Source organism: Strongylocentrotus purpuratus, unplaced genomic scaffold, assembly GCF_000002235.5.
Source record: "Strongylocentrotus purpuratus isolate Spur 01 unplaced genomic scaffold, Spur_5.0 spur5_scaffold_6, whole genome shotgun sequence".
NCBI classification, from domain to species: domain Eukaryota; kingdom Metazoa; phylum Echinodermata; class Echinoidea; order Camarodonta; family Strongylocentrotidae; genus Strongylocentrotus; species Strongylocentrotus purpuratus.
In genome coordinates this window covers 19,063,538-19,117,377 of record NW_022145612.1, presented here as the reverse complement: position 1 = coordinate 19,117,377, position 53,840 = coordinate 19,063,538, and the positions used below count along the sequence as shown (strand labels likewise).

At 36.4% G+C, this 53,840-nt stretch overlaps 3 protein-coding genes across 3 annotated transcripts; 1 reads left to right on the top strand and 2 right to left on the bottom strand.

Annotated features, from left to right (window-relative positions):
• Positions 1 to 11,181: 11,181 nt before the first annotated feature.
• Positions 11,182 to 23,164, bottom strand: LOC582884 (traB domain-containing protein). The gene is made up of 8 exons (XM_030972168.1): positions 22,979 to 23,164; positions 20,791 to 21,461; positions 19,821 to 19,961; positions 18,244 to 18,354; positions 17,374 to 17,513; positions 16,177 to 16,343; positions 15,320 to 15,434; positions 11,182 to 14,260 (listed from the first exon to the last, which is right to left on the bottom strand). The coding sequence occupies exons 1-8, from the start codon at positions 23,022 to 23,024 to the stop codon at positions 14,140 to 14,142; spliced, it is 1,512 nt and encodes a 503-aa protein (XP_030828028.1). The 5' UTR covers positions 23,025 to 23,164; the 3' UTR covers positions 11,182 to 14,139.
• Positions 23,165 to 31,901: 8,737 nt separating this feature from the next.
• On the top strand, positions 31,902 to 47,050 carry LOC100890104. The gene is made up of 8 exons (XM_030972390.1): positions 31,902 to 32,948; positions 35,446 to 35,568; positions 37,954 to 39,196; positions 39,537 to 40,137; positions 40,734 to 40,857; positions 41,316 to 41,459; positions 42,263 to 42,404; positions 43,548 to 47,050. The coding sequence occupies exons 1-8, from the start codon at positions 32,160 to 32,162 to the stop codon at positions 43,763 to 43,765; spliced, it is 3,384 nt and encodes a 1,127-aa protein (XP_030828250.1). The 5' UTR covers positions 31,902 to 32,159; the 3' UTR covers positions 43,766 to 47,050.
• A 1,395-nt stretch (positions 47,051 to 48,445) lies between these two features.
• Positions 48,446 to 51,602, bottom strand: LOC763041 (integumentary mucin A.1). Its single transcript, XM_001198895.4, has 4 exons — positions 51,546 to 51,602; positions 50,827 to 50,887; positions 49,987 to 50,274; positions 48,446 to 48,948 (listed from the first exon to the last, which is right to left on the bottom strand). The coding sequence occupies exons 2-4, from the start codon at positions 50,885 to 50,887 to the stop codon at positions 48,446 to 48,448; spliced, it is 852 nt and encodes a 283-aa protein (XP_001198895.3). The 5' UTR covers positions 51,546 to 51,602.
• Positions 51,603 to 53,840: the final 2,238 nt, after the last annotated feature.

Genomic DNA, 53,840 nt, shown 5'->3' with positions numbered 1-53,840 from the left:
CGAGAATCTGCGCGCATTGATTCGTGTGATGAAAACTCTTCTCTGATGCCTAAATATGAAGACGACCTGACCCGCGCATTTCCCGGCTACGGGTTTGCTAAGAAGCGAGTGTGTACACAGCCAAGTAAGTATAAGACATAAGTCATAAGCGAAAGTTTTTGGTGAGATGATTCAGATTTAGAATTACTGTGTCGCCTAAAGTCAGTGCAAATAACCTCCCCACAGAGATAATCTCTTGTGTCACAGAGCATATGCATATGACTGATGCTTTTTCTTCTTAATACCAATAGGGTCCATTTAGCTCCAAACGTTTTGATATGAGGGCTGTGAAATCAAACACGAGCGTACGCACACCCACACACACCCAAAGTATTACCCTTATTTCTTGTGCGAAACAATGTTGATCAAAAGAATATTGACTCGATTGTGTAATGATACTTCACATTCAACTTTGATCCTTTAGAGAAACCTAATTCAACTCTATTTTTGTAAACTGTATTATAATGATAAATTGGTCTTAATTCATTGGTAGAAAACATGCCCCCTACCCCCATCCAAACTGTTTTTCGAGTTTGACATTAAAACATTTAAACAGCAAGACTAGCACGTTTGTCTCTGCTACCAATAGGCTACTCCTGGACTATCGACCCGAAAAACAAGCGCCTAGCCAACATTATCAGCTATGAGTCTTCAGTCCTATATTTCTTTAGTCAACTTGAATGTCAAAGTTTCCCTGAGATAATACTTTATATTCCCCAAAAGACTATTTCTTATGTGATCACATTTTCGGGAAAAACAAAGAAAATATCTGGAAAAGTTTGCTCCCACCCCTGTTCTGACATTCCTGGATCCGCCCCTGATATTCATCAACCCCTAATACTTGTTATTATAAGAGATGAAAGACACGTATCTACAAAATTAGGAGGGCCATATAAGTTATAACGAATACCACCTCCGTGTTTTTATTATGCTTCTCGTCGCGAGCTTGTATTTCGTCTCCATGCCAACAGCACGAGCGGTGTGCAGAAACCAAGACGGGCTATTCCTGCGTTACTAGTGGTAAGTAAGGATAATAATAATAATAATAATAATAATAATAATATGGATATTTATTTAGCGCCGGTACCCGCCAGGCTCTGACGCCCATGGCGCTGTACATATTAATTACTATCACAAACATATAACTTTCTTAACTTAAATAAAGTAAACCTACAAATAAATTTAAAAGACGATTAAAAGATTGAAAGTAAAAAATACCCGTTGGGCAGTTATATTCCCTTTTAGCACAAATAATGCAAAAGAATTAGTATGAAAAGAATTTAATTGAAAACTAAAAAGACGTGAGACTGAGCCTTAGTGACAAAATATACGAGAAAACCTTATTTTATGAGTTTATTTTATCATCTGTGATGATTTTGTCTTGACCAAATCGCATTATGGGGAATAGAGCCAGGTTCTAATTAAATGTCACGACGATGAACACTAAAAAAGTTTGAAGAAATATTATATTTTTGTATTAATCCGCAGTAGATCCGCAGTAGTCCTATCCATGGTTCAAAACATCGATGCACATTAGGGTCTGACACACATACCAAAAAAATACAAGACAAAATTATAAAAACGATCGCAGTTTTCAGTGTTTGACGACTCATTTTATAGGTATCCATAACTTTGGGATATGATATATTTCCACAGAATTGATAATATATTGCTTCATTATTTTGAACATTACAAACATCAACCCCAGAAAAAGATATTCCTGTAACATTGCTGGGTATAGACTTTAAAAAGAAGGATCACTGACGATTAAAGCTGTAAAACAAAATCTACCTTCATATTTTTCTGAATCATTTTGTCTTCTTCTTGAATCAAACAAGATACTGGTGCATCTACTACTGACGAAACATCCGAAATGATACGTCTTACTGGTGGACCCTCTTTGCGAGAAGGCCGCGTGGAGATCTTCTACCAAGGTGTTTGGCGACCAGTAAGCGGACGATACTGGGACATCTACAGTGCCTCCGTAGTCTGTCGCTCTCTCGGGTTTCCCAACATTGTTGCCACCAACAAGAAAGTTCAACTGAATACCCAAGCGTCAGGAGCTTCACCGCCATTGCTTATGATACACCTGGATTGCGAAGGAGATGAAAATGATATCTGTGAATGTCAGATGTTTTCGGCCAATTCGTTCGAGCAAAGCACTCAAAGCGTAGGCCTAGTCTGTGGTAGGCAAATAAATAGTCTAAATATAAATGAATATTATAAATAATTTAGTTTAAATCAATATACATCTGTTTCTGTTTCTGTTTCTGTTTCGGTTGCGTCGGTAGATTAAGGTTTAACTGTACTTCACCAACGTTTTGATTTGTATGGTCGTGGTTGTGCTATGGAAGGAGAGGTGTTTCACATTTGAAGTTTCTGCTTGAAGACTGCACTGGAGGTAGACATAACTGTTTCCTCCTTAAGTAGGTTTCATTCTGCTGCTGTCCTGTTGAAGAATGAATACTTGTGCACGTCCTTCTTAATCAATACCCTCTGGATTCTTTTGCTGTTCCCTCTAGTTGTTCTTCCCCCTCTGATGTTGGTTTGAATGTATGTGTCGGCCTTGTTTCCCACTTCTCCGTTTATGATCTTGTACATGAGTTTGAAGTCTAGCAATCCTCCTTCGATTCTCCAGTGAATCCCACTCGAACTCCTTGATCATTTGGGAAACACTGCTCAGTTGCTTGTAGTCATTCATGCAGAATCTAGCTGCCTTCCTTTGTATCGATTCGATGGGAAGGATGTCCCCTTTGCGGTACGGGTCCCATGAACTACTAGCGTACTCCAGGATGGGTCTGACCAGCGTTTTGTTTGCAGACTCTTTGATGGCCTTGGTACAAAACCAGAGGTTTCTTCTTAGGAAGCCAAGCACCTTGTTGGCTTTGGAGGTGAGCTTCGTGAAGTGAGTGTCCCATCTCAGCTTGTTGTCGATTTCCACACCGAGGTAGGGATAAGAAGACACTTCTTGAAGTGGCTGACCACAGAAGGTGTAATTCCTATTCGGTGTGTCCCGATTGTTGGAGATCTTCATGACCGTATATTTAGCTGGGTTGAAAGACATGGCCCATTTGCTCTGCCAAGCTTCGAGTTGGTGGAGATCCTCTTGGAGGGTATCAAATTCTTCTCTGGACTTGCCGTTTGTATAGATGATACAGTCGGCGAAAAGTCTGGCAGTGCTGCGAAGATTGTCTGGCAAGTCATTGATGAACAGCAAGAACATCAGTGGGCCGAGTACCGTTCCTTGCGGTACGCCTGACAAGACTTTCTTAGGTTTTGATGAAGTGCCATTGCAGACTACCTTCTATGTCCTTGCTGTGAGGAAATGTCTCAGCCACTGAAGTAGTGGACCTCTAATTCCATGATTATCTAATTTCCCAATCAATCTTTCGTGGGTCACCTTGTCAAACGCCTTGGCAAAGTCAAGGATTGCCATGTGGGTTGTCTCTCCATTCTCCACATTTTTAGTCAAGTCATGGGTGGTAAGGATCAACTGTGTCACTGTAGAGTGTTTTGCCCTGAAACCATGTTGGTTGTCCGCCAAGATGCCATGGGCCTCTAGATGTTTCATTATGTGAGAGTGAATGATATGTTCTTATATCTTGCTGATCACACTTGTTAGAGAAACTCCCCGGCACTTGGCAGGTTCTTCCTTGGGCCCTTTTTTGTAGATGGCACAGACATTGGCATCTCTCCACTGAGATGGGAGATCTCCTTCGTCCGTAGATTGCTGAAAGATGTCTGTCAACACCGGAGTGATTTCTTCTGCACACAAATGTAGCATCCATGATGAAATACCATCTGGTCCAGGGGCTTTGTTGGGCTTGACCTTTTTGATCTGCTTCAGAACACCCTCGATTTCAAGGGTTCCCGTTTCTTTGATATAAAATTTATTCGCCATTCTTCCCAGTGAAGAATATTCACGGTACTGTTTAAAAAAATATTTGATAATGTTTTTGTAGCAAAATCTTTTTTAAAAATATATTTGTAAACCGGACTCCACAGTTTATTTGACTATGTGTACATTATGCCCACCTGTCTATCTATCTACATGTATTTTTTTATATATTTTGTAATTTGAAATCCAACCTAAAGTTTTGGTTGCTAAAAAGAAATGGAGATAATAATAATTCTTATATCGTTTTGTCCGTTCTTTTGTTGTTAGAAATATCGATGTAATGGCATCGAGTGGAATTGTTCCACATCAAGCGGATATAATCTGTTTCTGTCCATCCCTACTCAATTAATACCTTGGTCGCATCACTTAACCGAATCCAAACCGTTTCCTAGCACTTCGAGGCATTGTAGAAGTCATTCAGCTCAACCATTAATTAATTCCCTTCACTGGCTTCCAATTCAACAGCGAATCATTTTTAAGTTACTCTTATATGTCTATAAATCATTGCACCACCTAGCTCCTAATTACCTGTCTAATTGTTTAACTTTATATACACCAAGCAGAAATCTCAGATCTTCAAATGATAACCTCCGTCTAAATTATCCAATTACACGTGTCCAAGCCGGGGATAGGACTTTCACGGTAGCAGCATCCAAAGGGTGGAATAATCTCCCCATGTCCATCAGACAATCTGCCTCTATCGATATTTTTAAGAAGGCTCTGAAAACTCATCTCTTTACATGAATTCTCCTCTATGTTTAATTATTTAATTTAATCAATTGAATTTAATATTTTATATGGAATATCTAATTGTAGCCTTTAATTACTACATGTAGTAAAGACCAATAATATTATTTGATGTTAGCGCTCTGAGCCTTATGGGAATGGCGCCCTAAATGTTCATTGTATTGTATTGTATTGTTTGGCGGCCTGACTGAGGTATGATAAGATATGATACGTGCTGCCTTCTAAACTTAGCTCCCCTCCTCTACATACTTATCCCCTACCCAGGTGAAGATGTATGTGCCTTGAATCTCTGCCATAATGGAGGCTCCTGCTTGTCGTACCCAAGCAACGAGTTCAAATGCTCCTGCCGCGCCGGTTTTACAGGAGCTTACTGCGAATGGGCGACATCGTGCAAAGTGCTTTATGACGCCGGTTACAATGAAACAAGTATCTACGAAATCAAACCGAGAGACAAGTTGTTTCCAGTCAAGTGTGACATGGAAACCGACGGAGGAGGGTGGACGGTCATTCAGGTATCTGTTTAATGAAAACTAGAATTGTACAATTTGTTATCCCCATCCATCATTACATCTCTGATCTCCCCCGATCCCCCAAACAAACACACGAAGGGAACAAATATTGGCAATACGCATGAATTTACTTATTTCGAAAAGCAAAATATTCAGTCTAATTAAAAATTGAAAAAAAGGAATCTTCCAAAATTGTTAAACGTATTACATATAATTTTCAGAAAGTATCTGGTCAGTTGATTTTATGGTGCATTTCAGTAAATGAAAGTATCATCATGGTTTTGACTGATTTCCCTCCCACCCCGTTTTGATTAATAATATATTTGAAGCTAATTTGTTTAATGAGAGATGATATTTGAAACAACTTTTAATTCAACTTCTTAACATCTCATAAAATATGATTAAAATTACTGCTTTAGTTGACTTGTTTCGTTGTTTAGTCCATTTATCTCAAAGGTCATTATAACAATAGGTTTAAAAGTCATCAACTCAATTTCAACGGCATGATGGAAAAATTAACATGTAGTTAGATTCCTGGAAAATTCTAAACCAGAAGTTCCACAATCACAAAATAGCATTTAACTGCCTAATATGTAATACTATTATCTCTAAAATTCAATATCTTGACATAATTTGAAATTTTTATTTAGCCGTTGAAATTCCCAGTCAGTTTCGATTTTACGATAAACCTGGAGATGGACTTTTCCTTTGAATAAATCAAGATTTTCCCATTTAAAAAGACGAATTATTTGCGAAATGACTTCGAGGAATGTGGTGTTCATTTCCCCTCCCAAGTTATGGGCTTGATGTACTGTACCTGGAGCCTCCAAAAGTATACTGTATCTTCATCAAGACAAGTTGGGGTAATTATTTGAACATATTTGTGGCTTACACCCAGTAAATAAGATCGATTGATCGATCTGTATTGAAAAAAACAAGTCAGAACAAATATTGGAACCAGCGGGACTTGAACCTGCATCTACAGATCGATCAATCGATCTTATTTACTGGGTGTAAGCCACAAATATGTTAAAATAATTAAAATTTCTCCCAGGAAGCATTTATAAGAAAAAAGTTGGGGGTAAGAATAACGATTTTTTTTTTTTCTTCCCGGTTTATTTAAAAAAAAAAAAATCTGTTTACAGCAAAACTATCAGAAACATGGATTCTTCCATTTTCGGCCTTGGAATATAATGGATTATGCTATTGGTTTTGGCATCCCTTTCAATGACCACTGGATAGGATTGGATCGAATCCTTGACTTGGGACCCTTTCCTGTTCGACTGAGGATGGACATGACTTTGACCAAGGTATACAATTCAAGAGACGACCTAACTGTGTTTGCTTCGTATGACTTCTTTTTAGCGAATGCTAGCCAAGGGTAAGTTTTAATTTTTAATCTTAAAAAAGTAGTTATAGCGTTTCCAGACTTATATGCCTATAGTTTTTCTCAAAAATGTTGATATTTTAATTGGTATGACTCTGTACTCGTGTTCTGTTCATTCTGAAAAAAAATCTTGCTGTATAATCATTGTCGCCAAATTTCGATTGGATGAAAGGTAATTCTGATCAGATACTACAGTCTTATCTTTATCTATTATTAAATTAATTAAAGTATTATTTATTTATGTCTTATTTATTTATGTTTTATTTATTCATGTATTTAATCCATCAGTTTTATTCATCTTAATTATTTATCTTTATTTTATTTATCGATGTAATTATATATCATTTTGTTTAATGAAGCTATCGGGGAAACTTCACTTCTTTCATTGGAACTGCGGGCGATGCAATGAATGCGGCACAATGTCCACAATCGGGTCAGCCCTTCACTTTATATCATAGACGACAAGGCTGGTGGTTCGCGGCACTTGAACATGACTGTTGGCACTATACGTTGAACGGCTGCAGTATGGTACCAGCCTGTCCCGGATTGCTTTCCAGGTGGATATCCGCGGATGGAGATGTATTTTATGTAACCGAAGCTGAAATGAAGATAAGGAAGCTCTAAGAACGAATACGAAGTTAATAAGTTGGTAAAATGTTTGGTTTCAAACACAATCAAATGTATTGGCATTTCAATTAATTGAGATGTTTGAATAAAGAAATTGCTTCAGCGTACAATTTTACTTCAATGAACAGCACTCGTAGCGGTGCGGGATTAATCATGTTTATAAATGGGAAATGCATAGGGCCTACTGAAATGTGTAGAATAGATTGTTTTATGTCTGATTATGTCACATGCGCAAAAGGGAAAACTGCTTAAAAAAAGGAAATGAAGCAATGGTATATTGAAATATACAGGTAATATACGAGAATATACAGTAGGTCTGCGGGTGCACCATGTGAGAGAGAGGGAGGATTGAGGAATCCTGAAAAGGAATCTCGGTAATCTTCCTTGAGGGTTTGTAGTCCTGAAAAGGATTGTTAGTATAGTCACTCCTGATGACGGATAGTCAACCTGTTCGAAACGTCGAGCCACTCCCGCCACTCATCCTCTCCAAGCGCTATATAGTTCTCCACCTGCAAGCTATCTACATCACCATGCAAGCCGACACTTACAAGCAGCAATATACGGTATGGTTATAACTTAAAAATGTTCGGTTATATACGACAATCATTCTGAGCCAATGTAGATTGTATTTTTCCACCAAAGCAAAGTTGTTGAACTGAGGACAATATGATATCACTGTACCTTTCAACATTCTCATTTTAGCAGGACAAGATTGGTTGGGGGTTCACTGTCAGATTTATTTTGGTAAAACTTGGAACCATAGCTGCTCCGAATTGGCGTTTTTCCTCTTCTAATATGCCACACTAAGGAATGTTTTGTCCAATTTTCATTAAAATTAAGCATAATCTTAAACCATAATATTAACCAATTTCAGTTGGGTATACATTTCTAAATGTTCGTAGGATGCACAACTATCCGTTCGGATTTGTGTAAAAACCAAGAGTGGGAGGGTAACCCCCCCCCCCCCCCCCTGTTCCTGGATGAACATTACATTCCGTTGAAGTCATGTGTATAAGGTTTTATTTGAATTGTAAATAGTGTCTATCTTTTCGATAAATCATTTTATCTTATGATCAAATATATTTGTATAATGCCTCAATTTGCTGAATCGCGTCACAATATTTGTGAATGTTCCACTATTAAAACTGCACGTTGTTTTACCCACTTTATGATTATCTATAATGCAGTTCACTTTAATATGCAAATCTATTTATCGTGGATATTCCCCGTTCTTTGATCTTATTTTTCACTATTTTATACTCCCTTTATTCTTGTCTTCCCTCTCCCCCTCTCTTCTTCTATTCGTATCTGTTTACTCTTTATTGTTTATAAGATGCATGATTTCTCTATTCCTTGAATGTCAGGAGTGACATCACAATTATCATTTTTCCCCTTTTTTCCTTATAAACTAATACTTTTACTGTGTATCACCATGCGTGTACATGCAAGTTTATTGCCTATTGGTGTATTGCCAATTCTTTACTTACTTGTATGCTCTTTAATACGTTGTTGACATATATTGTACCTATCCTCTAATAACTTTGATTTTATTGTTCTTCAGTGTAATATAATCATATTACTTTACCTCGTGCAACATCTTTTTGATAATCCTTGTACTTTTAGGATGTTACAATCCGTGCTATTTCATGTTACTCTTGCTTTGTGTGAAACCACTTTTCCTTCCTCTTCTCTTTGGTTCTCATCTTTTTCTTTTTCTTTCTCTTTTCTTACCTCTTTCCTCTGCTAATATCACCTTCCCCCTTTTTTCTTTCTTCTTTCTTCACACAATACATAATTTGCCCCCTTTTTTGTATACATGTACTTTGGTGCTTTGATAGTAACAGTGAATGTGACTTCTCTTTTTTTTTCTTTTTTTTTTCTTCTTTTTTTTAAAATCTACATTTAATCCTTTTGAGTTACAAAATTATTTGCCTTGAACTTGGATGTGTTGTGGGATTGGCATAACTTTACTCTTTTGACTTTAACGAATTTTCAAAATGACGTTGATGTATTATATATTCAAACAGTTTTTTTTTTAAATCTTTTATTTTTACTTTTTAAATCATATTTCAACTTGAGGTGCACTTGGCAGAGGCTCGCTTTTCTTTTTTCCGGTTTTGATGAAAACATTCTTCAAGACTGTACGATTCTCCTCTCTTTATGTTTTTCTTGTTCTATTCTGTCCTTCTCTACCCCTCTCCTCCAATCTTTCGTATATTCTCTGATCAAATTTTCTTTCTTTTTTCTTCTTCCTTCTATTCCTCTTTCTTGTTCCGTCTTTCTCTCCCTCTCTCTATCTCTCTTCTTTTTTGATGACACAGAATGTTTTTAATGTTTTTTAATATTTGTAATATATTTAAATTTTGATGTAATATTTGTAATATATTTAGATTTTGATGTAATGTTTGTAATATATTTAGATTTTGATGTAATATTTGATATTCATTTTGTTTCATTATGCATGATTTATAGCAGTACGTTTAAGTCATTCATATTTTGATCGTTTATTGTGTTGTATATCGACTTTGTAAATTGAATAATTTCAGCTTCCCAGCTGCATGTTCTTTTATTTCAATAAACCGTATCAAATCAAATCAAATCAAATTTATAGTAGGCTTTAAATAGGAAATATCTTGATGTTCGTGAACATAACTATTTTCATTTATACTTTATATTTTCGAGTGTATACGACATATCATTATCCCAACTCCAAATTGAAATGATTTACCTTGGGTTAATTTTTTCATTACATGAATTTCTTTTCTGACTTTATCTTCATCGTACAAAGTTAATTTCAATAGCGATGGGCCATTCGCCCCCGTGAGCCACATAATCGCTTCCGTCTGCTCATAGGGCGATTGCAAAATAAAAAATCGCCCCCGTGGAATTATAAAATAAAGATTATCTTTTGTTTTGTAACTTTCACACAATATTGAGTTTCAACTTTTAAACCAATGAAATGGAACTATGGAAGTTAGATTAGCGTGCAGGATTTCTTGCTCGAATGAGGAGGAATGTGCAGAACGGGAAAAAATGGAGAGAATGTCATCACTGGATGAAACCCTTATGTAACTTGTAAAGTTGTAAAAAGGGAAAATGCCGACTTAAATGATAGTGATGAAGTAGCAAAGAATTTTGGAGTATCATGGTACCAATTCAATGGAAATTTGTATTAAAAAAGAACCTCCTTCTGTACTAAAAGCCCCCATGAGAAGGCTCATGGGGGGGGGGGGTCTTTTTTTTAAAGAGCCCACGTGGACAAAAAATTAATTTGAGCTCTGTCCATCACCTTTTGAAATATGCACACATGACACTGGCATGTTACGTAATCTGAACATGATTTGTATAGGATATAAATTGTATAAAAGGGTTGATATTGCCCTGCAGTTAATTCCTCGTAAACGTCTTGCGATCATGGTTGACTTGTAATTCAAGTCAATTTAATCAATTTCCTACCCAGACAAATGAAATGGCACAAGTTGCAAAACTCAACAATTTTTTCTACATTGCTACATAATATCATATGCTACAATTTCATTAATTCTATTTTGTGTGTGTAATTTTATCAATTTTGTAAAAGGTTTCGATGAAGATATTAACAAATTGTTTCGAATCCTGACAGTTTCAGAATGTTGTTAATGACTTTCATCATCCCTCTGTCTTGTTTTACAGTTAAAAAAAAAAACTTCAACAAGTAAAGTACTGTTCTACGCTCTGTATGTTTGCATCTGTGTATAATGGGAGGGACGTACACAGAGAGAGAGCGGAAAAAAGAAAAAGAAAATAAAAAGCCATTATTTTGTTCAGGTCTTTGCTGGATATGTAGAGACGTCACTCTGCTTGATAATCGCATAAGTGAGGGAGGGAGGGACACAGAGAGGGAGAGAGGGGGAGTGGGAGAGAGAGAGGGGGAGGGGGGAGAGAGAGGGGGGCAGCATCATGTACATCAACTGCAAGAAATACTCATTTATATCTTTTTCATGGCTGAATAAAAGATTTATTTCTCCAAATTCCATACCAGGGAGAGGATAAAGTCAATGTGTAAAAGGCAACAGTTTAATGCGAAGCTAACTTGCCAAGTTAATTTGTGATTCATCTCTCTCCTTTGTCTCAAATTTCAAATATTGAAAATCCAACTTCACAACCATACACTGGAACTAATGACATAAATATATATCTATATTTCATTTGTATCTACATCAAAATGAACTGCAGTCTCTTTTATTTGCTGGTGTCGGCAACTAGGGGGAAAAATTCAAAACATATTCTGAAAGCATTTGAATGAAAGGAAAGTTGTCAACAGGCAACTGATTAATCTGACAAAATTACCTTAAGGAAATTAAGGTATGAATGAAAATCTTAATAATTTACATACTAAAGTTCATACACATTGGACATGTGTTTTTACCTTTTGATAGTTTTTGAATATTTTGTTAAATGTGACGCATATCCTCCATTGACCCAAAGGGTTATACAGAGACATCATCATGGTCAATGATTTGGTGAACTAGCACTCTTCTTCATGAAGCTAGGATGTCTAAGACAAATTTGAAAATAAGTCTTCATTAATCAGCTTTGAAAGTATAAATAAATATCAGGGTTCATCATGTCAAGGTTCATGTATATGTCAGGGTCATCAATCTTGATGGACATTTTTTTTCTTCATTTAAAACTCAATTTTTTAAATAAATGTTTTGAACTAAGTTAACATGAATAGAAGCATATCTCTGATTTTGAGCATAAGATATTCACAATTCGTAAATGACAATTTCATCAATGTCCACAAAAAAAAACTCTTTAAATTCATCATTATAAACATGTGATTTCTTTGCGAATGCAGGCATTCCGGAACAAATACCATAGGGATTGTTCTACCCTACAAGGTTGGATTAACAAAATCAGAATATCAACTTATCAAGGTACTCTACTTTGATCTGTTCCAACTTTTACACTGTGAATTACTTTAACAGCACAGTCAAATTTACAGTGTGGCTATTCATGTATAAATAAACAAACAGGAATTACATTTAATTACACGATACAGTACCACAAAACTTGCGGCAGGTTCATTATGAATATTCCAAGCGGGACTGCACTACTTGTAGCTACTTGCGCCCTCTACATAGCAAACAATGCCTAAGCGGTACCCGTTGGTCCCCCATGGTCCTCTTTTTCTTATTATAATTGAGAACTGATTTGATGAGATAACCACCCATCAGTGACCACGCAGAGAGGTCTAATCCCTCCTGGCCAAACTAGTGCAGATAGGCTTTAAACAATATAGAGTAAACAACTGAATATTGAGAAAAAAATATGAAATTACCATGTGACACTGCCAGATAACAAGTCACTGGCACTAAGAGCCAAAGAGGGTTTGAGTCCTTTCATTTTATCAGCCTTTCATAAAACCATTCCATCAGTGGCAGTGCTATGGCACATCACCAATATCTGCCCTAGTCAGACGATAAGGTTTTCAACTTTATAATGAAAACAGCTTTTCCTGACTATCGGTCCAATACAGTTTGTAGATCTACTATCCATATAGAGCACCTTGTTCTGGCGAAGAGGCTGGTCCAAACATACAAAATTTCAAATCTGATAACCCATCAGATTCATGCAATGCACAATGCACCATATGTGCTCCATTTCCATTTCTCTAGTCTTATTCCCATAATCTGCAACCATAATTCATTGAGATTGGCTGCTAGTACTGGTATCCATTAAATTCCTTATTTAATTCCTGGGTAGAGAGAGGTAAATGTAGAATAATGAGGTATTCTATCCAATCGCATAATAGCTGCAGCTTTGAATTGTACCTATGACCAGCTGATACGTACTCCTCTAGACCATGAAATTCTCTACACATTCTTTCTAAACCTGTCTTCATATAATCCAATTCTACAATCAGTTCTAATAATAGGATGCTCAACCACCAACACAGGTTGATTTTTTGGAAAGGAACAATGCTTGTGATAAAACACGTTCATATCATGCAAAGGAGAGTATTCAAACTTAAATAAGGTATAATTGAAAAGATAGTCAAGGAAGCATAAAACCAATTGCACAATTTGAAAGGACAAATTCACACTTCTATTCAAAATTATAATTTTCAGATAAAAAAGAGAGACAGGGGTAATAAGAAGTAGTTAGGTTCAATTACTATCCACTCTAAATAAAAACATAACTTAACACTTGAAACAATGTTTGAATAACATACACACATAAATTTCAGACAATAATAAAGTAGGTGAAAATCAAATGGAAGAAACAATCATAAAATTAATTAGAGTATATAAATATGATGAAAAACAAAAAGTAAATGACTATTGTCAGTATATTAAATGAAAAAGAAACAGAATTCAATTTTCCCATTTACAAAACTTTCTGATAAGTTGGGGATACATATCTTAATGAGGCTTAATGTTAGCTAAATTTTATTTATATATGTAAAAAACAAAAATCACTAAATATTATGTCTTAAGCTTTCCGTGGGCGTCTTTTTGTGCTATTACATTTCGCTAAGGTACCTAAGGAGCTTTACAGAGATAAGGACTCCAAATTGACATATCGCACATGAAAATCAGGCTTTATACCAGTGATGTAGTCCAAACTACTCTGTCTAGAGAAAGACATTTAATGCTAAATGAAAGTAACCAAAAGAGATCTTGGTCTTGGACGCCAGGTATCTACTACATCATCCCTCTAAACTGCTCCCATTGTGTTAGGCAAAAATGATGTTCATTTGAATTGAACCACTTTAAAACTCACATTAAAAGGCAGATTAAAAACATCACCCTAATATAATTACTGAAAAGGTCAAGAATTTGTTTCTACTAAAAAATGTGAACAAGATCAAATAAGAACACAATTATTGCATTTCAGGATCAAGCTGGATTTGATATGGAGGAAGTATGGCTAGATGGATGTCTGCGTTACCACAGTGAGATGTTAGTCCACTTTGTGAAACGGTAGCATCCCCAAGCTAGGAGACCAACCATTGACAATCGGAAGCTCCATGTCAACAGACGTCCTGCCAGTGATGGACTTGGAATACTGCCGTGTAAAAGATGAAACAAAGAAAAATGGAGATTAAGAATATCTTCATTCATAAAAATGAAACCTTCCAATTTTGGGGGGGGGGGGGGGGTAATATATGTGTCAGCTTCAGGTTTTTAACAGAACTATTTGTATTGACTGGCAAGCTTTCATCAACTCCTCTAGACTTATTAAAGTTGATTTATTTTTACATATTTTTGCTGGATATATGAAGAAGTCACTTGATAATGTCCACTGGACATATAGTAAGGTTGGTAGCACCATGAGCCAAACATGTACCAAAATCTTCATTTTTTATTCATTAAAGGCCTTGTACTACGAATAACTAAGCATATCTATTATTACTTTACTGAAATGTGAATTACAATTTTATAAAATTCATACTTGTGTACAACTGTACATATAATTATGGATTAAGAATCCCTAAATTTGTCTTCAGTGATTTTGTTCATCAAAGAGATAATTTGTTACTCATTGTCAGCCCTCCTTTCTACTTTTAGTACAGCACTAATGTCTAATCCAATGGAGGTTATCAAGCAGAGTGACGTCTCTACATATCCAGCAAAGATCTTTAAAAAAAAGATTGAATTTAGTAAGCCTATAGGAGAGGTGTTGTACTCGAGTGGTTTAAGCACCTGACTTGAAATGCAAAAGTCATGGCTTCGATCCCTGACATGGCACTTATGTCCTTTGGCAAGGCATCAATCAACATGTGCCACTCTATACCCAGGAGAGAAATGGGGACCCTGTGGGATGACAATAGCCTTTGTGTTAGTAATAGCCATATGCCCACACAGTGACAATATGGTAGGAATATTCCCCAGGGAGTGGAGATGATGCACATGGTGCGTGAATGAATCTGATGAAGGGGGGGGGGGAACAATATCTGTAAAGTGCTTAGAGATGGTATTTCTAATAAGCACTTTACAAATCCAGATTATTATCATTTTTTGGTACAATCAAGCTGAGTAGAAAGATCATAATAGAAGCCAACATACATAAAGCATAACAAACATGTGCTCTCAGAATAATAATAGCACATGAATGGCATCTTACCTTGTGATTTCTAAGAGATGTTCCTTTGAAACTGGTTTATCCCACATGTCAACCATTCCTTTGACATGGCCCATGCCAACAACACCAACCACTATAGGAGCTGGATACACAAAGCCTAAAATCAAAAGAAAAACAAAGGGAATATATATATTTAGTCTATTTCAGCTGGTACCACAAAATGCAAATGTAATTTATGGTGTAGTCTTAGGTTTGGTACTGATAAAGTTTTGTCAGACAAAGATTGCACATGGCATTATAATAATTCTCATTCACTTTCATCATAAAAGGCAGTTTGTCAACAGATGTCTAGGGTAGAGACATTTATTAAAGACCGTCAATACTACTGGGCCAGAAGGGATTAGACCACACAGCAAGGTCACTGACAGGTGGCTATCTCATTAACTCAGCTCTCAACTAACATAAGAAAAAGAGGATCATGGGGGACCAACAGGCACCGACTGGGGAAGTTTTCTATATAGAGGGAGCAAGTAACTACAAGTAGGACAGTGGGGCTTTAAAGGCAACCAGTCACCACAAAAAATAATTTGTGTACAGCTAGTAAGTATAAAATCAACCCCCAAAACTCTACCCAGATGGAAGCGAAGTCCAGCTTGGGTTCTGTGCCTACCCTTTTCTATGCAAATGTTTATGGGTGCATTGAATATACTACCGCACTAGGCAGTTTTACGTTTAATTAAAGCAAATCTTTACTTGCGATATTTCTCTATAGAAGTTACATTAGATTTCATCTTATAAAGTAGGGTGGAGCCCTGATATGAAGAGCAAACTATTTGTAGTGATAAGACCTCTTGAAATAATTAAGTTCATTATTTGATTGATCTGAAATCTGGTCTTACCATCATCTCTAGGTGCTTGCGGCTGGGAGCATGCCTTGAGAGACTGGGAGAGATATGTATCTCTCTCACTAACAAACACTCTACTCAGAGCAGGGAAATCCCCTGTCATCTCCCCAAGCATTTCCTCCAGTAAGTCCTTCTGCTTGAACTTCTCCACCTCTTCCTTCCTGTTGTGAATTATGATAGCAACATGATGAGTTCCTCATGTAAAACATGACTATCATACATGAACATATACATGAACATATACATGTTGATTGAGTAATAGGATGGGAGGTTGTGTCTCGACAGGTAACATAACTAAAGCTTTTATTGTAAACTACTGGTAAATGTAATTCAGTTCTTGGGCTTTCATTTTCAGTACTCTCAATAAACCGTTTAATTCAATAAAGAGGTCCAATTCATCTCTTCTAATCCATATTTCTAATCAATTGATGTAGCTCAATATCAACAAAAATTACTATCACCCCAATTAATGATTTCATTATACATCTGCATATCAATGCAAAAAGTCAGCAAGAAAAGAGGTTTAGATTGAATGAGCTGGAACTAAGGAAGTTATTTGAAATAAATAAAATATATAACATGATTCGCATAATAAATCCCTCTGTAGGACATTTTTGTTTTTGCACCATACTTGTGATGCTAACATAAAAACAAATTAAAATAGGTCACTTGATTATATCCATATATGTACATGTAGGCTATGCTTGTGATACCGCTCTGTACCAATCTATGAATATTGAACACCCCTCATACATCTATTTCCTCTTTGTGACTTCCTGTCCTACTATTGCCCTATGTCATACCCACTTCCACTATATATGTACCGGTATCTATCAATTTTCTTTGTTGTACATGTAGCTGTGAGACTTTTGTCATCTGTTTATCTACACAATTAGGTGTTGTTTGTTGGCATTGCACACCAAAGACAAAGATCAATTTAAGTTGGACTTGAAATATGGCAGGCCGCTAGTTCCTCTAACCAATCCTGGCATTGCTTTCTCAATGGACGTACAAATCTAAAGAATTTAGTATGGTAGTAGTAATAGTGGTGGTGGTGGTAATGGTGGTGGTGGTGGGGGTGGTAATCATGGTGGTGGTAGAAGAAGTATGAGAAATACAAATTAAGTTACATCTAAAATTTGATGATTTATTATTTATTCAAAAGTAATAGTCCAAGATATTTATTCTCACGTGATGGGTTCTTTACTGGTGATGAGATACCATGCTAATTTGAGTTTCTGCCATGGTGATAGTGAAGCCATTGCTCTCTTCAGCGTGATCTGAATGGGTCGATCTCCAAGATGTAGCTTACAACCAGGCACTGTCTGAGCCTGTAACATAAATTAATACATACAGATCGTATTCATCTCATTCTTTGCTTAATCTCCCTAATACAAATACCAAAATAACTTGTGCAAAGGCGTGTTATATACCAAAATGAAGCGTATGCAACCAGCCCCCAAAAGATATTCCTAACTACAGTGTATAACAAAACCCTTGTTATATAAGTGCTCAAAATAATAGAAAACAAAGAGCTGGGACTGGAAACATTACCTTGTTATCATAAGTGTTTGTTAAAACAATGTTTTAACAAAGGTTACAACTCTTCTAAATTTATTTTTCATAATAGCAAATTGGGGATACTTGTAATGTGTCCCATTTGACATTAATTCCCCCCCCCCCCCTCCAAAAAAGGAAAGAAATCTCCTGATAAGACCACTGACTGATGGATATTTATGATATCACAAACATTATAAATGGTCACATCATCTTTTATTTTAATTTTTTGGATGAAATACAAGGAAAAAAGACATGTGTTGTTTGTGATACATTGCATGGAATTGCCCCCCCCCCAAAAAAAAATAAATAAATAAATAAATAAATAAATAAAAATAAATAAATAAATTCAAAAAAAATATATATATACATGTATACCAGTATATATATTTAAAAAATTAATAGATTTCTCTCCATATGTACTTTATTTGTTTCAAAATAATGAACAAGCAATAACAATGTGTTTCCATACATTGAGCACAGAATTTGAACAAGGATATGTACCTCTCTGACAGCTGTCCTGAACTCTCCGCCCGGTGCCATACCAAGTTCTTTGGTCAGATGTGCTGAGAGATTGAGGAGTAGAGCTTGCATGATGCCTCCTACTACACCACTCTACAAGACATAGAGAACATATGACAATGATCAATACAAACAGTTTAAAGGAACTCATTCTACCAAATCACTTGGAATTGCATGGGGAACAAGAGAATAACATTTCAGGTGTTGGATATTTCTTTACGATGAGTATGCATAAAGTATTCCCTTGCCTATAGGAACCGAGTGGCTCCTGTATTAAAGCCTATGGGAATGAGAGAATACAGTAAACAGCAGTCCACATGCAGGGCGCAAAAGGTAATGAAGGCATTCGATATCCTCTACACATATTTCATATATATATATACTTATGTATATGTGTCACTTGTTCAAAATGTGTATCTAGACAACCCCTTATAAAAAATTTAGAAAAAGAAATCTTTGCAGGGAGAATTGGCATTAGTGCACTTTACTGACACATTAACTGATCATGTATTTTACACAAACTAATCTAAAAAAAATTGGCACTATGATAGAAAGGAAAATTTGCCTATTTCCATGAATTAAAAAACAAACATTTCAAGGCTTTTAGATACATACATGTACTGTACATTGTAGTAGGCCTTATATATCTCAAGCTTATATTCATCCCCACACAAGTAATCATTCAACACTAGTTCCACTGATAAAAATAGTCATCTCATATTTCTTTGTGAATCCTTGCCTTTAAAAAAAAAAAACATGCTGGTACATAGAGGTAGTCTCCATATGTTCATGGAGCTACATCATAACCATATAACAATTCTACTTACGATTTGGGAATATATAACATAAATTATTTGATAACTGGCAGAAGCAATGAGATGATGATGTGAGTTTGTATAATTGCATTTAATATTTAATTCAATATAATCCATTGCGACTATCAGTTAAATACATTGGCGTCAATAAATCAAAGCACCAAAATTTTGCTAAAAAGTGATAAAAGAAGGCTTTGTTTATTGTGGCTGTTGTTGATGGATTTGACATTGATACATAGTTCATAAAGTCATTTTAAACTTTTACTGAACTTGAATCACACATAATTGCTACATGTAAAAAAATGTGTACAGAAAACAGATATACTGGTATGTTAAATCATATTTTCTTATTTCATCTAGAGTAAGCTGTTATTCCAGATTTAATTTCTTTCTTTCTTCCTTACATAATTAGATAATACTTGTTGTCATTATCAGTCAATAAATCATTACAGTTAAAGTGCCCAAGTTGTACCAAAGGTTTTGGCTAAATAATATCTACAGGCAGCCTACATATTAGTTTACACATTTCACAATTCATTGAAATGTATTAATATAATTTCTACACAAAAGGAATACACTGAAGCAATAATCAGTAAAAATGCAGCATAAAAGAATATACAAGTTTACATGGTGCAACATCCGCTTCTCTTTCTCCTTCCCCTTAAAAATACAAGGAATGAAAGCCTGACAGTCATTTAATAACTTATAAACAAAAAGCTTTTTATCTTAAATGACAGAACTTACCTGTTTGATTGATTGTCTGAGTTTAGCCATGTTGAAATTTTTAGCTTCTTCTAGTAGTGTTTCTTCATCAAGCTCCAGAATGGAGAGCCGTCCCCTGCAGAGTTCTAATAAAACGATATCAGGCTGAACAGCTTGAATCGTCTGGAATAATAATAATGAAACAAAATTATTATACAAAGTAAATAAATAAAGAACAAGTCATAATTTATCAATCTCATTATTCCTGTCTAATAGTACATTAATTGATAGGACGTGGCAAATCTTTTGGTTCAAAATCCATTAGCTGGTTAATTTATTTCAATTGTCAAACTTGGCTTAAAATGAACAGTTTATTAATAGAGATGTTTTTTTTGTTGTTGTAATATTGGATCTATGATCTAAGTGTGTAAACAGGTATTTTATTTTTTGTACTTTTACATTTTGGGGAAAAGCTTTTTACAGAAGTGAATTAAAGGCGACACAACTCTTTTGTAGCACTACGTACATTGTACATCAATTAGTGTACCCTTCTCCGGACCTGCCAATTGCCCCTTGGATATTCAAAAGGTGTATTTTACATTTTGCAGGATTCTCTAGTCATTCAAATGAAAATGATTAAATGATACTTTTCCACTTACTATAGATATGTCCATTTCACATTAAAAAAGCGAAACATAATGAACCCATTATGACTTAAATGAAAGCTGTGGATTTCTTTCCATACCATCTTTCTTGCTTCACTGCAAGAGCCCTAAGAAGTGTATCTTATTCACCTTTATATCTTACATAAAATACTTTACTTTATAACAAGATCTTGTCTGAAAACTAAATGCCCCTGGTGATTTTTATTTTGCAGAACACTGTTCATCAATGCAAGAAGAAAACAAATAATTACATGTATATAAACCCCTTTCATGAAATACATTTGTGATACATGCATATGTACTTGTAAACTTGGTGGCAAGGTAAGAATTAGATAGACTCTACAAACCTTTGCAACATCATTCTGGCTATTTTCACTGAAGTGAGCAGTCCCAACAATGTATATTTGAGCTCCATGTTCAGTAGTCATCTTTGTAACAGTGTCTGGAAGTTCATCAGGTTTATGTTCCTGCCTACACAAGGCCCTCATCCTGAGTAACTCGACCTCATCCATTGTTTCTTCAACATCTGACTCCTGACCGCTGCTCAGGTCATACTCTCCATCCGATAACCCTTCTTTATCCTTGTACCTTCCCTCATCATCATCTTCCTTGTCCGTGTTGATGTGATAGCTCCCAAGTTCGCTCTCGCTGTCGTCGCAGTGGTCCTGGTTCCCCAACTGATCCAGAATGTCATTCTGAACGTCTCTCTGGTCTCCACCAGCACCAGGACCCCCTTCCACTCGTACCCCATCCACACTGTTAATCTTCCGATACGTCCCCTGCTCAAGTAATGCGTCATCGTCCTCTATGTCTGCCGTGTTTGGAGAGTAGCTTCCGGTGTCACTCATGCTGTCCCCCTGACTTTCCTTATCACTGTTCATCTGGTAGCTCCCTTCATGTGCCCCACCCTCCCCATCACTGGCATCTAAGCTGTCATCATTGTAGTCTTCCTCTGCTTTAATAATTTTACTTGGGACAGCAGCACTTGAACCATTTGGAACGGTCACTTCATGACTTCCTGTAAAAAAAATTGAAAAAAAGAAAATTCATTGATTTCTTTGATAAAGGGATGATAACATGTTCCCCATGCACAGTAACAGTTTAAAATAGGGCTAATCTTGAAAAAAAGACTCTTAAACTCATCATACAGTCAATCTAGTATTGAAGTGGAGAATAAAAAATGCATCGGATATGAATCTGCTAAAATGACATTTTACTTTTTAGTCCAAAGTTTGGTGGTACTTTTGGTGGGACATTCGTCCCACCAATTTCTGACAGGAGACCCTATGGCCGGCTTCTCTCTCTCAAGAGAGGAGCCGACCCTACCCAAATCAGAAGCTAATGAACAAAAGAGATAGAAATCTTTAGTCTAGTAGATCTAGTCTAGTACTAGACTAGCCCCTAGTACTTTAGTAGTCATTCTCAATCATTCTGCATCAAGATGGTATTTTTGATCATTTTTACTTTTAGAGTAAAGGAGCCGGTTTTCGGCCACTTAAGACAAAATCCTATTTTTTGGACCCTTTACTTCCTATTTATTATCATTTCTTGTTCAAATCATGAAGCAAATATTATTATTATTTAAACAAAAAAAGAATCCCAGAAAAAAATTACGAATTGCCATGACAATATTAATTTCAATTTTCACTGTTTTGGAGCCGGTTATCGACCTAGCGAGTCAGTTTACGACCGCATGTACAAAGTCAATAGGAAGCGCGCGCGCGCGCGCCGTGCGTTTCCGCGCTGATCTATAGCACAAGCGGGCGGAGCAGGTATCCATCGCCGGAGCTCCCCGGTGCTCGCTTGGTCGAAAAATAGCACTGCGGTGGTCGAAAACTAGCACTGCGGTGATCGGAAATTGGAATTTGAATTAGACGGACATATCGTGCGTGCGTCGCGGTGTTCGGCTGCATTGATTTAATACATGCGATGAGATACTTTTGAGCTTGAGACCAACACAAAATCGGGCTCTAAATCTGAAAAATACTTGAAATAAAGCTCATTTCATGGTACCCATTTCTTACAGACACGCGTAAGATACCCGATTTTTCAGATTTGGGTAGCGGGACCGCCGATTACATCGCTAAAATGTGATATTTTAGGATATATTTTCCATTGCAAATCTGGTTCTTCAGTGACTCTGGCATGGTATAGTATGTGTGGGATATGTGTTATGCTATTATGCGATGTATTTTTAAAGGGATTTTATCATGCATCCAACGGATCGGCCGAAAACTGGAGCTGGTCGATTACCCCCTCCTTTACTCTAGACCTAGTATCCTTTTTAGACATCAACATTTTAGTCTTATTTAGAATGTTCTGGAAGTTTTTACTAATCTTGCCAGAATCTGTAGAATTACCCAACTTTCACTAACAAGAAACCAATCTCAATGCACATAAACAACAAACGTAATTGAACAGCAGGTAAATAGCATCAGCCATTAGGCCCCCTACGTAAAAAACAATATGTGGGGCTGAGTTCACCACAATGTAAATAATCACATGCAAATATTTCTTTAAAATCCGAGTACATACCAGAAGTTTCCAAAAGAATGGGTTTTCCACTGGCTTCCTCATCCATTTCAAATGCTTATCCCGGAACAAGGAATGGTATGTTGACTAAGTATCTTATAAAAATGTCTTTTTACTCTCACAGCTGTCGTCTTTCACATTCCTTATCCAAGAGCCGCTGCCTGCATTTTTTGTCTTCTAAAAAGCTGATCGTGAAATTGTACGGGATATCGATAGTGCATGCAGTATAGTACTGTATTGTGTTTTGTGCAATATATTTCGGATACAGATTCAGCAGCAACGTACGTCATGCATGATGAGGGGGGGGGGGGGGGGGGGGTCATCATTGCTTGATACAAACCAATTTTGATATGATATCTTGCACCTTCTTTATCCTGACAAGTATAATTTTAAACCTGGGACATAGAGCAAATGACAACAAAAGCATTCTCAAAATGAAACCACAATCATATATTAGTTTCAATAGCAAGTACGCCAGACAGGGGCGGCGAACCGTCTTTCAAAGTGGGGGGGGGGGGGGGGGGGGAGGGCACCACCAAAAGGGGGCACCTGCCAAATGAAGCGTGGAAGAAATAATATACAATTTCTAGACATTGTTACATACCCCTACATTGTGATTACATTATCAGGAATGATTTCAATGTTTGTTTCTCTCTTTACATGGTCAAAGTTACCGCTTATAAGCACGATACTTTGCAGTTGGGTGTGATAGTCTGAATATTTATTTGCGAGCAAGCGAGCAAAAATATTAAGATTTGTGAGGTCGTAGTGCGAAAAAAAAACATCTTTCAAAGAGGACAAACAATCCTGATGGGGTTTCACGCACAATCTAATCATGAAAGACTAAAATAATCATGATGTTAGCGAGAATATTAGAATAGAAAAGGAGCACATGTCAAAATAAAAAGGGGAGTTATCAGAGGTGAAAATGGGGCACTGATAAGGAGCACTCACCAGAGATGAAAAAGGGCATTTAGGAAAACGGAAAAGGGACACTTATTACACAAGGAAAGGGGCAATTATCAGAAGATAATTAGCACTAATTAGAAAGGATAAGAGGCACGTGTCAAAATCAAAGGGTCGGATGAAAAGTGACTCTCAATTACAGAGGTAAAATGGGCACATCTCATATTTGAATAAGGGCAATAATCATAGGTGAAGGGGGCACTTGAGGTGGTAAGAGGCACTTATAGGAATTTAGAACGGGCATCTATTAGAAATAAAAAGGAGCACTTATCTGAAGTAAAAGGAGCATTTAAGGGGTACTTCATGCTTGAAACGGTGCCCCCCCCCCCTTGCCCCTCGGATTCGCCACCTCTTCTCTCCTGGTCTTATGCATCGGGTGGGGGGGGGGGACTCTGATTTGGTTTGGACGAGGGTGTGCCGTTCAAGCTTCGAACCCCCTACCCATCATTAGGGGGCATTTTTCTCGAAAACACTAGTAAGTGCCCCTAGTTAGGTACGAGAAGTGCCTCTTTTCACTTTTGATAAGTGCCCCCTCCTCCTTCGATAAATTATTGTCCTGTTTAAATATGTGAGGTACGTGCCTCTTTTAATAATAATAATAATAATAATAATACATTTATAGAGCGCAGAATCTATCCAACATAAAGTATAATATTCTACTGCGCTACAAGAGCTCCCGATATGCTTAGATTTACAGTTAATTAAAAAGATGTGTTTTCAGTTTGGATTTAAAGACATTTACAGATGGTGATTTCCTGGCTTCAAATGGCAAGTTATTCCAGAGTTTTACCTTGACAAGTGCCCCTTTTCCTGTGTAAGAAGTACCCCTTTCCCCTTTTAATAACTCCCCCCATTTTCTCGGATAAGTGCACCTTATATTTTCACATGTGCCCTTTTTCCTTTCTAATAAGTGCCCCTTTTCCTAATGATAAGTGCCCCATTAAAAAAGAGCCCCTTCCCCTTCTCATAAGTGCCCCTTCTTTTCAGATACGAAAAGTTACTCCTTTTCACTTCAGATAATTCACTTTAGTCATAAGTGCCCCTTTTCATATCTGGTCGACGATTGCCCCTTTTTACGTGCGATAAGTGCATATGTTCACCTCTGATAATTTCCCTTTTAACAATATATAATAATATCTTATAAATGCCCCTATCAAAATCTGATGGGGGCCCCTTTTTCGTCGACAAATGCCCATTTCCTATTCTCATGACTGAATTTTTTCTTCCCTGGTGAGTGCCTCTTTTTGAGGGTGTAAGAAGTGTCCCATTTTCACCTCTGATAATTACTCTTTGTACTTTGGCACATGCTCCCTTTCTTTCCTGATAAGTGTCCCTTTTCCTTTCATCATTAGACGCGCTCTAGCTAATTTCAAGCGACTAAGAGCAATTTCCCCAAAAGCTCGCTCGCTACGCTCGCACGCATCTAGAGATGATATAATTATGTAACTTATCAAAGGTCTTTTCATTATTCCGTTATGAGAATGTGCTTATCACCCCATTAGGTTTGGGTTTTTTCCTCTTTATAAGATGTAATTTTTGGCACCGTGACCTCACACATCTTAACATTTTTCCTCGCTCGCAAACAATTTTTTTAGACAATTAAACCCAACTGCAATATCTTGTATCGTGTATAAAGTGAAACAAATATTGAAATCATCCCTGATAATTGTAATCACAATGTAGGGGTTTACATACCAATGTCTAAAAAATTGTATATTTTCGATTTGAGATTTCCCTTTGTAGGTGCCGTTTTGTTTTCTCTCTAGAAAGTGCCCTTTTTTCTTGGTGCCCCCACCCCACTTTGGAAGTCGCTTGGCCGCCCCTGAGTACCCCCCCCCCGGATGCATCCAGAAAAACAATACCAGCAAACCTATAAATCTTGCGTAATTTATATTTCCAATGCTAACATAAACGAGGAGAGCACGCCACGTAAATATCAGTAAACATTCATGTATAAGCTCCCACTTTATATATTGCCTAAATTATGAATAGGCCAATTTTTCAGCAGCATAGTTGTGCATCTAAAAAAATTACGGGGAGGAGGTATGGACAAACATGAAAACTGTTTCCTATGAAGTTGGTTTAATTTGTCTTACCTTTTTTTCATGAAATATGATTGCGACAACATTATATATTTTTGATAGATAGTTTATAGTTCAAAACTGGGCTTAAAACTCACATGATGCTCAATGCATTATGTTTAAATTTCAATGTTCTTTTATATACAATACATGCAAAGCGAATAGTCACACTGTGTCACATTGTATGTACCATGGCACCATGAAGTTGTGTGATCTAATGTAAGTTAACATTTAATATTTCTTTATTCCAACAGTGTATATTCCTTTCTCGCCATCTCATTGAATGGGAGTTGTATTACATGTACCGAGTGAGTCAAAAAAAAGTTTACACCTAGAAAATTGCTAATTATTTTAAAAATAATCTATGAACAGTAAATTAATATACATCTTATGAAAGAGTGTTTTATCCCAAATCATTTGGAACCATTTTTGTGTGGTATGTGTTCACGCTTGGATAAACAGGTGGCATTGTTTGCGAGAGTGCAAAAATCGACTTGCGCCAAAGTGATGCCTACAATATGTATTATGTTGGGATTAGCGGAGTGAGAGAATGGATTGAATGTATCAAATGAAATGCATTGCATATGTTTTTTTGCAAAGGGCAAAGACACACACACCCACATACGCGCGCACAAAACGTTCGCTGATATTTGATATTCGATATTTGATATGTGTGGCATGATTAATTTCGTTAGGGATGTTATTTGGATCTGCAAAGACCGAATTAATACCCAAATCCCAATTGTTTTATTCAAACATCACATAGGCAACTTTGGCGCAAGTCGATGTTTGCACTCTCGCAAACAATGTCTCCTGTTCAGGGGCGTAGACAACGGGGGGGGGGGGGGGATGAGGGGGATGGCATGTACAATCATCCCCCCGGTTTTGGGGAATGATATTTGCTTACTTAATAAGTCATAATGATGATAATAATAGTAATAATAATAATGATAACAATTATAATATTAATAATAATAATAATTATGATGATGATAATAATAATCCTCATCATTATTGTAATTGTGTTTATTGTTATTAGCCGCATTCACACGGTGAAAGCCAATTCAGACGGTAAAAAAAAGAAAATCTTACAAGTATTTTGTGGTTATCTTGTGGTTTGGAAACCACAAGATAACCACAAGATTAAACAGGCGCGGATCTACGGGGGGATGGGTTTAGGGGGTTTAAACCCCCCCCCCCCCCCCTTGGGCGGCCCAAAAAACTAACAAAAAAAAAGGAAGAAAAAGAAAAAAAAAGAAAAAAAGAAAGAAAAAAGAACGCACGCTGGAGAGAAACCCTTTCAAGTGCAAATATTGTGAGAAGATATTCAACTCATCTGGTAACTTAACCAAACACATCAGGGGCGGATCTAGCTTTTTGCTAAGGGGGGGGGGGTTTGACCAAAATAATGACTATGCGGAGCATCGTCCACGAGCCGCGAAGCGGCGAGCCGATTTTTTTTGGGGTGTTTATTTGAACCCCGTAAGTGATGTTTTCCTGGCATCTATTAACACAATGAAGACCATAAAAAGCAGTGCATGATAACGTCTTTTTAAATCAAGTAACAGTTTAATACACAGTTATATCCAGAGTTATCATGTGTTTGGTTAAGTTGCCAGATGCGTTGAATATCTTCTCACAATATTTGCACTTGAAAGGGTTTCTCTCCAGCGTGCGTTCTTTTTTCTTTCTTTTTTTCTTTCTTTTTTTCTTTTTTTCCCCCTTTTTTTTTTTTTTTTTTTTTTGGGCCGCCCAAGGGGGGGGGGGGTTTAAACCCCCTAAACCCCCCCCGTAGATCCGCGCCTGCACATGATAACTCTGGATATAACTGTGTATTTAACTGTTACTTGATTTAAAAAGACGTTATCATGCACTGCTTTTTATGGTCTCCATTGTGTTAATAGAGTGCCAGGAAAACATCACTTACGGGGTTCAAATAAACACCCAAAATAAAATCGGCTCGCCGCTTCGCGGCTCGTGGACGATGCTCCGCATCGTCATTATTGGTCAACCCCCCCCCCTAAGCATAAAGCTAGATCCGCCCCTGAGTCATCCCCCCCCCCCCCCAGGTGTACGAACCTACGCCACTGCTCCTGTTCATCCAAGCGTAAACACATATCACACAAAAATGGTACCAAATGATTTGGGATAAAACACTCTTTCAAGACATATAACAATTTAATGTTCATCGATGATTTTTAAAAAAATATTTAGCAATTTTCTAGGTGTAAACTTTTTTTTGACTCACACTGTAGTTTACATTTATATTGAAAGACATATGCTAACCAGCATCGGCAACGACGCCCCCTTTAGATCATGTTTTGGATGCGTGTTAACCGGGGTGTTAACATGTTTAGCTTCAGTTTTAACTTCTCTAGCTCTGGAATGGTTACGAAGATGCTGACTTTCAAGGGCGAATTATTACTAAAATGGGCTGTGACCAAAGAGAATGATACTCAAGCACAGGATTGTTGGAAAACCTTTCATTCTGCAAACATGGAAAATTGGGGATTTAGCATCAATTGATGATCGTTGGCCCATTCTGCTAGACGACTTGAGTGTGCTCACGCTCTCCGTAGGTTATCGCACAGAGAGGAGTCCATGGGGTCAGTGAAAGTTGTGCTACCTTGCGCTGCCAAATAATATTGGGAAGGATCCGGGATTCCCCGAAATTTGTGGCACAGACACCACAGACTGTATAGCTGTATGCATGTCAGATGATCATGGACGTAGCCATTAACACAGGCATAAGCCCAAGGAATACAGCGCAGGCGCAGGCACCACATATTTTGTAAGTATTATACAAAAGCATTGGAGTCCTTTCAACATGCATAAATTGTATTTAAATGTTAAATAGTACTTCAGCTTCACTAATGATTGTGTGCTTGTCTGACATCAACATCTTCAACAACAAACCTGCATTTATTTGTCAGAATTTGCCATAACATGTAATTTGTCATTGTTACTTTCTTTTTACAGACTTGCTATTATTAAGTAATACATAGAGTCGATCTAGAAGTGATAGAACTAAAATCTGAGGAAAAGAAAGTTTTAATCAAATGCATTTCAAATCCTCCCAAGTGTATCACTGCTGGAATTATATTGTACTTGGCTTCGAGAGCGAGAGGTAAGCATCAACGCTTAACATAATATTTATTATAGGCCTATATTTATTTGTGACATTTTCAACTGAAAAGTAAGGCTAGGGCCAGTAAGGGGGTTAATTGAAGTAGGCCTAGACCTATATAGAATTGATCTATCTTGAATGGGCTGCTAAAAGTACTAGTTTTCTGATACAATTTCTGTGATTTCAAAAGATTTACGCCTGTTATATGTCAGGGTTTACATTTGGTTAAATCAAATCCAAGTAGACTTAAGAATACAGGCGCCTTAGGCCATTCCATGGTAGCTGCGACCATGAAATTCTCAGAATATGCGGTTCTGATATTAGTCTTCTATGGTGATACGTTGAAGAAGATGGAGGAGAAGAAGAAGAAGAAGAAGAAGAAGAAGAAGGAGAAGAAGAAGGAGAAGGAGAAGGAGAAGGAGAAGAAGAAGAAGAAGAAGAAGAAGAAGAAGAAGAAGAAGAAGAAGAAGAAGAAGAAGAAGAAGAAGAAGAAGAAGAAGAAGAAGAAGAAGAAGAAGAAGAAGAAAGAAGAAGAAGAAGAAGAAGAAGAAGAAGAAGAAGAAGAAGAAGAAGAAGAAGAAGAAGAAGAAGAAGAAGAAGAAGAAGAAGAAGAAGAAAAAAAAAAAAAAAAAAAAAAGAAGAAGAAAAAAGAAGAAAGAAGAAAGGAGAAGAAAGGAGATGGAGGAAGAGGAGGAGGCGGAGGAGGAGGAGGAGGAGGAGGAGGGGGGGAGGAGGAGGGGGGGGGGAAGAAGAAAGGAGCAGAATAGAGAAAAGGAGGCAGCAGAAATAGATATTAGTTTCAACTACATTGATTTTTATAAATGTAATGCTCCTGGGAGAAATTTCAATTATTTAAACATATTTGTGGCTTACACCCAGTAAATAAGATCGATTGATCGATCTGTATTATTTTGTCATAATTATAAGGCCCCGATCTACATTTTCACTTCAGGGCCATGCCACATTCACAATTTGTGATTATTTATATCAAGTGTAAATGTAGTTTTGGACCAATTCATATACAAGCAACTAAGGTCAGATATCTTCTCATAGTCAAAGATGTGGCAGAGTGGAGGGGCGATGTACCAATCACATGGAAAGCATATAAAAGGTTAAGAAGAGGTAACATTAAAACTATTATTATTTATTTATTTGGCACTTTCAATACATGTCAAACAAAATATGAGTAAACAAAATATGGCAATAAATTTATAGACACTGGTGCACCCAACAAGGTGGCTGTGGAAGGAATATATGTCAACTAAATAGCCATGGCCCACAGGCTATCCTTCCCACAAGTGCCATTAGAAAGACTTATATTGGTATGCCACAGGTGGGTTCATCATTTTTATTATGCCATGTACATGTATCTACGGCTTCATTTCTCTGACTGAAGCAACTAGCAAATTGAAAGTAATAAAGGAATGGCGTGTGAAAAAGTAATTTGTGTAGTAATGCAATTACAATACAATGGAAAACCAACAAGTTTAGGAAATATCATCCGGATATGGACTTTGGCTTGTCTTCCACTTATCTCTTACAGGAAACTCAAGCTTATGGAATGGATACTGTGAGTGCAAAGCATACTGTACATATGACTTAGGCCTCATATTTATGTCACTAGCCCTAATAATCACAAAGCACATTGGAACCCAGGTTGTTTAAGTTACAAGCTGTAAGTCACTTAAAGGGTTTATGATAAAGTAGTTTAGTGTATGAGGATATATAGTCCTATACCATAATGATAATTGTGAGAACATTGAAGGGAAAGTCCACCCTGATATTAGGTTGGTTTTAATGAAAGAAGACAAAATGAAAGAAACAAATCTGTGAAATTTTGAACAATATCTCATTAAAAATAGGAAAGTTATGAATTTTTAAAGTTGTCATCAGTCAAAAAACAAATTGGCAACACTATGATGTATTTTGCGAGCTTCTTCCCAATCTTTGTGAAATATTGACTTCAGCAATTTATAATGCTGAAAAACAGGTGATTTGTGTTTATTTTGTTTATTTGTGTAGTGAATTTTGTACATGTGTAGCGTTGTTTTTCGTATGTGTCCACGGTCCCAGCACTAGTTTTTGCTTAAACTCCCACCAACCGGTTCCTCTCATTTTCTGCTTCTATTTTAACCAACTTAATATCAGAGTGGACTTCCCCTTTAACACTATGGAGTTGCTGGTACTGAGGTAAAGTACACTGTAAGTGAATTTGATATGAATATAAGGACTATTATCAAATGGTGTCAGGAACAAGAGTGAGTGTGGTATTTGATTGCTCTAACACTCTGTAAAGAAAAACTACAGTAAAATGCAAAAGAACATTGAACTTGCATCCACTAGAAGGGCTCTCGACTTAAAATCTTCTGTAATCAGCATGTGTTATTAGTACCTGTAATAAATATAATCATTGCTCATGCCATCATCGTCATTTTCATTCGAGTATAAATGTAGTTTTGAAAATTCTCTTGTATGACCAATATGTTGAAAAACATGTTTCAATCTAACCAATACTATCTAATGTATTTATGTGGAGGAGACATATTTCAGTTTTGGTTCACTTTTGAAGTTGGGTGGAATATGCTTATTATTATTCAATGTTTAACAGGACCAATTGTATCACATAATTTATATATCTGATATGATGCATTTAAAACTAAAGATAATTTTGTGTGTCATTTTGCTTACTGGAACCTGGTTCCATGTGTAAAGCCTATGGGAATTAGAGAATTCAGGAGTCAATGGGTTAAAGGATATATCTTCTTCATAAAGAACAGACCAGGAGATTCCAGCTGCTCACATGTTTCAAAACCTCTTTCATCATGTGACCTCGAAGAAGTATGTTTTCATTGAATGAGAGTCCTGGAAAGTGTAAACTTGAACATTGACTGTACTCTGAGTCTGAGGAAATGTTTTCATAAAACAACAAGCATGTACCAGCACAGGCGTATCTGATAACCGGAGATCCTTGCTGTATAGTGTCCTAAATTCATTCAAAAACACACTCAAGATGGAAGGTATTCCACCAGCAGATCTTGGCAAACTTGTCAATGCACAGCAAATCGGGGCTGGTTTTAGGACAGCCATTCATACCCCCAGACCTACAATCCATACTCTGGGACAACAGCCTAACTTAAGAGTTGACAGGATGGAATGCAATAACAATTTGAAGTCCACTGGTCAGGAAAATGGGGGGTACTACAAGCAAGGAATTTGTTCTGAGAGTGGTTTTGATTCAAGGAAGGAGGATGTCCCTGGCTTAGAGTGTCCTAATCATGAAAGATGGTTTCATTTTGAGCAAGAAGAACCTCCGAAACAAGCTCGTGTTAACTGTAAATCGAATGGAGGATCCATGAAGGAAAAGAGTTCTGGATTTATGGGGAACATGTCCAGTGATGGTTGTAGTTCAGAGGAAAGTCTGCAGACTGATGATAAAGACAGAACCAAGGAAGACAGGAGTTCTTCGTCCTCACTCAGTTGTGCAAACTCTGCCTACAGCTCCTCAGCAAGCACTGACAATCATTCACTCCCAGCTCAATCAGACCTTTCTACTGCCAGTACCATGATGTGCCCCCAGCCTCTGTTTGACTGTAATCCATCTCTACTCTCATCCCTGCCCCCACAGCCATTGAGACCTGATTCTACAGGCCTAATTTCTTTAAAGGAAAAGTCAAGGAAGACAAACCTCTTGAAAAATGCTTTTTATTATCCAGATACAATCATTTGGTCAGACACCAAGAAGTGTGTGGTACAGTGGAACAAGGAAGGAAAGCTTGGCTTCACCATAAAGAATAAGAAGGTACGTGCAGCTGATTTGCGTCATTAGGCCTGTCTTCATCAGCTTGAGTTTGCTGAATAACCCGCTTTTTTAACTATCCCGATTGCAAATTAACCATTCAATGGTGTCTTCATCACCCTGCAGCTGCAATTTATATTTGGTCAAGAAAATATCCCAAGAAATATTGGTCTGTTTCCAAAATATCCCGCTATTTGGAAAAAACTTAGCAGGCTAATTTATGCCCGTCTGAGCTAGTTTGCGATGAGCGTATCGGTCTGGTAATGGCGCACTTTCGAGCTTTGGGATAATATCCCGAGTCTGAAAATAACAGGTTATTTGGCAAACTGGAGCTGATAAAAACAGGCCTATGATTTAGGCCAAGTGAATTACGTACATGCTCAGTATGCATGTCCCTGGTATGATCTCTTTCTTTCATTTCCCTCTCTCCTCTCTCTCTCTCCCCCCCCCCCCCCCCTTCCTCCCCCCTCCCCCCTTCCCCTCTCTCTCTTCTCTGTCTCTCTCTCTTCCTTGTCTCTCTGTCTCTCCTTTTCTCTGTTGAAAATACGAACATGTCATTGATGTTGTACCAAAATCAATCATTTCAGAAAAGGCCATGTATATCTCATTTAACGTGTGCATTTTCCTTTATCTTTTGCTTCATATACTTATTGCAATACCTTTTTTGTGTTACACCTTTTAGACAATATCCCATATATATATTTAAAAGTGTGTTTGTCACTTTGTAGTGTTGTTATTTGGAGAGAAAACATTTCTGACAAGACCATGGGATAGCAATTATTTAAGTAGCACGTATAGCTGTCAGATTATGCCAAACACAGTGATATAATGTTCAATAATAACAAGATATTTATCAGTCAGACACAACTTTCCTCACTCTTGGGCCTGTTAAATAGATGAACCATAATGAAATGATATATTCAAACTACATGCACGACCGATTGTGGCATAGTGAACTTGTGTACAAAAACATCTGATCTTGCACAATCACTTACATGACCTGATTTTGACCCGGATTGCATGCATGATCCTAACCCGACCTTTAGAATGCAGAATCATTCCAGGGAGTAAAAGTCCTTTCTGTTACATGCATATACATTACATTGTTTTGCCATCTTTTTGTTTTGTAACGATTGTGAAAGTAAAGTTGAAACTTTCTTTGGATTCAATTAATTTCCCATCATACAATCAAAGGAACTTTAATGATACTTTTCAATAATATAGCTTAATTAGTATTAGTTGAAGGACTAAGGGTGAAATATATACATCTATGAAATGCTGTGAGTGACTGAGAATGCTTAAATTGTAACAGGGAATAATTTTCCTGGTATCGCATCGCAATTGCTATGCATTTTTGCATGACTGCTATACAAAATATTTTTGTGTAGCAGTTTTCTTCCATAGAAATGTACAGAATTTCATTTGAAATATTTATCCATCAGCTGAAATTGCTAATCAAAATATTTGAGGAAAATTATTCCCTGTGTAATTATATTCATGCCCAACTTGAACTGAAAAATCTATCAACAACATGATGAGTAATCAACTACAGAAAGTAAGAAAAAAGCAGTGATAACGATTACAAATATAATGCTGTCACAAACTGAACAGTATTTGTTTAATATTTTCAAAGTTGGTGCCATAATATTTGCGATTGATCATTGCATATAGCCCTTATAATTTGCATTTGAATTGACTTTAGTATTTATAAACACATTTTCCACTAGACTTTAGTCAGGAGTATCTCGGGCATAGTATTCGATGGGTTGAAAATGAAGAACCATCAGAAAAGTACCTAATTAGTTGATAGGTCCATTTTTGTTTGTTTGTTTATTTGTTTCTTTATGTTGTTTGGAGGAGAATCTTGGAGAGAGCTTGTATAAATGTTAGATGTCATTCAAAAATAATGTAGAACGATAAATTGTAGATTTTTAGAATAAACAAAACATCTGAAAAAAAAAATATGATAGATAGTATCCTACCCTTCTGTCCCTTGAAGGTATGGGTTGGTAGTGGTAAAATTGCGGTTCAAGGGTTTTGGGTGCAAAATATCCATTTAATATTGTTTAAATATTGCCTTCAGTGGTTTAGATGGCAATACTTCAACCTAAATCCGCAAAAAACAGAAATATATGCACAAATGTTCAATGTTGAAGTGAATTCGCGATATCTATCCAGGCCGGATCGATATGATAATTTACCAAATATATCAATTAGTATAGGCAGTTTCCCGGCAATATTAGTATCATCACGTATTAGTCAAAACATCTTTCACATGATTGGTAATAACAGCTTCCATTTCATTTTTTGAGAGGGGGGGGGGGCATTTCCAAAACTGGCCTATACCTTTAAATGCAGTAAAATGAACTTACCCGCACACAGTCATACACATCCACCTATATCCACCCACCCACCTACATACAAACATGCATAACAACATTTTTGTGAAATTGTCAGATGACATTTATAGTTCTATGCTGTTATTGTACCTCATTGTTAGGGACAAGATGGAAGTGAAGTCTATGCCATGGTTACCTCTTTCATCGGCCCCTCAGCGAAATCAAGTGGACTGGAACTAGGAGACCGTGTACTGTCTATCAATGGTACACCCATTCATCAACAAGTAAGTGCTTTATCTATTTGGAGGAACTGCAGAATTCCCCCACCATGAACCCTAATCCCTAAACTCTAAATCTATCACTAATCCTAACCCTAATCCTAATTCTAAGCCCAACCCTAAACCCAACCCCAACACTAAACCCAACCTTAATTCTAACCGTAACTCCAATCCCAATCCTCACCCTAACCCTTACCCTAACCCCAACATTAACCATAAAGAAAATTTAAAAACTAACCCTAACCATGACCCTGACCCCCACCTTAACCCTAACCCTTACCCTTGTACGAATACATGATACTGAAGCATGATGGGATATTCTGTATTTTAAGTTTGGTAAGCCTTTATTTTTTATCAGGTCTTAGCAAATCATTGCCTGTTGCTACGATGGAGAGACTTAAAAATACTCTCCTTCTATTTACTGAATTCTTAATATCTTCCTCCTAATTTAAGGAAGTTGGGTTCAACAGGCTTATACTGGGACTGCTTTATCCAAATATGATCATAAGCCATATAAAATGAGTTTACACTATTTGTCATTCATCTACACATGTTTCTGTGTAGCAGAACACCCAAGGAATTAGTTTTCAATCTTACATTTAAGAATGCAGGATATTGTTCAAATAATATTGTAGAATGATGTGATGTAGTTTTTCTAACGATTCATTTGTATTCTAAAAATTTAGAGATTTTATAGATGAATGTTGTTATGAATGCATCAATGACTGATCTTCATTGTCGTAAATGGTCTGTAAACTCTTGAGCTTTTGTTGGTGTAGGCTATTGAAAATGCGTTATTACTGTAGAGATCGAAAGCTATTATACCTATTAATACTAGAACTATTTAAGAGATTTCTTTGTTTCGTAAGATGTTTATACTGATCAGGGATTTCATTCACGTATACATCACATAAGGTATATATGTATTTGTCTTCGGGACTTATCTCTCGTAGTACCATTCACAAAAAAATTAATTTTAATCATGGAGTTATAGTCATGCAGTTTCTAAATAATGCAAATTCTACTTGATGGTTTGAATTTTGCAGGTACACTGTTATACCCTCTTTTCTAAAATAGTATGCCATTTGAGTTTGGCTTTATGATTGATTGTAATTAAATTCTACCAATTTTGAACTTCTTGAGAGTAAACATCACTCATTGGGGTATGCAAACTAACTAACTTACATAATTTCATTTTAGTGTAGTTTGCTCTGTATCCTTCATTTAGTTTTTTGTATACTTAAAGGAAAGGGCAAAATGTTCAAGTGTGATGAAAGGGCAATTAAATTGTGTCAGTAATTTCAAACAGACTCAATTTAAAACAGATAGCTTTGAGTGTAATTAAAAACTAACTAAATCATGGTTGAATACATTAAAAACGGTTTCACTTTCAAACATGTATCAGAAGCATTTTGCTTGAAGGACAATTTTAGAGTGTTATTAAAGGAAACTTCACCCAAGAAATAATTTTACTTATCCTGAGAGATTTAGTATATTCTTTCCCATTAATCTACAAGATTCCCCACCAAAGTGTATGAGAGAGACATAAAGCAAGAATATCAAACAGTTTCTCAGCACGACATGGGTATCACCATTTTCTTTATAATGTGACGTACTATGTGAAATGTATTTAAATTTATGGATGCTTCCTTCCCAAGGTGTGTTAGGTGAGCATTTCATTGACCTGGTATTATCCCTAGTGCTACAAATACAATTATTAGAATGCAAATTGCATAAATAAGTTGATGCTCTTCTGGAGTGAATGTTTTTCATAAATTACTTAGATTTTTCAACTGCTATATTTTTGTATTTTTAAATGAATTAGTCACAATTGTTCCTCTGTTATATATTTTTGACCAAGTATAATTTTATCTTCTCAGCTTTGAAGTTTCCTCATTAAAAACTTAAACGTTTTGATATTGATTTTAAAAATCTTTTCAACTGAAGCTTGGTGCATGATACATGTACAAGGTCACCAAGTACGTCACATTTTCAAGAATGTCTGCGTCCATGTTCATGCTAAAAGACATGCCAAGAATATCTTCATTTGAAAATCCCATGTACATTTTGGTAAGGATTATTTTACACCAAAGGGCAGAAATACAACTCATTTTTCAAATTACCTACACTTATTCTTTAGGGTGAGGTTTCCTTTAATTGCAGAGTTATAAGTCTCTGGATTTTTGCTTTAATTTAGCTGAAACAGTAAGCAACAATATAATAAAATAGAATATATGACATTTAAAAATTAAAGAAAGTGGGGGAAGAACATTTCTGTATAATTTGAATTTGTATCTTGTTGATCTCCAAAGATATGGATAAATAACATTGGAATTATATTATTTAAATGTTAGGTGTTGAAGGAATTTTTGTAAATCACTTTCTTTTCAGGCAGCAGCTGGAATATCAGCAAGTGAAGTTTTCAAGAAGCAGAGCCGAGATAGTCCAGTCTCTATCATCATACAGAGACCACAAAGTACAAGAGTGAGAAGTATTGCCAATTCTGTGAAATCTTCTCTGAAAACAGTGTCTAGACAAGGTAGCTTCAGAGATACCTTCGAAAATGATGACAGGCCAATGATGCGATTACCTGATCTGAGATTGGTCATTATGGGTAGCAATTCAGAGAACGTGGCAGAACAGTTGGTTGGATCTGAGATTTGGTCTGGGAGACAGGATGGCCCTATCAGCGAAAGATGCTGTGTGAAAATACAGAAAAAAGACAGAGTCTTTGAGTATCTGTCTTGTAAGTCTCACCAAGTCATGGACGTCTTGAAATCACTTGAAAACCAGAAAGACTGCCATAACGGATCAAACAGCATTCATGGTTCATTGGCTGTCCCAGAGTGTGTGGTTTTGGAAGTGGTGGTGGTGAAGGATTCAAGATTTGCCGATTATTGCAATCAGTTGGTAATGACATCCCATTCCATGTACATTGTTGAATTTGATGGGCAATCATTCCTTCAAGACACCGAAAAACATGTGAGGGAACTCCAAGGAAAGCTGAATAAGATTAGGACTTATGCTGGTTCAGAGTCCCCGGTTTATCTTACTTCAAGCTGGCAGCATTTGTATGCAGACACCTTGGAGTCGGTCAAGAACATTGGTACGCAGCTACAGCAGAGGTTTGAGGAAGCATTTGGAGGACAGCTCCAGTACCATGAGAACTGTCCATGCTTCATGCTCAGCAGGGCATCATCATCTCAGGTGCCTCCATGCAGTCAATGCCAGCACCTAGATGGAAGGGTTGACTTGACTGTAAGGCAGGACCAGGTTGCATCCTCAGTTGTGAAGTTCTGCAGTCAGAGTTCCACATCCACTACAACATCTTCCTCATCTGTGCTTTCATCTTTGAACTCCTGCTCCACCTGCTTCAGTGACTGTGGCCCTGAGGCTTGCCTGAATCTTCTGAGAGAGCACCTTTCAAGAAATGTCTTTGAGCAGAGGTTCTTGACAAGAAAGAACTATCCTCAGAAGTTCCTGTCCTTCAGGGATATTGTGATTGGACTGAGGGATCAGAAGCAGAAGTGTATAATGACATCAGGAATAAAGAAAGAATGTGGAGTTAGTGACAGTGAAGAACTGACTTCTCTCCTGGAGTACCTACACAGACAGGGAGTTATAATCTTATCAGGTAAAATGCTATTTTAATGTTTCTCCCTTGTGAGTGCAATAAAAGATTGGTTCATAAATTTTTATGAAGACACTTGTTCTTTAATCCCATATGAATTTATCATGAACATAATGCCTTGATGTAAAGTATACCATATATTAGCTAGTAGCTCTTTATTTCTTGTGAATGTAAATTTATGTGTACCATTTTGACATCCAGTGCACAAATATGCAGGTACTTTAATGATTTATTTGATTATTTTAATGAATATCGGAGATAATTATTGAAACCAGTACCATACATAAAAAATAAAGATGTGAAAAGAGAAATGTTTGAAGTTGACTATACTTTTCTTTCACAGCCAATGAGAAAGATGAACCGCATCGCTCCTTTGTGGCTCTGAACCCTGAAGACCTCGTCCACACCTGCCAGCGTCTTCTTCAAGTCCCAGACGTGAGTCATCAAGACCAATCTTTACGCCAGCACTGGAATGAACTCAAGACAAAGTCTGTCCTGACCCAACCTCTTCTGACCCATCTCCTTGGTATGGAGTCTGATGCAGCATGCATCACAGCGTGTCTCCAGCAACTCAACCTGATCCATGACTACTCCGCGCTGCCACCAGGTTCCTGCCATTTCTCCTGTGACAGTCCAAGAACAGGGAGAAGAAGCTCTCAGCAAGCCCAGTATCTCTTGCCCTACCATATAAACAACTTGGTGTCTCGTGGTTCAACTTCCTGCAGGGACCTGTCATCAGAGAGAATCCTCCTTGCTGACTTTAAGGGGTACAGCCCTCACGGTCTCTTCTCGAAGCTTGCAATCGAGCTAGGTGGAGTAGCCAGTGAGAGGGATGGAACCTTTGAGCTTATAAGTGAAACATCTTGGAACTTTAACATGGGTGGCAACTATACTGTGTATATGAGGGATGATCCAAGCAGGTGCATGGTGAAATTTATCATAGTGTGAGTATTAGTAACTATCTTTGGGCATATCTGGATAACTATCCCTGGCCATTGCCACTGAGAAACGTTGCTAATCTAGGATAATTACCACCCTGCTAGACATACTGACACATACTCCGGCGACTATTGCTCCATGATAAATATTTTACACTTACCGGTACTGAATTTTTAAACTTTAGCATTGGACCAATCAATTTGCTTAACCCTTACCCTAAATCTAACCTAAAACTCAATTGCTAACCATATATCTGATGAAATAATGCCCATAGCAATTGTTGCTGGACCATGTGTCTGAGATTTGAAACGGGGAATCATCCATCCAAATTTTCCAAATGCCGGGTCCCTTTTTTTTTGGGGGGGGGGGATGTTCTAGTAAATTAGTCATGAAGCTTTGGTTATACCTATCCCATGATAAATACAATGTGGCACAGGGATTTGTGTTGCATTTGGAGTTGAATGTTCTCATGATTAAATTTTCAATTAGATTTACAGTATGAGAGCTATTTTGGTTTATATCTGGACTGCCCTTTTTTTCTAAATTCAGATAGGCAATTTTTTTCATCATGAGTTTTCTCTTCTGTCATTTTGATTTTCAGGTGCAACAAAGGCTTTTTATTGCAGAATGTCCTTATTGCCATACACACTGCTATACTGAAGGTGACGAGATCCAATGACTGCTTCTCTCTTGGGCCACCATGCCCCATGGATCATAGATGCAAGGTATGTCCATATTTGTGTTTTTATCACTCCCAGTATATCTTTCCAGACATAGCTTCCTGTTCTATGCATTTCCCTGATGCCTGATATGTAGTTGTCTATGTATGCCTGCATGTGCAAAAAGGTATAATTGATCTTGCTTGCCAATCTTCAAAAATAGACAAAGTTCTTTATCATACCCATCATACCCACAAAATAAATCGGACCACATGCTCCATGTTTCATTAAACACCATTTTGTTGAAAATTAATCATGTTTCCGTTATTTTTAAAACAATGTTTTTTACTGATTACTTGCATATTTTTACATGGATGTATAGAATCTGTGTATTTATTACTCCCTATACTATCGACTATTACCTTATTTTGCTGCTAATTGCTTGATCATAAGTTTGTTTGTGAGGTCAGGTTTCTCTCTTGATGTAAGCATGCAGCATGATCTTTTATCCATTTTGTCTATAGTTTCAGCGGGAGATGGGTAGCCTTGCCTTTCCGCACATCATTGACCTGTCAAAGGAATCTGGAGAGCGCCCTCTCTGGTGTGGAGATGAAGATGTACGCAAGTTCAAGAATGTTAGACAGTGGATTGTCTCCCAAGGGAAACAGGTACATGAATTGAATGCGATATAAAATGTTCATACTCAAGAAATATGAATACTTGCAGACTGCTGGTCACAAGTGCAGAGTGATTGTTGTCTGAAAAATTTTGGACCCATCACAAAATTTCATTACAATCTGTACATTATCCTTTTTGTGGTGGACATTAGGTCATGAAAGGTGACTCCCCTGTACACCCAAATTGTTACAAGCTTGATGATAGAACACAGTCATCAAACCTTAGAGAGAAACCTTCATATGCTGCAAACTAAAAATAAATTAAAATTTTTGGACGGGACACATCAGGTTGAAATTTTTTTTTTCTTCTCCAAACCTTTATGAGCATTGTTTGCATTGCTCTAACCTTGCCCATCCAGTCTCTATGTCTAAACAAGGTATTTTATCTGCATATATGTACATTGCTTCTTTTCATCCAGGTGTTTAATCTGTACCTGGTAGTATTTTAAAGTCATTATAGTTGCATCAGTGTTGTGAACGTCTGTTAAAAGGTGCCTGGCTGGAATGCTCCGTAGGGGGTGGAGAATGGGCATACATTGTGTGCGGACTAACCTGAATCCAATTGACCAGGATATTGTTATGTCTGTAAAGCAATTAGAGACATGGTAGAAATATTAAGTGCTATCTAAACCCGGAATATTATTAATAGTATAATTCATATTATTATTATTATTATTATGACTATTATGGTTAATATTTCATTTATTATTATTATTATTATTATTATCATTATTATTATTATTATTACTATTATTATTACTATTTTTACTACTATTTATTACTACCTATTGCAGAAGAGAACAGCCCTGAAGTCATCTGGGATGATACTCCATAAGGACACAACATACGCTCACCTTCCTTCTGATCTCATTCAACTGGTTTGTAACAAGATGAATCTATCCAATAGCAGGGGCAGGGATTGGAGAGGATTAGCAGGTAAATGTTACCCTTTAAAAATTTTTTTACTAGTGTGCCTTTTCTTAGTAAACCCCAAGTTGTCACCAGCCTTTCATATGCCATTGTCATTATGGATTTAATTGTACATTTTCCCTTTTCTCTTAAGACATACAATAATAGACATGATATATCCCTGTTCTGAATAATTCATTTAGTTTTGTTCATCAACATTTGTAGTGTAATTAGTTGTTGTCTTGTTGAAAAAATTATTCTGATATTAAGTTAGTGAGATCTTTAAGAACAACTTTTTGTGGAGTTAATTGATGAACTTGTAATGATAACAAAATTCAAATGGCTTTTCCCCTGCTTCCATTGAAAGTGCTGTTCTATGATTAAAAAGAAATTGTGCACATTGTGCTAACACTGCTATGTTTTAAGCAGATGCTTGCATATCATAAGATATGCTTGTGATTATGACCGGTTGTGAAATCCCTCAATTTTCAGAAAAAGAACACCCATGATCTTAAAAACCACAAACAAGATATGGGTAAACCACTAAAAGAGGATATGGTTGGTAGCATATATATATATATATATATATATCCCAATAAATGCAATTATCACCATTCATAGCAATGTTAATCAGTTTTTGTGGTGTGGCTATGGGTTTGTTTTATGTAAAGAGCTATTTTGGGGGATCAATGTTGATAAGATTTCTGATCAACCCTTTTCCAAATACAATATTTATTGTTTGATATATAGGTGAAAACAGGAAATGTCTTTCCCCTTTGTGTCGTTCAGAGTCATCTTTAAAATTTGAACACATTAATTTGCATAACAAAACGATGGGGTCGAGTATTGTTATTTTGATTTTAGTACAGCTGGAAACATGTATGTATAATGATTTAAAGCCTCTCTGCACTAGTTTTGCCAGGAGGTATTAGACCTCCCTACATGGTCACTGACAGGTGGTTATCTCATCAAATCAGCTCTCAATTAACATAACAAAAAAGGGGATCAATGGTTACCAATTATGCATTGTTTGCTATATAGAGGGCACAAGTAGCTGTAAGTAGTGCAGTGGGGCTTTAAAATATGAAATTACCCTTCCTAATCCCCCTCTTGCATATATTTTTTTTTAACCTTCCCTGCATGTCCTCATATTCCCATCCCTTCACACAGGTCAACTAGGTTACTCCACCTCTGATTTGAAGCTCTTTGAAGAGGCTCTATCACCGCACCAGTATTACTATGACCCCTGCAGCCATCTCCTCGAGGACTGGGGTAAGTCTGGGAACGCTACCCTGGGGAACCTGATCAGCAACCTCGAACAACCCAATCTCAATCGCCAGGATGTCATCCTAGAGATCAAGACCAAATGGAAAATTGTAGACAACTAGTCTTCAATTTAACCTGTTGACTACTGAATTATCTCATTCCCATAGGCTTTACACAGGGACCACCCGGTTCCAGTAGGCAATGGGTTAATAATAGGTCATTTAGGTCATTCATCCCACCGCTGCCACCATATAACGTGGGGTTGTTAGCTGTATGATTAGTACTGACATGAAGACACCATAGAGAAACATCAGAGTTAGGTTTCAATCCAGCATGCCTGGTTATATTGGGTATAGAAGAGCCCACACACCACAGTGTACATTAACTGTGTGTATGTGTGTATAGCATGTAGCATTGAGTCAATGTATAAGATCACATATAACTGGAGGCTTATACTTCAGAATACTATTCCCAATGATGCATGGTTATGTGTCAGTTATGCCTCATTAACCTCAAAAAAAGTTATAAGTTTCTTGGCATTTGCCCATTGAGGATATCCATTTCTTTATCAAGAAATGTTCTCTCACTGTGATGTCAGGAAAAAAAAAAGGATTATGAAATCCTATATTTGATTAAGCAATAACTTAGTGAATTAGTTTGATGACTGGTCAAATCTTTGGTAAATGGTAATTCTAATTTTGAAAAATGTATCCTTTCACTTGAAGTGCTTATTTGAACTCTGAAGCCAAGTTTAAGTTTGTTCCAAGAGACATTATCATACATCAGAATGAGTACCCTACACTTCTGTCAAAAACCCTGTCATGATTTCCATGCAGTTCTCAGTAGCTGTGTGACATCATCACTTCCCTTGCTAACCTTTGACCACCTAAAGGATATTACTGCATGTCACATGGTTTGATCCTCCATTGTCAAGCAAAAAACAACAACAAATCCAAAAAGCAAAGCTCTCAGAAAAATATATGTCATGTGCATTTTGCAATAACATTAAGACAGCATCACTTCCCTTGCTATGCTTCATCACTTCCCTTGCTAACCTACCTTTAAGGTTAGCAAGGGAAGTCTAATAGACTAACAGGATTTGTACCTCTTTTGTGTAAAAAATGTGATTGCATGTATTAGGGTTTGTTTTTTCATTGTTATGCCAACATAACATTGCACATTACATCATTTTGCCCAAAATAATGATCAACAGATTCATCTGTATCAAATATTCTTTTTATTTTAACCATCTTGATAAATACAATGAACTTTAGCAGTACTGAAACTGTATTTTGTTTAAAATAAATCTGTCACAACTTGTATAATTATTTTTTAAATGTTTGTTAGGGAGCATGATATGTATCAGAATCCTGACCTAACTTGCAGTATGTGCTTATACACTTCATTAAGTAATGTCTTGATTTATAGAAAAGACAATCATTCATTCTTATACAAAATGTAATTCAGAAGCTGTCATCCAAATGTTTTATTGGGAATGAAATCAATTTGTTGCGATATATACTATAAAATGTATGCTGTATGGTTGCAATTGATCTAAGTTTGTGCCTCAAGTCTATCATATTTTTCTTTTGTGCTTTTTCCTTCACTCAGCATATGTGTGCTATATATACATGTGTATATAAACAAATAGGGGTATGAGAAAGTGATAACACTCTTTTAAAGTATTAATTCCACTCTAGCTGGTTTGATGTCCTTTATTAAAAGTCCATCCTAGCTTCAGATGGGTTTGAATACAGCTAATATGTGAGAGAAATAGCTGACCATTGAATCTTCAGGAAAAAAATCTTATAAAAGATGAGCAATTTTTGTTCTTTAAAGAGAAATTGCAGTGTTGATGATGAATGTACAAATTGACAACACCGTGATGTCGTTTGTGAGCCACTTTCCTTTAATCATCACAAAATTTGACAGATTCTCTCTGAAGAAAGTTATATCTCCTACTTGTGCCTTAGGTGTATCTTTGAAAACATGTTTAAATGCAATTATCAACAAACAAGAAGAAAGATATTTTGTGTGCAATGCACCATGAAACTAGCTTGCAAAGGAAGTTATCAAATTGTTACTTTGTTTCATGATCTTCAAGGTTCTTAAAGGTATAGTTGAGTTTTGTTGCAGAGGGCACTCCACAAAATATTTTTTGTGAGATAAACCGAGTGTCAAATTTGAAAGAACATACAATTTAAATGACAAAATCATCTTTGTTTGATCAAAATCGGTTCAGAGACGGCTAAAATATCCATCAATTTAACCATTTCTAATATTTCTGTTTTATTCAATTATCTTGATTTCAGGATTAACTGACTGTAAATATGTATTGGTTTGCTACATCTTGCCAGAATTTATCAAACAACATGTATATGTTTTAATCATGTATATAATAATATAAATATATATTTTTCATCTTATGTTATGTTAAATGTGTTAATTGCTATACTGTATTATACTGATATGTACTTCATCAATGCAAAGATTATGTATTTTGATATAGAAGCCCTGCTCAGTGATGAATCTATGCCTAGGCCAGGGTGATGCTACTTCCAGGGTTGCCACAAGCAGAAAGTTTTCTGTTAACATGGGTGAGACCATACAAGAAAATGCCTCCCCCCCCCCCCCCCTTTTTTGTTATGCCTCCGCCACACATTAGTACCAGAGGCATTATATTTGCGGGTTGTCCGTCCGTCCGTAATTATTCTTGTGAACGCGATAACTTAAGAACGAATTGAGGTATCATAGTTAAATTTGGTGAGAGTATGTATGACCTTGTAAAGATCACCTGATTGGATTTTATGGTAAAGAAGTCAAAGATCACAGGTCAATTTAAATGTGCTAAGATATTCTGATCATGAGGCATATTTTCGACTGCACAGGGTCAATTTTTTTTCTAGTTTTTTAAAGAACTGATCTAATTGTACCAGTAATAGACAGTATTCTGTAAGTACAGTCAAAACATACTTTGTACCTTTAAACGTGTACACAATGCAGAGTCTGTATTGTGTACATGTTTAAAGGAACAAGTATGTTTTGACTGTACTTTCCAATTAACAGTGTTAAACAAATAACTCTTACTTCTTGTCATGGCAAATACATAATTTCTTTTTCACAACTCTTCAATAGACTTGAATTTGCATGATCCTAATATATAACCGTGTGTCTTGTATGGAGTAGATATATACATGTACATGTGAACATACAGGAGTAGAATCAATTTATGATGATCTAAGTTATAGATTAACTGTATTTTTGCTTTCACTATATATCTACATGTATATCCAGAAAAATCATTTTGGTAACACAAACCTGTGAAAATATGCTGTACATATTGCAATATCATGCTGAAATATGTAAGTTTGAATGGTATGAACCATATTAAACTATATTTAGAAGTATGTAAGTATTCTTTTAATGTGACTCCCTTTTAAAGTTCATTGTCGATCTATGTATAAATGGCGGGGTTAAAGTAAAATGTTATAATGGTTTGATTGGAGGCCTACATAAAGGGAGACCAATTTACTTTTTTCTAGTATACACCTCACACCAACACAAATTGCTACTCACACAAAGAGGAGAGTTACAATTAAAGATAAAGTTGAGTTCTGGTCATGCAATTGCATTGTGAAAGAAACGGTGTGGAACGAGTCAACAAAGGTTCTTCATCTAGCATATAAGTATTGGTGTGTACTGCAAGGTTCTGGAATCATCAAAATGATGAGAAATTCGGCCCAGTCTTGGTAAAGCTACAAGCACTGTACACAGAAAGATGTATATGTAATTTGTATGTTGTTACATGCCATATATAGAATATGAAAGCATTTGAAGAGCCATGCTTTTCAGGGAACATTTGTTATCTGATGTTCTTCCACACTTGCATAAAAACAATGATAACGTTCACAAAATATTTTTCACCTTTTGATCCCAGAACTCAACCTCTTTAAACACGATCAAGCATTTTGATGTAAAACTGCAGGGAAAAAATGAACCATACAATCATTAGTGTATTCATTTCAAATTTAATAACTTTATTGCAGTCAAAAGCATCTCTCAATAATCCACAAGAATTGGATGATAATAAATATCAAAGAAAAATAATAGTCTATGAAGACAAATATGTTAAAAGGTCAATTCATTACACCTGAGAGCTTTTAAACATAACTATATCACTTCACGTAAAGATAATATGTCCCTTTTGCAGCCAACATCAAATTATGTAGAACTTTGCAGGAATTATGAATATGTCATGTATGTCCTTTCTGTGAAATTTAAACGTCAGCAGTGTCCTAATATTCAAATTAATAGTCGTTATTTTCCCACTTAAAGAAATTTCAAGCCCCCCCCCCTTTTTTTTTTAAAGGGAAGTCCTTAATCAGTATTATTTTTTTCAAATGCCGTTGGAATTTAACCTTTTCCTTAGTTTGGCCTGCACATGGGACATAGTACCTTTAAATAATTCAAAAGACAAACATGTGATTGCCAAGAAACACATGCACATACTGTACATATTTCACGTGTTCAATATTTCAAAGTTATTTAATATCATTAAACAAGTAAATCATTTCACTTAAATAACATTTCAAAAGGCAAACATGCGATTGCCAAGAAATACATGCAAAGAACAACATGCCCATAATTATTATATATACATATTTCAAAGTTATTTTATATCGTTAAATTATGCAGTGTGAACAAAAATCTGTAGATTCAATATTCTTATTTTTAAAATAGAGTAATGAGGAAGGGTGTTGAAGTTAAGAGGCCGTATATTATGCAAAAGGTATACTCTCTAGCTATGTTGTTGGTTCAGTTGGTTCAGTTGCAGGAGTCGTAGGTGTAGTGGGTGTTGTAGGTGTGGTAGGAGTAGTAGGTGTGGTTGGTGTTGTAGGTGTAGTGGGGGTAGTTGGTGTTGTCGGAGTTGTTGGCGTTGTAGGAGTGGTTGGTGTTGTAGGAGTGGTTGGTGTTGTAGGAGTGGTTGGTGTTGTAGGAGTGGTTGGCGTTGTTGGTGTGGTTGGAGTCGTTGGTGTTGTTGGTGTGGTTGGAGTCGTTTGTGTTGTAGGTGTTGTGGGAGTGGTAGTGTCATCCTCAGATGTGGCGGCCGTGGTGGTGGCGTCTTCGTCGGATGTGTCACAATCAATTGCTGTTGTTGCTTTTTCTGTTATTGCTGCCTTGGTTGTAGGTGGCTTGGTTGCAGGTGGTTGTGGGACTATGTGTACATGACCAGAATTAGATCCAGAATTAGATCCAGAATCGCTACCAGAGAAGGAGCCACTGCGACGGAATCGTAGATTAGTTTCTGCAAATCAATGAAAACAAAGTTCATGTCAAATATCGTTGACATTACACAGAAACAACATTTGTTGATGAGAGGAAGATTTTCAGCAGAACCATCTCGAACAACATACATGTACGAATAACGACACTAGTTTACTTCGATAATGTCTACTTTTTAAAACATCGTAAATAATTAACATCGATGTTTGATACACGTATGTCATTCTTAAACAAATTCTCAGACTTAATTCAGACAGGAGTTATAGCAACTAAATTACTGTTTGGAAACAAATTTTGTTCCTTGTTATTTCCCTACATTTCATTTCATTGAATTGAATTTATTTATTTCCACATCAAGATAAAAACAAACTTATACAATCTTCAACACAAGCATATATGATGAGATATCTGAAGTGGGAGGACTACGAAAAGCACATAGATGGCTTGTGAAAAGTGATCCGAACCAAATATACAAAATAACAATAACTTAACAATACATAGTTTACACACAAAAATCAAGATTTAAGAAAAAAGGGAAGATAAATAAAGTAGAGAAAAGAAGGAGGAAACATTCCATAAACATTGAAATTATAAGCAGGGGCAGCGATTTCTTTTCATGACCGGGGGACGAAATGCGAGGAAATACAGATTTTCTACAATATTTATTCGTACATTTTGAGAGATATCATGCGAGGGAGCGTATCGACCGAGCGAGAAGATTTTTGCATTTTTATTAGTCTAAACGCTGCACTCTTGGGCCCTCCAGAGCCTAAAAGTGTGTTGCAGTCTTTGGTCAGTATTTGCTATACATTTTTTGTGTGCACTTTTTAAAAAATTTCGGGGGGGGGGGGACGAAAAAATTTTGACCCCGGGATCGCAGCCCCTGATTATAAGTTTTAGAATTTTCAGTTTTTCATGATGATGAACAATCGTCTCCGTAGATACGACAAATGTATGACTCGTATTCCCTTACTGTTGTTGCACTTACCTATATCGAATCGTACAATTTTATTTATTATTTCTCTACTCTAATGAATTAACCCTTTTCTGTTGTACTCACCATCGCAGTAGGTGATGTCAAATGTATCTGTACCAAAGCATACGTGATCGAGCACATTGCAAGCTGAGCCGAATCGCTGCCCATCCGCGTCACAGAATTTATCCTTGTGTGCTTCTCTTAGATAATGCGACACCATGACGTCACTCGTCATCGACATCAACGACGTGCTCATCATCAACTCCTTGTCGCAGGTGAGGACGTCCTCGGGCTTGAAGTGAGGACAGAGCTGTGACAGGTAGCAGTCGATGACGTTTCTTGCGGTGCCGCATCCCAAATCGATGGGGTTGGCTGGAAGGTGGGAATTGGAAGATTGTGATGGAGATAAAATCGAGGGTACTATCTTAGAAACTTTAGCTTTCAACGTTCAATTCAATTCAATTTAATTCATTTAGTTATTATTTTCCTCATTTGATTGTTCATATTTACAATGCTGGTACATTTTAACCATGGAGCTATAATACCTCCATGTTTTAACATAATACATATACATGTAGATCAATTTGCACAATACAATACATCAACAAATTTCAAAAACGTTATCAAAATCTTCTGCTAAAAATATGTTGTACATCGAAATATCAAGTCATAATATCGAGGGCACGTACTCTCTTAGTAACTTCAGCTTTCAACGTAAACAAAACCTTCTGCTAAAAATATGTTTTACATCGAAATATGAATCAAACTTTATCCTTTCTGGATGATTTTAAATACATTTAAAATGATGGTGATGAAGGACTAAATCGTTCATGTGGTCTATAGACATTCGGCATATTTTTATATTAGATTTTCGTAAGTCAAAGCATGGACCTTGATCAAAGCAACGATTTAAAATATTCTTACCTGATGAATACAGTGCCATGGAAATGCTAACAAAGACAGTGGCAACGAAAGTGACCTTCATCTGAAAGAAATGCGTCAACATTAAGAAGTGTTATGATAAACATAGGATACAATCAATTTTAGAAACGAAAACTTTGAAAATGGATGGTTGAAACAGGAATGAATTTACATGAAGAGCAATTTCTTATAGGGTAATAAACAGTTTAGGGGCTTTAACATGGAATTGCAGTTGTCTTGCAAAAATAAATGTATAGGACTTATCGTCATTTTCTTAATGCGTTTACATAATACGATTTAAAAAGTAAGGGAAAACCTTGTCATATTTCATTTTGACGATATATCAGTGACATGTATGAACAACCATCATTTTGCTTGAAATTTAGCAATACGAGAGCATTCAAAGACAGATTTAAGCACATTCCAATAACCTCATAAACACTGACAGTTTCATATAGAAGTGTCGTAAGTTATACCTTTAAATAAAACTTATGTAAAATAAAATTTATTCAAAATTTCAAGAGTTTAATGATGCGTATCAAGGTTAAACATTTTCATTTCATTCAAAATCGATTTTTTTTTTCCCCTCCACGTATTAATGAAGTACATTTTAGGGAAACGAAAAATAGAATTGGAATTTTTTTTCCCTTCTAAATAGTGCGCAAAAAACACAACGTATTATAAATCTGTATTGTCGAATATAGAGAAGTAGCACTACTCACCTTGTTGATGTGGTTTGTTTCTTCCTTCGTGATGAGCAAAGATGATCAGGGGGAAACTACTTCAAGTATCTTGTCGAATGAATTCATACCTCTCATATTACCCATATTTATAGCAAACATATTGCAAGAGACAATGTGGATTATATGTTTAGTTGAATTCAATTAACCGCATTAATCTAATAATTCTTAATAACCTGCAAAAATAAAAGAATCTACCTGTCTCACTATTAGTAAAGTCATATTGTAAAGAGAATTTGATAAAATATGATTTTGTAATGACCATTGCGAAAATCTTAATCAATTACCATACAAATAAATGAATTCATTAACTGATTAAATAAAATTCATGCGAGAATTATACTTCAACCTGTTACCAAAACATTTAATAACGTAGAATGTTCACTGAAGTAGCATATTCAATTTCGATCTTAATGATCTAATAGCCATACCCAATCATAGAATTTATGCTATATTCCGGCAATAATTATGTACCTGCTGAAGCGATTGTATATCCATTATTCCATTAACCGGTGGAACTTTAGGATATGAAATGTTGCCAGAAAAGAATCTTGCGCCTTACGCCTTAACCAAAGAAAAATTAAACAGGTCGTTATTCAGAAATGTCCACACTGAACGGTTAAAATAACGTTTTTGTGAAATTGACTTCAGTTGGTCGTGAAAGCCGTACAATTATTATGTTTATGCTTTTCTGATTTTTCATCGATTTATAGTTTGCAACATTAAAGATGTGCCCCCCAAATGAGAAGTAGGCAAGCATATAATGTGACAGAGATATAAATAATGAAGTGAATAGTTGGATAGATGGATGGATAGAAAGAAAGATAGATAGATAGATAGATACATACATACATACATACATACAAAGTCTGATGGCAACATGGATGGTTATAAAGACAGAGGCAATGGGAGGAAGACTTATTGCATATTTGCAAAGAAACGGAAAGAAAACAGACAAACAAAAGAAAAATGTAAAAGCAATGACGAAAGGGATCAAGAGCGCACAATGGGGGGGGGGGGGGGTGATTGGAAAAAAGTTGGAAAATGAAAGAGTGTAAAGGGAGGGGTTTAGAGAAAGAGAGGATGATTGGTATTGAGAGAGAGAGAGAGAGAGAGAGAGAGAGAGAGAGAGAGAGAGAGAGAGAGAGAGAGGGGAGAGAGAGGGAGAGAGAGAGAGAGAGTGAGAGTGAGGGTATGGGAGGAGAAAGAAGAAACAATGGAAGAGATAAAGAGATTACTTTACGTACAAACTGATATGATAATTATCGAAAGGAAGTGGCCTGGAAATTAATATTCTAGACAGGAAAACTCACAATTTCGATCAATATCCGTTACAGAACAATACTGTTCTATAAAGATATTTTTCTATCTAACGTATAGCAATTTTCAATTTTTTAAGAGGAGATGAATTTTGTTTTTATAATCAATACCACCATCAATATCTTGAGAGCTTTATTTTCATATCGCGTCAGCCTTTCTTACCAGTCTTTAATATTAAACTTTGTTGCCTTATAATCATAGTCACCATGTTATCCCAAGAATCATCATCATTCTCGATAGTATTATCAACACAATCATCATTATCATCATTATAATCATCACCATCATCATCAACGCTGTAATCACCTCCACCACCAACGCCACCACTAGTTACATCTCCATCATCACGATAGTTAATATCGTCAACAATATTGAACCACCAACACTCAAGCTTTACATAATGATACAAAACACAGACATTCGTATGTCTCAATCGAATGTTTCTAAATGAAAGGTGAACTTTCAATCAAATTTATTTGATCCGTGAATTGATATTTGTTATACAAAATAATAATACCTCATTCAAAATAATAAATATGGAATTATATTTTAATGTTACACTTGTTTTGATAAAGGCATATGTAATTCAGGATCAACTTAAACCCTGTTTCAATAACACGAACTGAAACAAAGAGTGTGAATCGAACATAATAATATGTGCCTATGTTCCTCTTTAAACTAATGTTAATAGCCCTGTACTACACAATTCAGAATCAACTTAAACCCTGCCTCAATAAAACGAACAAAAACTAAAAGTGTGAATCGAACATATAAATATGTGCCTATACTCCTCTTATGTTAATAGTCCTGTACTACACAATGACAATAACACATCGTTCATTGTCTGCCCTCGATTGCATGCATGCTGGAGTACCATTGAGACTTCAAGAGAGTATGAGTATCACTTTCGACGTGAATCAAAACCTTGCCCTTGAAATACTGAGGCCGCTCAGTGAT

Bases quoted from the DNA above. Each gene is read 5' to 3' on its own strand.
- LOC582884 (XM_030972168.1), bottom strand. From the start codon at position 23,024: ATGGATGAGGAAGCCAGTGGAAAACCCATTCTTTTGGAAACTTCTG. The intron at 21,462-22,978 runs GTATGTACTCGG...TTTTTTTTACAG, and splicing joins CATTCTTTTGGAAACTTCTG to GAAGTCATGAAGTGACCGTT. The intron at 18,355-19,820 runs GTAAGTTCTGTC...TATGTCTTGTAG, and splicing joins TCAGACAATCAATCAAACAG to AGTGGTGTAGTAGGAGGCAT.
- LOC100890104 (XM_030972390.1), top strand. From the start codon at position 32,160: ATGGAAGGTATTCCACCAGCAGATCTTGGCAAACTTGTCAATGCACAG. The intron at 40,858-41,315 runs GTATGTCCATAT...TTTTGTCTATAG, and splicing joins CCATGGATCATAGATGCAAG to TTTCAGCGGGAGATGGGTAG. The intron at 41,460-42,262 runs GTACATGAATTG...TACCTATTGCAG, and splicing joins TTGTCTCCCAAGGGAAACAG to AAGAGAACAGCCCTGAAGTC.
- LOC763041 (XM_001198895.4), bottom strand. From the start codon at position 50,887: ATGAAGGTCACTTTCGTTGCCACTGTCTTTGTTAGCATTTCCATGGCA. The intron at 50,275-50,826 runs GTAAGAATATTT...CCCACCTTCCAG, and splicing joins CATGGCACTGTATTCATCAG to CCAACCCCATCGATTTGGGA. The intron at 48,949-49,986 runs GTGAGTACAACA...ATTGATTTGCAG, and splicing joins TGACATCACCTACTGCGATG to AAACTAATCTACGATTCCGT.